The sequence below is a fragment of the Furipterus horrens genome, unplaced genomic scaffold, assembly GCF_987537825.1.
Source record: "Furipterus horrens unplaced genomic scaffold, mFurHor1.1.pri manual_scaffold_5, whole genome shotgun sequence".
Taxonomy (NCBI): domain Eukaryota; kingdom Metazoa; phylum Chordata; class Mammalia; order Chiroptera; family Furipteridae; genus Furipterus; species Furipterus horrens.
Window position 1 is genome coordinate 94234212 of NW_028327175.1, and position 67162 is coordinate 94301373.

At 48.4% G+C, this 67162-nt stretch overlaps 6 protein-coding genes across 10 annotated transcripts; 1 reads left to right on the forward strand and 5 right to left on the reverse strand.

Annotated features, from left to right (window-relative positions):
- Nucleotides 1-3813: 3813 nt before the first annotated feature.
- MOGAT3 (monoacylglycerol O-acyltransferase 3) lies at nt 3814-7002 on the reverse strand. The gene is made up of 7 exons (XM_090276805.1): nt 6664-7002; nt 6312-6419; nt 6161-6231; nt 5681-5885; nt 5203-5377; nt 4177-4379; nt 3814-4087 (listed from the first exon to the last, which is right to left on the reverse strand). Exons 1-7 carry the CDS (start codon nt 6734-6736, stop codon nt 3933-3935), a joined length of 990 nt encoding a protein of 329 aa, XP_090132931.1. The 5' UTR covers nt 6737-7002; the 3' UTR covers nt 3814-3932.
- Nucleotides 7003-7291: 289 nt separating this feature from the next.
- Nucleotides 7292-11109, reverse strand: LOC150009041 (2-acylglycerol O-acyltransferase 1-like). Of its 2 annotated transcripts, none has more exons than XM_090276803.1 (7): nt 11091-11108; nt 9127-9222; nt 8739-8917; nt 8411-8615; nt 8042-8216; nt 7787-7971; nt 7292-7528 (listed from the first exon to the last, which is right to left on the reverse strand). In XM_090276803.1, exons 2-7 carry the CDS (start codon nt 9206-9208, stop codon nt 7374-7376), a joined length of 981 nt encoding a protein of 326 aa, XP_090132929.1. In that variant the 5' UTR covers nt 9209-9222; nt 11091-11108; the 3' UTR covers nt 7292-7373. The 2 variants fall into 2 exon arrangements, with proteins under 2 accessions (XP_090132929.1, XP_090132930.1); XM_090276804.1 differs by having other exon boundaries at nt 7465-7528; nt 7791-7971; nt 11091-11109.
- Nucleotides 11110-14427: 3318 nt separating this feature from the next.
- On the reverse strand, nt 14428-21740 carry PLOD3 (procollagen-lysine,2-oxoglutarate 5-dioxygenase 3). Of its 2 annotated transcripts, XM_090276807.1 has the most exons (19): nt 21462-21740; nt 20998-21089; nt 20714-20850; nt 20443-20606; nt 20205-20317; nt 19970-20033; nt 19397-19494; nt 18962-19063; nt 18655-18780; nt 18353-18474; nt 17968-18072; nt 17731-17856; nt 17301-17442; nt 17106-17219; nt 16863-16931; nt 16259-16363; nt 15625-15771; nt 15238-15363; nt 14428-14886 (listed from the first exon to the last, which is right to left on the reverse strand). In XM_090276807.1, the coding sequence occupies exons 1-19, from the start codon at nt 21574-21576 to the stop codon at nt 14731-14733; spliced, it is 2223 nt and encodes a 740-aa protein (XP_090132933.1). In that variant the 5' UTR covers nt 21577-21740; the 3' UTR covers nt 14428-14730. The 2 variants fall into 2 exon arrangements, with proteins under 2 accessions (XP_090132933.1, XP_090132932.1); XM_090276806.1 differs by having other exon boundaries at nt 17106-17442.
- A 790-nt stretch (nt 21741-22530) lies between these two features.
- Nucleotides 22531-28726, forward strand: ZNHIT1 (zinc finger HIT-type containing 1). Its single transcript, XM_090276808.1, has 5 exons — nt 22531-22615; nt 27101-27271; nt 28166-28245; nt 28374-28543; nt 28640-28726. Exons 1-5 carry the CDS (start codon nt 22594-22596, stop codon nt 28659-28661), a joined length of 465 nt encoding a protein of 154 aa, XP_090132934.1. The 5' UTR covers nt 22531-22593; the 3' UTR covers nt 28662-28726.
- A 4453-nt stretch (nt 28727-33179) lies between these two features.
- On the reverse strand, nt 33180-38513 carry CLDN15 (claudin 15). 3 transcript variants are annotated; one of them, XM_090276812.1, is made up of 6 exons: nt 38009-38180; nt 37122-37260; nt 35102-35266; nt 33969-34050; nt 33762-33878; nt 33180-33669 (listed from the first exon to the last, which is right to left on the reverse strand). In XM_090276812.1, the coding sequence occupies exons 1-6, from the start codon at nt 38114-38116 to the stop codon at nt 33546-33548; spliced, it is 735 nt and encodes a 244-aa protein (XP_090132938.1). In that variant the 5' UTR covers nt 38117-38180; the 3' UTR covers nt 33180-33545. The 3 variants fall into 3 exon arrangements, with proteins under 3 accessions (XP_090132938.1, XP_090132937.1, XP_090132935.1); XM_090276811.1 differs by lacking the exon at nt 37122-37260 and having other exon boundaries at nt 33180-33685; nt 38009-38513; XM_090276809.1 differs by lacking the exon at nt 37122-37260 and having other exon boundaries at nt 38009-38512.
- A 1678-nt stretch (nt 38514-40191) lies between these two features.
- On the reverse strand, nt 40192-44045 carry FIS1 (fission, mitochondrial 1). Its single transcript, XM_090276813.1, has 5 exons — nt 43886-44045; nt 42782-42914; nt 41365-41441; nt 40827-40932; nt 40192-40502 (listed from the first exon to the last, which is right to left on the reverse strand). Exons 1-5 carry the CDS (start codon nt 43928-43930, stop codon nt 40405-40407), a joined length of 459 nt encoding a protein of 152 aa, XP_090132939.1. The 5' UTR covers nt 43931-44045; the 3' UTR covers nt 40192-40404.
- Nucleotides 44046-67162: the final 23117 nt, after the last annotated feature.

Here is a 67162-nt window from a genome sequence, read left to right on the forward strand (position 1 = left end):
ACTTGGGACTATTTCTTTGTTTTTTAAGTTTTTGTTTTTTGTTTCAAATATTTTATTTATTTATTTTTAGAGAGAGGGGAAGGGAAAGTGAAAGAGATGGAGAGAAACATCAGTGTGTGATTGCCTCTCACGCGCCCCCAACCAGGGACCTGGCTTGCAATCCTGACTGGGAATCAAACCTGTGACCCTTTGGTTCACAGTCCGGCACTCAATCCACTGAGTCACACCAGCCAGGTAACTCTGTCCTATTTCTGTTCCCAATAAATAGCCATTGTCACAGCACCAGGAAAGCCCCATGGCACATTTCTTAGTCAGGTCCTGGAGGCAGGAACTAGCAGGGGCAGGTACGCTGATCTTGGAGCCTGGGCTCAAGTTCATTCTTGTTTGAGCCTTGATTCCTACTACAGGCTCCATTGTTTGTCAGTGTCTGGGCCTGATCCCCAGCAGCCAAGCTCAGCACAAAGGCCAAGCTGACAGTTGAGTTTGGGGGAGTTAGTTCCAGTACAAGATTTAGTTGCACACATATGATAGCAGCTGCTGAGAAATAGCTGACTGACATGCAAAAGGCCATTCTGAGTGTCTCACCTGGTATCTCAGTCTGGCAGGCTGTACCCATGGCCTGGACATTGTAGTCTGAGGTCTGCAAAGATTGGTGGGAGTGGTATGACATGGACCTGGCACCTGGACTCTCCACTCTTTTCCATATGAGGCTCCAGCCTCTTAGGCCAAGTCCCACCCAAGACGCATGCTTGATGAGGGAAGTCTAGAAAGCCAAACGACAGGAGAAAAATGGGAACCAGAGGACCTTTGCCTCAGTGAGGGTAGGATCAGAGCATGACAGCAGAGGTCGCTGGGGAGGCTCAGGAAATGGTGGGAGTCATGGCAGGGACTTCTGAAGCCTAGGGCTTCTTCCCAGTCTGGGCTGGCTTCCTGGAGAGGACAGCACACTCAGAAGGTGGATGATGGTGGGGAAGGATGCCTGTGGCTGTTGCAGTGGACAGGAAGGACATACCACACTGGCATGATGAACAGGAAAGTGGGACTTATCTTGCCCAAAGGACCCTGAAGGAATATTAATGGAGGGACACACCAGTCATTGTCTAGGGCTGTCATTTCCATCTCCTTTTGCCCTGCAAGTCTTTCCACAACCCTCAGAAGTAACAACACATTCTACTTGCTGCATTCCATCCCCAACACTCACGTATGGATATCAAGTCTCTCCCAGAGATAGAAATCTGGTCTCTCCCCAATCCTAAATGTTCACACATGTAGGATAATGTCCCCTCCCAATTCTTCCTCTAAGGGCAGGCCTGGCATATTTCCTGAGAACTTTGACCTATTGTCTTTACAGATACTGGGAGCCCTTTGTCCTTTTGATCATATCTCTGACTCTTGAGCCAACCCCATTTCTTACCTGAACTTCTTGGCTGCTCCTATTTCTCCCCAGCCTCAGGCCAGTTCACTCTCCCCACCATGGTTTTATTGGTCTTGGATTTCAGACAGAGGCCTTTCCCCTATTCCCTGCCTCTAAGTCCCACACCAAGGTCCTATTCCTCACCTACCACCCAGCCCAAGCCTACCACCCTAGAGAGAGGCATCCACTGCTCATAGGGAAGCAGAAGAGCAGGGATCTTCTCGGTGAAAGGCTCAGAGTGATCTAATCTCCACACACCTAGCTTTCGGTGGCCGGTTTGTGGCTTTGCCCCTCAGGGGAAGAACCCTGAGAAAAATACACATGATGCTAACACTGACGTTTGAGCTGAGGCAGGAAGCCACAATTAATAGGTCCTCCATTCCGTAAGGGGCCAGACCAGACCCCATTTTTCAAGAACATGATTAGGAAGTGACTCTTGAGCCCCTCACCCACAACAACAATCAGTTTGGAGATGGAGAGGGTGGTTGGGGAGGACTTTGAGATTGCTGCAAGCCCTGCCATCAGAGGGCAAGACTTACTTCACCAAGGTCTGTGACAAAAAGACTTCAGGACACAAAGAGCTGGGCATGTCCCAGTGTTTGGGGGATGTGTGCACTGGAGAAATCTAGTGGCCAGATTGTGGCTGACTGGAACTTCCATCCAGTATAGAAGGAAGAACAAGTGGCTCTGTCAAGGCTGGCCTGTGACCTAAAGATATGGGGGCCAAGGATGCTTGAAATTGAAGTTGGTTTTTTCCATCCCTCTTCTCACCCCCAAAACTAGGAGAGTAAGGGAACTCTTACAGCTAAACCTATGTCCAGTGCATGGCCAGAAAACCAGGGACAGATAATATGACAGAGAAAGTACAGAAGCTGCCAGAGGCACCTTAAAGGAAAAACTTCAAAGAATCCTGCCCCGACTGGTGGGGCTTAGTGGATTGGGTGTCATCCTGTACACCAAAAGTTTACTGGTTCGATTCCCCATCAGGGAACATGTCTGGGCTGTGGGGTCAGGTCCCTAGCTGGGGTGTGCAAGAAGCAATGCTCCCTCTCTTTCTTTCTTCCCTCCTCTCTCTCTAAAAATAAATGAATAAAATCTTAAATAAAAAACTTCAAAGAATCCATAAGGGTACCATGGGAAAAAATACTTTGAAGAGCTGGAGGCCCAGAGAACACATTATTATATTATGACAGTACAGTCAAGAACTTTTAGGCTCCCTTTCCTCTCTTCTGCCTCACACTTCAACCCCATGAAGATCAGTAAAAGCAGTTAGCAAGGGAGAGGGAAGAAAGAGGTCAACCCCACCCCTTTCTATCCACCTTCTCCAACTGCCACTTCTGGGCAAGCAGGCAGCCCACTTGCAATGAGCTCTTGCTGGAGAGGGGAAAATTACCACCCCTAGATGAAGATCCAAGTGTTGATTATAAATTAAATATTTCTAGGTACTAAGTTAAAGTGAATACAGAACTTATCATGAGAATGACCCAGATAAGTCATGGAACTGCCCAGATTTGTATCCAGGGAAAAGAGAAAATTCTTCCACTGAATAAATTTTAGGAAAGTGGGAGATTAAATATAGTTACATTCTAATTATATTCCAACAAGTTAATCTTGTTTAAATCCTGGATACAGACACAAAGCCAGTCAACAAATAGGACTGACAAAAGTCAGTGGATTTTATGACTACATAAGGATACTTAGGCTGTTTAATCTGACCGTCTCATTTGACTGATGCCATATCTATAATGGCGATGATGACAGCAAACTCTCATTGACTCATATTTTGCCCATCTCTGTTCTAAGCCCCCAAGTCTTATTTCTTTAATCTTCACAGTAGTCCTATGCTTATTAAGCAAATGAGTAAGTAGTGACCTAATGCAGGGCTTGCAGCAGGGCTTAATGCTGGTAAAACAAATCCTTACTTCATCTGATCTCCCAGCCCCAAGGAAACTTAGAAGATGAGGAAGGGTACAGAAGCAAGCTAGGTACTTAACTATCTTTTCTACCACTGGGGATCATTCCACTCTGCATACTGTCAGGTACCCTTGACCAAACTCAGCTTTTCTCATAGTATTCCACTATGCATGCTCTCTTCCACTTACCTAAGTCCTGCTTATCCTTCAAGGCCTATTCCTTCTGCAACACCCTCCCTCCTCAACTCACTCTGAATGCCTCTTAGCTAAGCAGATGTCTTCACTTACAGAGGGAGAAGGGGCTCAGCAAAGAGAATAGACTTATGCAAGGTCATGCAGCAGAATAGATTCTCACTGGAAGAAGAGTTGCTGTCTAAGGCAGCAACTCTGTAGCATGTTCGGATGGGGGTTGATTATGCCTGGACATGCTAACTCCCAGAGCAAGAGCATCAGCCCCTGAAGGCATCCAATTCCACGAAACAGTGGTGGGAGAGAACTAGCTTTTATTGAAGGATTAGATGCGACAATAGGTGGGTGGAGGGGCTCAGTGCACTGGGATCAGGAGGTCAGGGTCTGGGGGGGTGGGGGGAGTGGCAAGACCAGGGCTACATGAGGGTGAGGCGAGTAGAAGCAGGGACACCACAGCTTTCCTTGTGCTCCTCAAACAGTTGCTCCAGGGCTTTCATGTAGAGCATATGGTAGTGGTCAACCTCTTTGTCAGTGGGGTGGAGGCACTGGGGCACCGGGATGGGGCGACCCACTGCAGGGAAAGGGGAGACAGGTGAGGTGAGAGGTCTCTGTTGCCCACACAGCTGATGGCAGCTTTCTTCTCTGGAAATGAAGACTCACCCACAGTGGTGATGGGCACAGGGAAAGGCATCAGGCCCCAGGATTTAGCTGAAAAGAGACTGCGGCCCCAGAAGATGCAAGGAGAAAAGCCAAAGAACTTCTTGAAGGTGGTCTGGCACAGATGCTGCCAGGAGTCTTTAGCAAATACCTTAAGTTTGAAGGCATCATTCTCCCCAAAGGAGTATACAGGCACCAAGGAGGCCCTGGGAAGGGGAGGCAATAGAGAAGAGGGGTCGTCAGGCCAGTGGCTCTTGGAGCCCCAAAGAACAGCATATACCCTTCCACGCCTCATGATTCCACTTCCCAAGGCCTTTAAAGCAAATGACAACAGCTACAAAGGAAGATACAGGAGATGGGACTCACATTTCCTGAGAAATGATTGCATACTGAACCTTTATGTATACATTTCCTCATCTAGTTATTACAACTACATAATTGCAAGGCAACTATTAACTCTATTTCACGGGTAAAGAAATAGGCCTAAGGTCTTGCCTTTGAAATGGTGTCAGTAAAAAATTTGAACCCCATGCTTCTGATCTGAAGGGTACTGCTATTTGCACCATGACCTTGACTCTCTTGGTGTAGGAGGAAGCCTGGAAAGTGGACATAGTGCTTGGAGGAGAGTAAACACTCAAGCACTGACATGAATACCTTCTGGTTTAGGGCACAGTGTGAACTCTGGCAACACACAGTCTGACCTACAGGGACCTGGATGTGTAGGGATGGAGAGTGTGCACCCCCAGATACACTGTGAAGTTCTGACCATTAAGAGCAGCCTTGGCCATGGCTGATGTGGTTTAGTGGATTGAGTGCCAGCCTGCTAACCAAAAGGTTATCAGTTTGATTCCCAATTAGGGCACATGCCAGGTTCCCAGCTGGGTGTGTGGCAGAGGCAACTGATCAATGTATCTCTCACACATCAATGTTTCCCTCCCTCTCTTTCTCCCTCCCTTCCCCTCTCTCTAAAAATAATAAAATCTCTTAAAAAAAAAGTAGCCTTGGACGGGGCACCAGCACCCTACTCACCCATGCTTCAGTGCCAGGCGTACAAAGCCTTTGCGATTCTGGATAACAAGGTGATGCTCCCCTGGGATTGCATACAGGGATTCATGGGCACCCCCAACTATAATGACCACAGCCTGTCCAAGCTGGGGCTGTGACAGAATAAAGTCCAGGCTCTGGCGGTTCACAGAACATACTCCTGCAAGTATGAGGAGGTGGGGAGCAGTCACCACCCTCTACTTGGCTCCACAGCCCCTCACCCCCCTTTGTATCCAAAGGGTGAGCCCCACATCCCATTCCTTCCAAACCCCTCTATCCACCATGCCCATGTCTCTATGTCCTATGATATCTGTTCCAGCAAGGATACCATAGGACACTTGCTTCAAAGCTATTCACTGATGCCCACTGTGAGCCTGGCCAGTGTTCAGGCCAGGTCCCTGAGCTGAGTGGTGGGGGTTACCCTGGCCAGAGGGCACCTCCTTCCACTCAGTTGGAGGCTCACCACCGGCCATGAGGTAGTCGCGATAGATTGGGAGACGGAAGAGTGTGTTCAGCACGACTAGTGAGGGCCGAAGCCCAGGGAACTGCTGGGAGAAACCGGTGCTCTGGGTGGAGAAGTTACAGAAGCTTCCGAAGGCCATGATCCCATGTGGGTGAGAGCCAAACACATAGTTTCGGTCAGCAGGCAGCTCTGCTGTTTTCACCAGCTTCGGGGTATTGGGCAGAATGAGGGGAAGAAGGCATAGAGGTCAAGACACCTACTGAAAAGTGTTGCCCCCACCCCAACAAACTTCAGAGTTCAAGGTTCCAGGATGGAGTCAAGGGCACAGGGGACCGCTCTTGAACACCATTCCACCTGCTGCCCCACTGCCTTAGCTTTGGCAGCTGGGGCTCAGGCTCCAGCACAGGGAGTGGTGAATAGGTAGGGGATGGGGAGAGAGAGGGAGGAGGCAGAGAGTCTTTCTGGGGTGTAACCTGTCACCTTGATAGGGTAGTAATCCCTTAGGTGTTTCCAAACGGTCCAGTTCCTCATCCACTCACACCGCCTTCCACCTTGGGAGCAGAGAGACATGTGGGGATGGAACCCTGGAGCCACTGAGCTGCCATTTCTCACTACACGGGCCAGCACTCACCTTGGTTGGGTGTGTCCCAGTCTAGGAAGAGCCATGCAAGGTAGAGAACAGAGAATGGCCAGAGAGATGTGAAGAGCAGGGAAAAGATAAGAAGGGATGACAAAGGACCTGGGTGAAAGATGGGAAAGAAAAAGAAATTAGCTTTGAAACTCAGTCATTTTATCCAGCGGTTCCCTTCCTCTACCCTCACAGATCATATCATCCCTCTATCTCCCATCCCCACATTGAGCTTCTCCTCTTCTCGTTGCCCTTGGGCATCCAGGTAAGTGGAGCTCCAGCACCCCCCCCCCCCGCCCCAGGCCCTTCTCCCCCTGCAGACCCCAGGCACCCATTCCTCTCCCACTTCTCGCACCCAAGAAGAGGAAACTGAACACGAAGTGGCAGATGCTCACTACTTCCAGCCACTGCTTCTGCCGGGTTTTCATGGTGCAGAAGGGCTGTAGGAAGAAGTAGACTCCTATTCCAGAAACTGCCCTCTGTCAGCAGAGCTTCAGGACCCAGAGGGCAAATGGGGAAGGTTTCCACAGGTGTCCAGGAAGGCTTTCTCTTCGAGGGGGCTGAGCCTTTGGGACCTCCCAGGATGCGTTGGGGTGGGAGGCATTCGCGGGGAGTTGTGGATGAAGAGGTCCTTGGATCCGGATGTCTCCAAGCTGTTCTTAGGACTGATCTTTGAGCTTCCAGAGTCTGTGAGTCTGGGCTGGCTGCAGGGCGGGACTGGGAGGAGGGAGGGGCTGTTCGAGGGAGGTGAGGCAACTCCTGTGCGGGGAGGACTTAGAAGATGCTGGAGAGCTCGAGGACGGGACCCCATGCGCTGTCTAATCTCGAGGGCAGCCGAGCAGGCCCTTGACAAGTGTCGGGATCTGTTTGAAGGTCCCTCGGAGTGTCGAGGCTACCCGTAGCTTCAGCCAGGGGGTAGGGGATGGGGCTGGGCTGCGGCGCGCGCATACCTCCCCCGCTTTGCACAAACACACAAACACCGCTTGTCTGTTCCCGCCTTTAATTCCAATACCCCCTTCCCCAGTCACCGAGGGGGCCAGAAAGAACTGGGAGGCGGCGGCGCGCCTAGGTGAGGATGAGGTGCCTGTCGGCTGGGACCCCGTAGCGCGCCTTGTGCTCTTCGAACAGCTGCGTGAGCCCCTCTGTGTAGAGCGCGTGCAGCGCGTCTACTTGCGCCCGGCTGGGCCGCGGGATCCGCTGCACCGGGATTGGGGCCCCTACTGTGGGCGGAATGGGAAAAGAGCGGTCTCTGGGACTCCCTGTCTCCCCGCCCCCCCCGCAGCGATCATCGATCATCGGGAACAGAGGTCACGCCCCGGTGATTGTCAAAGGCCAGCCACCCGGGCAAGGCCAGAGTGGCTGACACGAGGCCCGGCAGCCAGGATTTCAGGCCCCAACCCGCAGCCTTCACCCCCCCCCCCGGCGTGGGGAGCATGCAGGGGACTGAGCACCCGAGGAGTGGGCTGGCCCGGGCTCACCTACGGTGTGGACCGGCGTTCGGTAGGGCAGGAGGAGGCCCAGGCGGCCGTGGAACAGCGGCATGGCCACGCTTAGCACCTGCTGCAGCGCTTCCTGAGCCCTCCGCACCCAGGAGCCCGGTGGGTTTGGGAACTGCTGGAAGAGCTCGTTCTCCCCAAAAGAGAAGACAGGCACCAGAGAGGCCCTGGGGGAGCAGAGACACGCCTGATTCCTGCACGGGTCAATGCCCCTCGAGCCAACGGCCGCTTCCTCACCCATGTTCTAGCGCCAACTTGACAAATCCCTTCTGATTCCGGATCCGCAAACTCAGCGCTCCGGGCTTTGCCTCCAGCGCCTCCAGGGGCCCTCCTACGGCCAGGACCGCTACCTGGCCGCCCCCAGGCCGGGACAACAGATAAGCAGCGCTGGCCTTGGCAGAAGACACCAACCCTGGGGAAAGGCAAAGGCTGGGGGATGAGGAGGTTGATTCCTGGGTCTTCCAGAGGAGAGGAAGAGGAGAGGAGAGAGGAGGAGAGGAGAGGGAGGAGGAGAAGGTGGGATCAGGAGCCCACAGGTGGGAAGAATGCAAGTAAGAGGTGACAGCTGGGATTAAGGATCCTAAACTCGGGCTCCCCACTCCTCACCACAACACATGATGTAGTCCCGGAAGAGAGGAAGGTGAAACCAACAGGGCAGCATGAGCAGGTATGGGCGGAGGCCTGGAAAGATGTGTGAGAAGCCCGTGGCCTCCGTGCAGAAGTTGCTGAAGGCTCCGACGACCAGGATGCCGTGAGGGTGGAAGCCAAAGAGATAGTTGTGCGAGGGATCCAACTCTGTGGTTTTAACCAGCTGTGGAGCAGAGGGTGCACACCCAACCCTGACGACAAGATTGGACTTTTGGGGATGACGATTGGAACTGTCTATTTTGTATTCCTGACCCCAACCCAGCACCTGGTTCCTGGGGACCCTCACCGAGATGGGGAAGTAGTCCCGGAAATGTCTCCAGATGGCCCAGTTGCGGACCCAGGCAAATCGGCGACCTCCTGCCTGTGGGGTGTCCCTATCTCCATAGAGCCAGACCAGGTAGAGGACTGCCAGTATCCAGGCCCGGCTTAGTAGTGCCAGGAGCAGCACAGCCAGACACACCTGGGCTGGAGAATGGGGAAGGGGGTCTCAGGACCCAGGCATTTTAAGTCCTAGATTTCTTTCCCCTTTGTCTCCCTTTCCTGTCCCACTTAATTCCTTTTTACTCCTTCAAGGAGCCCGGAGATCCCTGCCCCACATCCCTCCCTTGTAGTAATGGGGAAGCAGAGCCCCAGGTGTGTGTGAGGAGGTTAGGTCCAGTGCTTCAGGAACTCACCCAGCCCCAAGAAGGAGAAGACCCATTGCAGGACAGCAAACACTTGGAGACTCCTGCGGAAGCGGCTGGAAGAGGCTGGCATTCTGTAGAGGGGAGCTGCACAGGGGCCACCACGTGCTCTTTAAGCACACTCCTTTTGGACCTAACCCATTGGCCTTGACCCCTAGCCCTGGTTCCACCCCTTGTCAGTCCCCTTTGCTGACTTGCATACCAGGCTCTGATAAGCCCCAGCAAGGAAGGGGTTAACCACTACAGATTAACTCTTGGAATGAGCAGGGTTGGGGGTGGGGTTGAGGAAGGTGTTTGGACTTTGTGGCTGTTGGGACCTCCCCCTTGGTGAAGAGCCTGCTAGCAGAGGTCTGGGAAAGCGGGCGTTGCCAGAGTGCTGTGTCCTGTGAATGGCAGGGCTCCCAACATGAGTGAGAACAGCTTGAAAACTCCTTAGTTAGCCTGGGACTAGGTGGGGAGCCCCTCCAGAGGCACGGGCTTTGTGGGAAAAGGTTAGGATCAGTCAGCTCAATGCACAGTTGGCACGCCCTCCAAGTGGGCTGGAGCCAGTCCACACTATCACCCTGGCCCTACCCAACAGTGACCAGAGGCCTGTGGGAGCTGGCACCTGCTTCAGGTCAGGGAATGCCACTTAAAAAAAAAAAAAATTCCGTGTGTGCTAATGCCACCATCAGTACTATATCTGAGTCTGGTAATGATGCTTGCTGTCTCTTCAAACTGCTTTTTGCCTTTTAGTATGTCCTGTATGTTTTTAAAAAAATTTTTGTTTAAAGATTTTATTTACTTTTAGAGAGAGGGGAAGGGAGGGAGAAAGAGAGGGAGAGAAACACCAATGTGCAAAGATGTGCAAGAGATATAACATTATGTTTTTAAAAAGATTTTTGTTTAAAGATTTTATTTACTTTTAGAGAGAGGGGAAGGGAGGGAGAAAGAGAGGGAGAGAAACACCAATGTGCAAAGATGTGCAAGAGATAAAACATAGATAAGTTACCTCTAGCACACCCCGCACTGGGGACTTAGCCCGAAACCCAGGCCTGTGCCCTGACTGGGAATTGAACCTGCAGCTTTTTGGTTCACAGGCCTGCACTCAATCCACTGAGGTACACCAGCCAGGGCCTGGATGGTACTTTTGTTGTTGTTGTTGATGAAAGCCAGACATAATGTACTAGGTAAAATAGGCCTTTAGTGATGTGGTGGGAAGGTGTGAGGAAGGGGAAGCATTCTATAGTCCTGTAACTAAGGTCTCAATCATTTAGTGAGCCTGTATCCCTGGACTGAACTCTACACATGGTTCTCAGGATAGTTAGAGGGGGTCGAGTTGAACACTTCCCTTTCTCGAGGTTTGTCAAGCTCTGATAAAACTCCAATATGTTTGACTCTGGCAAAATAACTTCTCTTGAGGTCAGGCCTTGTTAAGGACACAATGTACTGGCATAGGGAATGTCCCTTCTTTAGGAAAGTTTGATGCACATCCCATCAAGTGCTTCTGTCACATGCTTTCCTAGCATAAAATATTTTCTCTCCATTACGGTGATTTTCTGATTAAGGTCTCCCCTAAACTGTAAGGAACAAGAGGCAAGTAATGTGCTCATCATTGCAGCCTTTGTGATGGAATGCCTGGTGGATGGGAGATGCTTTGTAAGTAAATGGACCCACTGAAGGAGACAGGATAAGCCAGCTTTCAATGCCCAGGACTGACTGCTCAGGCTGGCACACCCTTCTGTTCCACTCTTGCGCACACTCCCTCACCCAGGGGCCTTCCCAGGAGCTATTTTCTTCTGTCTCTGCTCAGCCCACTTCCATCTACAGGGTATGTGATGGAGGTGGTGGGGACCAGGGTGAGATGCATTTAAAAGTCTGGCCAGAGAGGTACTCAGTCCACATGGTAAGGTGACCCACCCACTCAGGTGACTTGCCCCAACCCCCAGGAAGGAAGGCTTCTTAGGGAAGTTTACCTGGGAGTCTAGGCAGGAGGCAGGAATAAGGTATGAATAGCAAGTGAGATGTAGGAGGCAGGAAATGTCCTGGGACAGGTGAACAGGCCTGTTTGGTTTTAAAAAGGCTTCTTCTGGCTTCCAGCCAAGACGGAGACTTAGACGGAGACGCTCGGTCTCCCTCTACAACTAGAAAGGAATACAACTACCTCAAAACAAAAGATAACTAGAAATTCCAGAAAATAAAACTACACGGAAGCCCAATGTACTAAGTTATAAACCAGCAGCTCTCACCTGACAGATAGGAAAAGCGGAAGTGGGTGGTGCTGTTTGCGGTAGCACCAGGGACAGCGGCAGGGAGAGCAATCCGGGCTGCAGTCGAGCCCTGGCAGCTCGCGACCCCAACGCTGGGAAAGGCAGCCCCTGCATTGCCTCAGACGGTGAGGCCCAGAGTGCGGGAGGACGGATCCCTGTCTCCCAGCGGAGAATAACGGCAGGAATCCATCTTGGACCCCCACCCCCACATAAAGCGCCACAGCACCACGAAATAGGTTGCGGATGGCCGCCGGTCGCTGGGTTGTGACGAGTACACGGGCTCCGCCCCCTATAACCGCCCCAGAAGCAAAGCAAAACGCAAATCTGTCAAAATGAGGCAGACAACTATAGAAATCTTGGTGACACAGCTCACCAAGCAACAGATGAAGAATCTGACAGATGAACAAATAAGAAACCTGTCAGAGGCTCAGTTCAGAGCTATTGTTATAAGGTGGCTTACAGAATTAACAAAAGATTTGGAAAAAGATGAGAAAGGATTCAAAACCACTCATACTGAAAAGGACAAAAACACATACGAGACAAGTGGTGAGGAAATAAAATCCAGAGTTCAAATCAACAAACCAGAACATAGAGAAGGTACAGTCAACCAGTGCAGAAAGAGAAAACAGAAAGCAAGGAAAATAAGAAGAGGACAAGAAACCTCTGGGACAGCTATAAGAGATCGAACATACGAATTACAGGATTGCCAGAGGGGGAAGAAGAACTAGAAGTTGAAAAATTAAGTGAAAATATAATAAAGCAGAACTTCCCACACTTGGGGAAGGAAATTGACTTACAGGTCCAGGAAGCACAGAGTTCCAGAAAAACTGGACCCAGGAGAACCACTCCAAGACACATTATAATCAAATTGTCAAAAGTTAAAGATAAAGAGAGAATCTTAAAAGCAGCAAGAGAGAAGAAAAGAATCATGTACAAAGGGGTCCCAATTAGACTAATCAGCTGACTTCTCAAGGGAGACCCTGAAGGCAAGAAGGGACTGGCAAGAAATACTCAAAGTAATGAAAATCCAAAACCTACAACCACGAATACTCTATGCAGCGAAATTGTCATTCAGAATAGAAGGGCAGAGAAAGTGCTTCCAGGAAAAAATAAAACTGAAAGAGTTCATTAGATCCAAACCACTATTATATGAGATGTTAAAGGGACTGGTTCAGGAGAAAGAGGATCAAAACTATGAACATTAAAATGAAAACTGCAACACAAGAACCAACAACAGAAGCTAGGGAATTGAAACAAAGGCAAACTAAGCAGGCAACAAGAGTGGAAAAAGAACTATAGGTATGGGGAACATATTGGGGGGAGGTCAGCAGGGAGGGGTAAGGGGGTAAGGGAGGAAAATGGTACAGGAATTAAGAAGCATAGTAGGAGGGAATGGAGTAGACAGGAAGAGGTTGAGAAGAACTATATGCACAACCAATGGACATGGACTAAAAGGGGGTGGGACAACTTGAGGGAGGGGTGTCACCGGGTGGAGGGGAGCAGAGGGAAGGGAAATTGGGACAACTGTAACAGTATAATCAATAAAACATATTAAAAAAAGAAAAAGAAAGAGGGAAGCAGCCAGAGGGAAATGGCTATAGAAGAAGGTAAGAAGGATTCAACCAGAGTTGCTGGCTTTAAGATGGAGCAAAGGGGCCATGAGCCAAGGGAAGTAGGTAGGTGGCTTCCAGATGCTGAAAAAGGCAAGGAAACTGCCTCTCTCCTAGAACCTTCAGCAACAAACACAACTGGGCCAACATTTTTACTTTAGCCCAATGATTTCTCTTTCACATTAGAGAAGTACCAAGTTTTCAACATTGTACTTCCTATCTTTAGGTCTTTAGATCACAAACTTCTGACCTACAGAACTGCATGATAATAAAATTGTATTGTTTTAAGCTAAAAAAATAAAAAATAAAAAGGCCTCTTCTGCAAGGGAACAGTTGGGAGATACATTCAGGAAGGTAGGTTGGTACAAAGCTGGGAAAGACCAAGGTGAAGGGGCAGACTCCTGCAGCTGTCCCCAGGGTTCCTGAGTGGAGGGGTCTTGGCGAGCGCTTGACAGCCCCCTTGAGGCTGGGAGCAAGACTTGCTCTCAGGAGGTCTCTTTTCTGAGTGGTGGGGTGTAGTTCCAACATTTTATTTGGGACACTGAAATTTAAATGTCATATCATTTCCACCTGTGACAAAATATGATTCCTTTGTTTCTTTTCAACCATTTAAAAATGTAAACACTTGTGACGCTGACCAATGTGGCTCAGTTGGTTGGGTGTTGTTCAGCAAAGCAAAAGGTAACTGGTTCAGTTCCAGGTCAGGGCACATGCCTGTGTTGAAGGGTCGGTCCTAGGTCGTCCCAGGTTGGGGTGCCTGGGAGAGGCGGTCGATGGGTGTTTCCCTCTCACATCGATGTTTCTCTCACTTCTCCCTCCCTTCCCTCGCTCTAAAAATAAATAAAATCTTTAAAAAATAATAAATAAAAATGTAAACACTTTTGTTAGCACACAGGTTGTGAGGAGAACTCTCTTTCAAGACTATTTCACATTCCTCTTCTAGGAAGCTTTCCTTGGAATGACCCACCACAGCCTTCCCTCTCCAGACAACCCCCAACTAAAAACTTAGGTCCCTGCAGCAGCCGTAAGGCCCCTGCCTGCCTTTCCTCATAGGACACATTCCTCCAAGGAGCCTTCCTTCTCTGAGCACTGTCCATGGAGCCCAGCTCAGGGATATGCCACCCCATCTTTATGTAAGGGAGAAGATGTCATCAAGGGATGAATCAGGGAAAAGAGTGTGGAGGCTGGGTGGGGGGTGACTTTCAATTGAACCTGACATGAAGTCTTTTTGGTTTAGCCCTTCTAAGGCAATTTCCCAGCTCAGTCAATAAAGGGAGGTGAGAAATGGGATCCAGGGAAGCTTCCATGTTTCCATACATTCTGCTTCTGCCTTTTTCTCTTCTTGTTCTTTTTCTTTGGAGTAACTCCAGTCTGTATTCTGGGTGGCAGGAGGGGTACAAGGTCAATAGGTAGATGAAAGACAATAAATGGACTTGAGAATTACAAATCCTCCTTTATTGGGAGTGAGGCTAAGAAACAATAACTTATCACATGGGGAACACAACCCCCCCAAAAAAACTTTCTCCCCATGAACCCTTGGGGGCTGAGGTGAGGGACAAGGGGACTCCAGGAGCTTCCTGAGAGAGCTGTGTGTTGTGGGAGAAAGTGAGGTGAGACATTCAGTCCCAGACACACTGAACGTATACTCACTAAGTGAGGAGCCAGACAGACCCCCTTCAAGGAGTAGGACACAAGAAGGCACAATGGCAGGAGAGGTTTGGCAGAGTGGTTGAGTGTCAGGGGTCGACAAAGGACACCATGATGTAGCGAGTGCCCCTTGTGGTGGGCAGCCCCTCATGGTAGTGGGTGAGACGGCCAGGGTGCAGGAGCCCCCAGCCCTTCCGTGGGGCTGAGACCACACAGTCATATCGCAGGAAGCGGCAGCCACCTCCCTGGGAAGGGGACAGAAGGAGAGAGTGAGCAGACATGGGGTTGGGGACAGACAGATACAAGGATGTAAGAGGCAGACCAAAAAGATAAGGGGAGGGTATGCAGGGGGCTTGTGGTATCAGCAGACAGGGAAACACCAGAGGAAGGGGGCGGCAGCCAGCCTGGAAGCAACCCAGGAGAGGATACCAGCAAAATAACTGGAAAATGTGCAGAGGGCTGGCTGGAGGCAGGGAGGGTGACTGAGGGCTGCATGCAGGGTTGTAAAAGGACAGACACATGGTCCCAGTGGAAGAGTTTGTGTGTGTGTAGGGGCCCTAGTGGTGCCCTGAAATGGGAAGACACTAGGGACTCACATCATAATCCAGGCCCTTGTGGTTAAGAGCAACGTTGAGAGTGAAGGTTGATGAATCGTGATGTGGCCGTAGAGAGGGCTGTTCATCTGGCCGGTAGCGGACCACAAAGTTCATCACTGCCCGGGTCTGAGGGGACACGAGAAAAGAGGCTGGACGTATGACCCTTAGGTCCAGGGGCCCTTTTAAGGAGGTAACAGCCCCTGCCACAGGAGTGGGAGTGGCTGCAGGGATCAGGCAGGCTCCCCCACCCCCAGCTGCCCTCCTGTAGGACCTCTTTCCATGGTATCCTCAATACTACAGGGGCTGAGAGTGCTGTGTGGAAACTTCCAGTTTGAACAGGGGTGTGGGAAGGTTGAAGGGGCAAGGGTGGTAGGAACAGCAGCCCACCTTGGTGTGGTAGCCTGGGAATAGCTTCTCAGTCATGGGCCCCACGTACGTCCTCAGCAGCTGCAGCCACTGGTCCTCATAACCCACCTGCTTCATGTGGATGTCCACAGTGGGCACGTTCTCGTAGCCTCCAGCCAATCTTGAGTCCTGTGGACAGTAGGCACTGAGCCCGATAGCAGTGCCAGCACCCCCTGCCCCTCTAGCTCCCAGGCCTTAAAGCCTGCATTCGTGCCTCTGCCACAGCCTCAACCACTTCTTAGCTTCACTCACTCTTATTGTCCCCTTGATGTCTCAGCTAAGATGCCACCTCTTCTGTGAAGCCCTTTGGTCCCCCACATCACGTCTGGGCCAAGGCTCCCCAACTTGGCTCCCACAGTACCTGGACTGCTGTTGCTAATGACAGCTGCAGGTGAGAGGGTAGAGTTCGGCCTGCACACCCTAGGTCAGTGGCTGGCATCCAGGACTTGCCCCGTAAGGATTTTTTGAATGAATAAATGAATGCAGTTGTGACCCTTATGGGCCCCCTTCCCCTCTCTGTCCCCACTCTCCTGGTACTATTTTCCCTCCATCAGACCCAGCACCTCACTCCTCCTGGAAGGAGCCCTCCCTCCTCTCCTGCCCCAGCCCCTCTCACCTCATGCCGGCCTCCTGACCACTGACCATAGTGCTCCATTTCTTCCACCAGCTCATCACACATTTGGTCTGACAGCAGAGGAAACCAGTACACATCTGGGCATGGCTGAAAACAGTCAGGGGAAGAACAACAGGGCTGGGTGACACCCAGGGAGGGGACAGGCAGCCAGTGAAGGACAGAAAAAGCAGGGAACAGAACGGGAAGCCAGGAGATGAGAGAAGCTAGGAGAATGGGGATCTGAGTGCGGGGATGGGCCACAGCAAGTGCTCGGCCAGGAGGGGCTGGGCCAGAGACAGGGGGAGCAGCACTGAGAACATTGCACAAATGGCAGGAGAGTCCTGGGGCTCCAGATTCTGGGACAGTGCTTCTTTACAAAAATGTCATTTTGCCTGTAATACCAACATACCCAGCGGACAAGAGAGGCTCACTGACTAATGCTGGGGTGGGGGGCTGGAAGCCTAACTGAGCTGCGTTTGCCTTCACCTTGCCCAAGGAGAAAATCCTAAGGCACCTGGAGGAGGTCAGTTTGGAAACCACTAATCCAGGCAGTGGACCCAAGGGGTGAAAGCCATCAGGACGGTCAGGGATCCTGAGTGGGGCTCACCTGTTCCACGAGTCCATCCCCTTCAAGGGCCCGGCTGTAGTTCTCATGAATATACTTCTCCTTCCAGTCCTGGGGAGGAAGCAGGGGAGCACAGCTTGATGTGTGTCTTTACTTCATCTGGTCCCATCCAGGAAGCCCCAGCACCTGGACGGCACCTCCCTGGGCAGTAGCAGGTCTTGCAAGGGTGTCCATCCTCTTATAGTGAAGGGCATTCACACTTTGAGCAAGGAGCCCACCACTCACCAGGGGGTTGTCAAAGATCTGCCAGAGGTCAGGATGCAGGTGGTCTGTGTCATAACGGGAAGTGGCCAGGAGTCGGCCAAATTCATGTTGATTGCTGAGGTGGAGGAAGATGCCCTGGAGTGGGAACAGGATGTGAGGAGACAGAAGGTGGCTGCCACCTGGCACCCCAGCACTGGGTCCTACTGCCCTGCTCACCTTCTCCCGCAGGCTCTTACAGAAAGCCATGTCTGGGTCAGTGTCGCTGCCCGAAAACACCTCCCTCTGCGGCAGCTGTGTCCTTAGGGTCTCTCCTCGGATCACATATGCCTGGGAAATGTAGGGCACATTCCACACACCCCTGGAGGTAACCACACTAGGGTCAGCTATGTGTGTGGTCCCCACCATTCCCCCCAGTTCAGCCTGGGAACCCCTTCCCTCAGGTCACCCCACTCTCTGAGCCAGGAGTCCCTGCTCACTTCCTCTGCCAAGCACTGCTGGTTACAACCCTCTCATGTGCTGCTCCACAGTCAGTTCCTACCCCACAGCCACACCAGATCCCTGAGACTGAGGCCTTGGGAGAGGATGTGGGCATCTGTTCAGGCCCAGCTGGGAGGGGGAGAGGGGCCGCAGCCCTGGCAGGACTCACAGTCGCTTCCGCTGCACCAACTCCACATAGTCCTCGGAGCGTGCGTAGTACTCATCAGGGCTCAGGGCTCCCCAGAAGTTGGACCACAGCTTCCCGTGGCGGGACAGCATGGGTGCTATGACCTTCCTATGAACAGGCAGAGGTGAGGACTGGGCAGAGGAGAGTCCCATGCCCAGAAGGAGCTGGGGGTTTCCTGGGGACTACTTGGGGGTCCTCTGGCTGAGCCAGGAAAGCAACCTGTTCTCTTCAATGAGGATGCGCAGGACTTGCTGGTTGGTGATGACAGCATCAGCATCCAGGCTAAAGTAGAATTCACACTCGGGGTCCTGCCGACAGCTGTCCCTGGAGGTGACAGACCAACATACAAAGGAACTGAAATTGAAGCAGGTGGGGGGAAGGGGGACTGCAGAGTGAGTGAAACCCCCTCTCTCGAGAACCCCCAGGTGGTCTAGTCTGTGAGAGAGGGGCAAGGGAGGGACAGCATGCTGGGTGGGCAGCACTGTGGAGGCCATGGAGAAGCTGGATGGTGGATGGAGAGGGAAGGGTGGTGCAGTGGGTGGCAGCCTCACCACCTCCCACCCACTTCACTCCCGCCAGTCCTCCCTGCCCAGGTCTCACTCACATGGCCATGTCCCTGGCCTCGCCTGGAGTCAGGGCTTCCTCTGGCCCCACTAGCTTCACAGCTGAAAAGTGGTCCTGGAGTTGGGGCCAGGAGTCTGCAATGTGGGGCTCGTGGTATACCTCCTGGAGATGGAAAGAAATGGGAGAGGGTGCTGAGAAGGCAGAAAAGATGACCTGAGGGATGGGATGGATGGGGAAGGCGGTGAGTGAACAGGGTATAGGAAGCAATCTGGGGTGGGTGGAGTTCCATCAGGGCAGATCCCTTGGGAGGGTCCACATGGAGAGGCTGCCAGAGTGTCTCACATTGTTATGCAGGAAGAGGGTGATCCTGTCAGGGGGGTAGTCCAGGAGCATCAGCCGTTGCAGGAAGCGGGGCAGGAATGGGGTAGGCTGTTCTACAAACACGGCCAGAAGCACCCGGGGGGGAGGCTGGAAGATGCATGACAGGGCTCAGAGGAAAGCCCAGAACCCCCATCTGGTCTGTCTTCTACAACCCAGCCAGGTTTGAGGGTTCTCAGGAGCTCCTCCCCCCGCCCCCCCCAACTGCTGTCCAGCATGCTCTCCCTGCGTCCCCTGCTTTAGTGTGCTCTCCTGCCCTACCTCTCCTCACCTGCCCCCCCGGGAGTGTCCTCTGGTCACGGTCACAGAACCCACAGCCTCCCTCAGGAGTCCAGCCATTGGGGACATAGTTTCCCAGGTAATTCAGCTGGAGCTGTTGGGAGAGACAGAAAAAGGCTGAGGCAGAGAAGTCTAGGACGGGACATGAGGTAGGTCAGGTAGACAGACAGGAACAAGGAAGTAGGGGTAGCAGAGGACACTCAGAACCTCTCCTAGCAACTCTGCTGCTGGGGCTGGGGAGGACCAACTGCTCAGAAGGGTTGGAGGTACTAGGAGCTGAGACTAGGTCTGGGGCAGGGGCAGAGAGTGTGGGGCCAAGCCTGGGACAGGGGTAAGGGGCTGGGACCTGATATGGGGCAGGGGCAGGGGCTGGGGCCAGGCCGACTGGAGCAGAGGCCGGGGCTGAGGGTGTGGGTCATTGGGGCACCTTAGTGGGACCGTTCCCATGCACCACAACAGGAAGCGTGTCATAGGCCACATTCCGTATACGCACACGATTCCGATCAAACTTTAAAACCACCTCATCTGGGGAAGAAAGGCCAGGATTTAGACTCCCGTTTTCTTGAAGCTGCCAAGCGGCAGGTGCTTCTAAATATGGGGGAATCCGCCTTCTTTGATACCACCCTGGGGAGCTCCTCCACTTACTACTGGTGTGACCTGGGCAAGTCACCAGCCCCTCAGAGAGGCAGTTTCCTCATCTGTAAGAGGTAGATAACCAGAGACCCCAGCCCTCCTTTGTAGGAGTGTTGTGTTAATGAAATTACAGAAGTAAAGCCCCTGGCCCAGGGCCTTGGTACATAGTATGTTCCATAGATGTTAGGTATGACGGCCACTGCTTTTACTACTATTAGCACTGTGCAACTTTATCAGCCATTCAGACGTTTGATAAAGTTAACATAAAGGTGAGTTGAAGAGCACCCCAGTTCCAGCAGGAGCCCTTCCCTAATTCCAGACCCCAGCAGCTTCTTTTATCTCTCCTTCTGATTGCCTTTCTCCTCACCTAAAGCCCCATTGAGGTTCTGAAAGATCCGTGATTTATGATCCAGATTAAGGCTGAGTTTCTCCTGGATGGGATAAGATGGGGCAGTTAATTGAAAAAGGGGTGGGGCATCATTTCTCACTCTTTTCTCTTCACATCTTCCCCCAAATCCCTTTACCCCTTCTCTCCCATTCAGCCTGAGGTCTGTCACCCCCATAGAGCTGCAAGCAGTCACCCCTCCTCTGTCCCTCCCTACCCTCAGTCCTGGGTCCAGGTAGAGTCGAGTGTAGAACAGCTGATCATCATCATCATCCTTGTACTTCCACTGGCGGACAATGCGGTGGATGGTGGGGGCGAAGCCAATGAATCCTGTGGGTGGAGGGCAGGTGCTGACTCTAAGACTCCCTTGGTCCCACCAACCTGTCCTCACTCCTCTGGCTCCTAGGTACCTGGAACACTCCAGACCCGACACTTGCGGGTACTCTGCCACTCACCACCAGAGTTGAGGAAGCGCTTCCCTGTGCCCACCTCAGGGTACTGCTCTGCCAGCCCCCACTCAGGCCAGCAGAAGCTCTCGGCAGAGAACAGCAGGCGGCTGCCACTCTGAACGAACTTCTTCAGCAGCTCTGAGGGGCTGCCAGCCAAAATCACGTCATAGCTGGCAAGGAAGGGGAGGATGAACAGACAGCCGCTAGAGACCTTAGCATTCTCACCTCCTTCCTCTTGTTTGCCCCACCCATGTCTCCCCGCCCCCAGCCCCTTTACCTGTCCACAAACATGATGACCATATCCTCCTGGTCTGCATATTTCTCCATTTCCTTCTTAAGCCACCTGACCTTCTGTCCTCCACCAACTGTTCGGGCCACATCCCCCCCTCGCCACTCCTCTCCCAGGCCCAGGGTCTGTGGGGCAGATCCGCCAGGCCAGGGAAGGATTCAGCCGGCCAGGCTCACCGTGGGGCCCCAGGCCTCCAGCCCTCAGCCCACTCCTCCCGCTGGAAGCCGCCCAGCCCCGCCTCCTAGCGCCCGCGAGGGCGTTCCTCTCCTCACCCGCACGGTGTAGTTGAAGAACTCCGCTGACTGCAGGAAACGCCGGTATCCCTCTGTCTCGGCTGTGGCCACGGTGATCACCAGCAACTTCTCTGTCACCAGTCAGGAATTGGCAGTCGGGACCCACTCGGCCAGCTCAGTGCCCCACGTGCTCCACTCACCTGAGGCCCCCTCCTCTCCCTCAAACTCCGTTAATGTCCCTTCTTTTTCCCATTTCCCTCTTAAACTCTACCGCCCCCCGCCCCCCGCCCCGAGAAACTTCGAGCCCAGTGAGAGTTAAGGGAGTGACACCAGGAATTCGGGGTCAGTTAGCACGGGGAGGATGGGATCCTTAGCTCAGGGTCGGGGGTGAGTGGTTCCGTCCCCCGCTGGGCGGGGGAGAGACCGCCCCCCTTTCTTCCTCCTAGCCCCGGCCGGCAGACAGGTCAGCCGGGAGCTCACTAGGGTCTCCCTGGGGGTTCCACCTGGGTTGACAGGGTGGCCGCCCCGGGGACGGTCGGAGGCCGAGGCCGCAGGAGGAGGCGGCGGCAGCAAGAGCAGTAGCAGCAGGAACCGGAGTCCCGGGCCGCAGGAGGCCATGGCGGGGAGCTGGCCGAGACGGCACACAGGCCGGCACTGGGCTCCGGCTGCGTGCCGGGATCCCAGCTACCGAGTGGGGCGGCTCCAGGAAGGCGACTGAGGCTGTAGTGCGGCCCACTGCGAGGAGGATTAGGGCTAGGGCTCCGCCCTGGAAAAAGGAAAAAAAAAAAGGCGTAGCCAGAGGCTACAGAAAACTAGCTGCCGGCGCCGGGACAAGGCGAGGATTGTCCCTGGACCCGGGCTCGCGGGCTGCGCGGAGCCGGCTGAGGGCCGCTGGGCCGCGAGGCGGAAGAGGGGCGGGGGCTCGGGAGGGCGAGCACGAGCTAAGGAGTTTGGTCAGAGACAGCCCAGCCCACCGCTGGCCAGACACTTGAGGAAACTGAAACCCCGAGAGGGGAAGTGACCCCTTGCGGGTCCAACGAGACGCGGAGGCGGGTCTTTGCCATAGCCCTGCCCCGGCGGTGGGGCAGAAGACTGGAGAGCGAGGCTGTGAAGGCGCGCGGAGCAGAGACGAGTGGAGGAGCGAGCGGAAGGGAGGGAGAAGGCCGAAGAGTCTGAAGTTCCAGGGAGCTGGGGGTTGAAGTATCTGTAGAGGGTCATCAGTGACCTCTCCAATTGCTCACTCAAGCATGCCCACAGACTTTGGGAGTACGTACTGCCTTTCATCTCTACTGCCCCGGGAGAAGCTCCAGGGGCTGCCTTTGTGATAAGGGCATCAGGGAGGACCAAAGGAAAATGGCGTTTCTCAAAAGACCACTGGCACCATATCTTTAATATGACCCATTCCGGGGGTTCCATAAAATGAAAAACTACACTGAGACCGGAACTACTTTTGCCCCTATAAAATATGGCAGAAAGCTTGTTCGTCTCCAAGGGAACGTCACGGTAATTAGGCTAAGCATGGGATTATTTGCACACGCGCAGAAGCACACGCCTCCGGAAGTGACGGAGCCCTTACCAATGCGGATGGTTTAGTACGCATGCGCAACAGGTCTTTTCTCCAGCTGTGTCGTGGAAATGGTGGAGAAGAAAACTTCGGGTATGTCAGCTCCCTTGAGGTTGGTTCCCTGATCCTTCCCAGTCCGAACCTGGCCTGAAATTTTCTCACTCAGTTATTAGTCTCAAATTCCTACCCCGGCCCTCGGGTACTGGCATCCGGGCAGCTCCACACCATCAATTTACGTTTTATTGGTGCCTGCTCAAAGCCGGCGCTGGGGATGTAGAAAGGAAAAAGATAGTTATCTTCCTGGAAGTGGCTGTTTGGGTGCGGGACAAACATGCAGACCTACCATTGCATTTCATACGTGCTATGGCAGAGGGATGCACAGCGCCTGGGCGCCGGGAAAGGAGAGGGCCGTGAAGGTTTGGAGAGGAAGACAACGCTTGAGTCTTGAAAGTCGAATTAGGTTTCGCTCGGTTCAAGTGCAGAAGAACTCCTTCCCGACACCGGGAACTGCACTTGCAAAGGCAAAAAACCAAGAAAAAGCAAGTTGCTTAGGAAGCCAAGTTCATAATTTGAGGCTTGCGGAGGAATAGTAAAAGAGATTGGAGGGCTAGGAAAGACACACTTGAAAGGCATTATATGCACTGTCGAAAAATTTGAATTCTGAGAGCAGTGGAGACCCATCAGGGCTTTTAAGCCAGGGGAATGACTGAAACACATTTACTTTTTAGAAAGACAGTTCTAGCTTTAGTAAAGAGGGTGGTTTGGAGTGACTAGAGCAATGCTGTCCAGTAGAACTTCTGGGATGATGGGACCGTTCTTAATCAGCACTGCTCATCATGGCAGCCATTAGTCATTGTGGCTATTGAGCACCTGAAATGTAGTTCAAGGCCAGCACTCAATCCATTGAGCCACACCAGCCAGGGCGAAATTATTGCTGTTTTAATGTTCTTTTATTTAAATGCCATTTTATTGCCATTTTGATCTTCTTTTTCTTATGTGATTCCCATTAGCATTTTATATAATAATGGTTTGGTGATGATGAACTCCCTTCATTTTTTCTTGTCTGGGAAGCATTTTATCTGCCCTTCAATTGTGATAGCTTTGCTGGATAGAGTAGTCTTGGTTGTAGGTCCTTGCTTTTCATCACACTGAATACTTATTGCTCGTCCCTTTTTGCCTGGACTTTTGAGAAATCAGCTGACAGTCTTATAGGTACCCCTTTGTAGGTAACTCTCCTCTCTTGCTGAAGATTCTCTCTTTATCTTTAATCTTTGGTATTTTAATTATGATGTGTCTTGGAGTGGGCCTGTTCACATCCATCTTGTTTGAGACTCTGTACTTCTTTCACCAAATTAGGGAAGTTTTCTTTCATTATTTTATCAAATAGATTACCAATTTCTTGCCTTTTCTCTTTTCCTAATGGCACTCCTATGATGTAAATGTTGGACCACTGGAGTTGTCCCAGAGGCTCCTTACCCTATCCTCTTTTTTGTTTTTATTATTATTCTTTGTTGTTCTTATTGGTTGTTTTTTGTTTCCTTATGTTCCATATCATTGCTTTGATTCTCAGCTTCATCCACTCTACTGTTGTTTCTCTGTAAATTGTTCTTTATTTCCATTAATATATCCTTCATTTCTGCCTGGGTCTTTTTTATGCTGCTGAGGTCCTCACTAAGTTCCTTGAGCATCCTTATAACCAGTGTTTTGAATTGTGCATCTGATAAATTGCTTATCTCCATTTTGTTTAGTTCTTTTTCTGGAGTTTTGATCTGTTCTTTCATTTGGGCCATGTTTCTTTGTCTCTTCATTTTGGTAGCCTCCCGTGTTTGTTTCTATGTATTAGGTAGAACTGCTGTGACTCTCTGCCTTGGTAGTGTGGCCTCATGTAGTAGGTGTTCTTTACTCTCTGGTGGCACAGCCTCCCCTTTCACCTAAGCTGAGTACTTGAGGTGTAGCCTCTGTGTGAGCTGAGTATACCCTCCTCTTGTAGTTGAGACTTGATTGCTGTTGTCAGGTCAATGGGAGGGATTGACCCAGGCCAGTCAGCTGCAAGGACTGCCTGTGACCACTGACCACCAACCTCTGCCCTCCATGGAGGATCAGCTGTGCAGGGGCAGGGTGGTGGTGTTCTGAAGTGGTCTGTAGCTGCTCACTAGGTGTGCATGCTCTGGGGTTTCCCGGGCGGTGCAGGCCAGGGTCAGCCACCATTTGTGTTGTACCCAGGGCCACCTAGCACGAACAACAAAGCAATCTGAGATGGCTGCCACTTGTGCTGGGCTTGGAGGTTCCCAGATGAAGCAAAACTGATCCAAAGCTGGCTGCTGCTAGTGCCAGGCCTGGGGGCTTGCTGTTGACCTTTTGAAAGGATTTAGGAAGTTGGGAAGCCTGAGCCAAGACCAGCCATTCATATGGAAAAGTCACTGTTTTGTTAACAGCTTGTGTGGAGTGGAGCCTCAGGGATTATTATGGTTACAGGCACTCAATAAATATTTGTTTAATGAATAAAGAGATATTTTGTGTAGAATTATCAGAATCTAGTGAACAGCTGATATGGTAAGGAAGACAGAGGTTTAAAATAAGTCTTAGGTTTCTGGTTTGGATGTTTATACAGATGGTTCCATTTATTTAACCCTTTGAGTGCCAACATCGCTGTGAGCAACATTGACAAATTTTCCCAAAAGTCACATTGCTCCCAGCGACTCTTTTTTCGATGGCTATAAATGTAAATAACAATGGAATAATTCATATTTTATGTTTGTTCTCTTTTTGGTACCTCAGGTTATATATTGATATAATTTTTTCTCATGTTGATCCAAATTTTGAAATACGCATGCCATTCAAAGGGTTTAAGAATGTCTACAGGAGAAGATTCAGACTTGGGTGGGACAATTTTTTATTTTGAGTTGCAGTGTCAGTGGGGTCATCAGGTAATTTCCTGCAGCCAGTTGAATAGTCAGTTTTGGAGCTCAAGAGGAGGTTCTGGATTGAGAGGATCACTTTTGGAGTCATTTGCTTGTGGGTGAGAGAGCCCTGTGTTTGTATTAGAAATCTCAGGAAGAGTTTATAGACTGAGAAAGAGAACAGTGATAGCCATTTCCTTAGAGGCAGGGAGAGAAGGCAAGGTTAGAAACAGAACCATAGCCAGAGATGGGGAAGGAACACCTGGAGTCATGTCAAAGAAGTAGATGGACTCTTTCAACCTGAGTGAGTGGTCAATACAGTCTCAAAGTGTAGAGAATTCAAGTAAAATGTATCTTGGGCTTGGCTAAAGGAGGTCACCAGCATTCTGAGTGTGAGTGGTTACCATACAAAAACAGTCGTGAGATGGACAGGAGATGAGGAAATGAAGAGGAAATGAAACATCACGGACCAGTCTGTCAAAGAAGAATAGGTATGAAGTTGGATAGATAGATAGAGTTTAGTAGGTTTTTCCATGGAAGGGAAAGTGTCAGTTGAGGAGGAGAGATTGAAGATGCAAGAGGGAGGAGAGGACTCAGCTGGTGGTGAAAGGTCGGGTTTAGCAGTGGGATTTGGTGTGGGGGGGTGTTGGGTGTCCATGCAATTATGATTGAGGGTGGGCTAAAACATAAGCATCTCTATGTGTCAGTGGCCAGTTTCCGTTGAGTAGGAAACGAGATTGCTGAGCATGAAGGTCAAATGCATTAAGGTCGCAATGGAGCCTGGAAGCCTTGCGTGTACAGTGGTCTCATTTGCATGGTTCTGTGATTTCCACCAGCAGTGAGAGGTCTCCAGGAGGCATTTCATTACATAGGTCTGGGATTGGGGGAAAGGCTGGGGCCCATGGGATAGAAAACAGGCATGAGTGACTAAAATAGCAGTCTTAGTAATCTGGGGAGGAAGCAAACCAGAGGGGTTGATATACAGTCCTCTCTTATCCACAGGGAAAAGTTCCAAGACCCTCAGTGGAGCTTGAAATTGCAGATAGTACTGAACCCTATACATGTTATGTTTTTTCCTATACATGTATATATATTTTACAGCATATCTTTGGCTCCACTACTCTTGTGGTTTGAGTTCATTATTAAGTAAAATAAGGATTACTTGAACACAAGCACTGTGATACCATGACAGTTGATTTCATTAACCAAGATGGCTACTTAGTAGTTAACAGCCAGGTAGTATATACCGCCTGGATACTCGGACAAAGGGTTGATTCACATCCCAGGCAGGATGGAGTGAGATTTCTTCCCAGGCTCCTGTTCTGAGTGGCCCCAGATCCTGCAGCTCTTGTGTGGTACTAAAGCTTCTTACACCACACCTACTCAGAACAGTGCACAATTTAAAACTTATGAATTTTTTATTTAAATATCCATGTAATGTTTTCAGATCATGGTTGATTGCAGGTAACTGAAACTTCAGTTAGGTTAAAACTACAGATAAAGGGAAACTACTGTATATACAGAAGATATAGGGGTTAAGGGCTTGGTGACTAGGATGAGGTGAGAGAACTATGACTTCACACCCCATGGACATCATCCACACACTGCCGAGAGTCAGGGTCACCCCAGCTTCTCTCTTCTCTATGCTCCCCGTAACTTCTGGCTCTGCCCCATCTAGTTCGCTCCCAGGACCCTGGACAGCGGCGGGTGCTGGACAGGGCTGCGAGGCAGCGCCGCATCAACAGGCAGCTTGAGGCTTTGGAGAATGACAACTTCCAGGATGATCCCCATGCAGGACTGCCCCAGCTTGGCAAGAGACTGCCTCAATTTGATGATGACACAGATACCGGTGAGGCGGGTGGGGCTGGCAAGAGAAGGCTGAAGGAAGGGGAAAGAGTCTGCCTAGGCTAGGGTTATGAAAGGCCATCAGGCTAGGGGGAAGATGACCCAGGAGCTCCTCTGGCTCTGCCAGGGACTGACTCCTGTGACTTGGAGCTAGTTGCTCACCCCCTTCTGTGCCTCAGTAGGTAGAATAAAGAAGATGGGGCAGATGACCTCTAAAATCCCTTCCAGTTCTGATATCGTCGGCAGCCGTCCGTCTCGAGAGACGATGGTGTAGCTTCTTAAGAGTCTATCTGCACCGCCGAGAATGGCTGTGCAGTCCAACTCGGGAGTGACACGGTATCTGTCTCCTCCCGTGTTGAATCGACATCTTGTGATGACACTGGAGTGTCCTCTCCAGTGAAGCTGAAGCTACAGAGCCTGGGCAGGGTGATATGGAGGGTCTGCTGTTGCCCATGCAGCAGACCCCCCCTCTCTTCGCAGCTGAAGGATCCAAGGGAAAGACGGAGTCAATACAGCTTGGCTTCAGGTGCGCCGCAGGAGTTGCCAGTGTTGACTACAACGTCAAACCGCCTTAGGGACTCCGGCTCCGGATTTTCTGTCGGGGTTTACTCCCTTAGCCTTTCCCCTGAAGAGGTATGCCGCAAGGCAGCGGAGGTTTTTTGGAGTCAGAGTTTTCCTTCTCTGATATAAAGTCTTAGATTTCAGGAGTGTAGAGATGAAGAAAGGCTGGGATTGGAGACATTGGGGGAAGGGAAAAGAATGGTAGACAGAGACCTTTCTAGAGCCCAGGTGAGTATGTGGGCAGGGAATGGATACAAGGTCATTGAAAATGATGAGGCAGAGAAAGCTGGTATCCCTCTTGAAAGGTGCCAAGTAACTCATTGCTCTTGACCTCTAGGAAAGAAAAAGAAGAAAACTCGAGGTGATCATTTTAAACTTCGCTTCCGAAAAAATTTTCAAGCTTTGCTGGAAGAGCAGGTGAGAAAGGAGCTGGCAGGGAGCAACCCACAGTGAAGGGCTGCACCCACAGAAATACTTGTCCCCAGTGGGTGTTTGCTATGTGGATGGGCAGAGAAGTTGTGGAGCCCGCTCACTTTTGTCTGCAGAACCTGAGTGTGGCTGAGGGCCCCAACTACCTGACAGCTTGTGCAGGACCCTCATCCCGGCCCCAGCGCCCCTTCTGTGCTGTATGCGGCTTCCCCTCCCCGTACACCTGCGTCAGCTGTGGCGCCCGGTACTGCACCGTGCGCTGTCTGGGCACTCACCAGGAGACCAGGTTAGCTGGGAATGTCCCCCAGTTCCACACCCTCTTCCTCCTATACCCCACAGCCTCCCATACCCTCTCTTCTTCCTGGGTTTCCTCTACCTTCAGGTGCTTGAAGTGGACCGTGTGACCCTGGGTGTCCCTGGAGAGGAAGGCCCTCCATGCATCATCACCTTGGTCTCACAGAGGACATTAAAAGGAAAGGGGCTGCCCTGGACCAAGAGAAACTGTTCACTCACCCAACAAACCTCATGTCTTATCCTCCAGGGAGGACCAGTCTTACTCCCAGGGATGTGCCAGGGAAGTGGGCCAGCCCTCAGGGTACTATCTAATAAAAGGTCTCATGTGAGGATGCGCCTTTTGGTCACATGGTGTTTGGGGGGTGAGAGTGATGGGTCATCTGTTTCTCCTATTCACTACTCTGTGTCTTTTTCTTCTACCTGTCAATCATCCTTCCCACTATCTGCCCCTTTAGGTCCTGGAGCATGCAAGATTTTGTCCCATTCTTCTACCACTCCCATGTCTCTGCATTCCTTGACTGCTTCTTTATCTCACTTTTTTGGTTTTTAATTTAGATCACTTGTTTTTGCTTTTTGCTTCTCTAGTTCCTCTGAGTGTCTTTTGAGTACAGTAAGGTTCCAGGAATGGCCAGTCTCATGGAACAGTTGTCCTGAGGAAGCTCTTGTTACCTGGGACTGTGGTATATGCAATTATTAGCAGAGAAAATACAGAAGTTCCTGGGAGGTATGGAGGAATTCATGGTGCAGAGGCTCCTGCTCTGGGTGGCCCTGGATGCTATAACTCTTGTGTGGTACTAGAGGTTCTTAGACACCTTCTAAATGGGTTGTGAGCTATAAGCGCCTAAGGTCCTTGGAGTTGCTGCCCTAGTTGCCCAGTACCCTGTTGGACCATAGCCAGGCAGGTCTTAGAAAGTATTTGTTGAACATATGATTTCAATAAAATATTAATGATATCCAGCAAAGTCAGTGTTAGGCACCTTCTTAGGATCTTCCTATTTGGGGGGACTTTCTTGGGGCTTGCCCACATGTTCCTGGTGTCTTCCTGAGGAACTGCTTGACCTTTCTCTGGAGACTTGCAGTTGGAAAAGTGGTGTTGGTGACAGCTTTGTATTGAATGGTGGTGAGAACAGAGTTTCCGGACAGTCTTAAGTGTGGTGGTTTTAAAAGATGGCTGTAGACTTGGCTGGTGTGGCTCAGTGGACTGAGCGCTCACCTGTGAACCTAATGGTCACCAGTTCAATTCCCAGTCAGGGCATGTGCCTGGGCTGTGGTCTGGGTCCTCAGTTGGGAGCATGCAAGAGGCAACCACACATTGATGTTTCTCTCCTCCTCTTTCTCCCTCCCTCTCTCTAAAAATAAATAAATAAAATCGTTAAAAAGAAATAAAAGATGGCTGTAAATTTTTTGACTATTCTTCCATTGAAGGTGAGGTCTTTATCCCCTTCTTCTAGGATCTGGGTAGGCTTATGACTGCTTCAACCAGGAGAGAGTGCCAGAAGTGAAACCATGCAACATTAAAGGCTGGGTGGTAAAAGGCAGTGCAGCTTCTGCTTTGTCCCCAGGACACTTGCTTTTGGAGCCCTCAACTACCATGTAAGAAATCCATCCTCTCAAGAAGCCAGGCTACATGGAGAGGCCATGTGCAGGTGCTCCTGGTGATAGGTCCAGTTGGCCAAGCTTTTAAGCCATGCCAGCCCAGACTTCTATCATGGGAGTGAAGAGGCGATGATTTCAGCTCTATGGCACCAAGTCAGCCTCAGCCATTTGAGTTCCTAGCTGTGTCCTCAATAGCATGGAGCAGACAGGTTTTGTTGTTATAAAAAGAATCACATGGGTTCTGCTTGGTGTAAGATTTATCTGCTTAGTGACACTCAGCCTTCCCCAAGTAACCTTGATAGGACAGAGCCAGACCCCAGAGGCCTTCCCTTGCTTTGATGCTGATTGTCTCCATAAGTCATCCATTGACCTTCTCTAGGAAGGATCTGAAGACCCCCATTTGGACCTCCAAACCATAGCTCCTCAAGAAAAGCCTTAAACTACTTTTGCCAGCTTCCTGTATACTAGTGGAGACTTGGTCCCCATCATGGGAGACACCCAGACCTTTGGGAAATATACACTATACTAAAAGCTTCTAGAGGCTAGAGCCAGTGTTGTGTGGTGGGGCACCAGAAGAGGTTAATGCTAGGGTCTGGAAGGCTAGAGAGTTGGGGGGCTCAGCTAAAGACCTCAGTGAGCATTGAGTTGTAATTGATGTGAATTAGTTTGGAGAGCCAGGAATTCTGGGAAGCAGGGCAGTTGTGTCTTCAGTCTTGGACAAATATTGGTCCTACTACTCACTAATTGTGCAGCTTGGATAGGTCACTTTACCTCTCATTCTGTGTAGCCACCCCCCAGATAGTGTGAGGATTAAATGAAGCAGTGCACCTGTCCCAGTGTCTGGCATCTGGAAAGTACTCGGTAAATGATAGCTGATGACCTCACTGCCGAAGACCTAAACCAGTTTGTCGTGGAGCTTTTTCACACCCAGTTCCCTCAAAAACGAGGGTTCCTTGGAGTAGCCCTAGCATCTTGCCCATTCATTATATGGTAACTAGCTGTTTACATTTCCTTTCGCTCCTGGCTTGTTTTTTGAAAGCTGTGGTCATGTCTTAGTGCTCTTAATTTCTAGAAAAGAAGAATATGTTAAAAGGGGTATGTCAGCAGCCCTTTAGAGCCACATGACCATGACTGATGGACAAAGAAATAAATCATTAATCTGGTGATCATATTAAGTCACATATTTACATGCTCAAATGTGAGACCTGGCTAAGGCTAGTTTTCCTGAAAAGGCAGGATGGAGTTTGGGGAAGGAGGTAGAAGCTGTAGATGGGGCAGAGGGAGAATTTGGGTTGGAGGTGCCTGGGTGGCAATATCAGGAGTTGTCATTGACTTCAGTCCTTCACTGTGGGGTACACAGGCATCCTTGTGCTTTCAGAGCCTTTCAGAATTGTAAGACCCTTTTTAAGGTTTGTGTCTCAGCCATAGAGAGAAACCTACTACTGGTTTGCTAACAAAGCAAGACACGTGGCCCAGTACTTGCCATAGTAGATTGTTACACTAAGGGCCCCCACGAAACATACTTCTCAGTGTCTGCGCTCTGTACAGTCCCTTCCATATGGGCTTTGGACTTAGGCAGGGGGACTGGCTTGGCCTTGCAACATCCACAAATTGTCCAAAAGCAGAATATGAAGGGCATAGGATATACAGATTTTTGCAGACTTCTTGGCCATGGAAGCTTTCATATAGTGGAACAGCTCAAAAAGCACCAGTGTTTCTGGGTGGAGCCCAGTGGGAAGCCCTGATGCAAATGTGTATCGAAGGCCAGTGGAGCAGTCCGTCCTGCTGGGAGAGCATGGTTGTACAGAGGCATAGTGAAAAGTGGGGATAGAAAGATAGGGTAGGGCCTGGCAGTGTGTCAAGGTCTTGTCTTTTTGTTTTTATTTTTCCCTGGGCCACTAGGGAGCTGCCAGGACAGGATAATAAATGATGCTCCAGTAGAGAAATAGGGGCAAGGAGCTCAATTAGGGAAATTGTGTGATGAGTTTGAGCAAGGGAGGATGATGGCCTGACCCAGCATCAGGCAGTGAAAGGAGAGAAGTAGGTGGATGTGAAAACTGGAGGGACAACTGAGGATTTGACAGCTGAGGGGAAGTGAAGAGAGAAGTCAGAGGTGATTGAGGTTGTCACTCTGTTGACTGAGAGGTTGGAATGACAGGAACTGTGAGTTGTGGAGGAAAGGAATGAATTTGCCCAGCCTGGGAAAAGACATAGTGTGTGCTTGTGTATCTGAAGCTCCAGAGAGAAGGCCCAGTTAGAATGCAGATGTGAGTCACTCCATCCCAGGAGAGAGTCCAGGTGAGCAGATGATATGAAAGGGAAAGGGGAAGGGGCAGAGGTCAGAACCCAGGCCACCCCCAAGTGACTGGTCACCCTCATCAGTGCTGCAGGGGAAGGTACCAGCACCAGGCCCTGTCACCTCCGTCTATTAGATACCAGGCTTCTTTCTTGTGGCCTCATTTTCCAGTTTTAAGTGGGTACCAGGTCTGCTTAGTACCTTGTGCCAATCCTGCCCTCGATGCAGTGCTGTGCCTAAGCTGGGCACCATGAAGTCATACACATGCCATTAATAGGCAAGCCTCTGTGAAGTCACCTTCAGAACCTTTTCTGGAAGTTATTCAACCTTCCCCCAGGGAAATGTACCTGTACCAGACCCTTGATTTGACACAATTTCAAGGGCTGGTCAATTTCTGATACTCTCAGGCCCAGGTAAAGAAACTGCTCTAGACCACCTGTATCCTTGCACAGCTGTGAAGAAAGGTCAAGAGTAAAACAAGTGACTTTTACCTCAAGCTGGCCACTTTCCTTTAGCTGGGTCTTTCCAGTCTGCTCCTTGATGACTATTATTAATAATTATAAGAGTGCCACACTCTTGAAATCACAGCCCTGCCTCTTTTTCGCTGGATACGACAGTCCAAAGGTGATGGAGAGGGGGACAGGTGACAGTCTGGTGTCCAAGAACTGAGATGACTGGGTGCCTCCCAGCCACCCCTGTCTTGCTTGGCCCACTGCTTCATTACACTCAGCCCCTGAACAGTTTACAATACAAATTTATTCAAGCATGTATTTATACAGAATGCAAACACTTGGGGACGCCCCCGCCCACCTAACAGCCCAGACCCCAGACTCAGAAGATAAAGGGGGTCGGATCCAGTCTCAGGAGTCCGAAGTGAGTCCTCAGGAGGCAGGTTCTTGGCCAGAGTAGGGAAGCGTGGCCATGGAGGAGCTCTGACTGAAGAGGCGGGCCCTGAGCTGGGTGTGGCTTCCGGGCCCAAGGTGGAGCCCGGGTGTGGCTTTCCCCAATACCAAGCAGGGGCTTGCATCTGCTGCCCGGGGTTCGAGGGACCCCTTTCTGCTGGGGACAGTGGGCGGGGAATAGGGCCCACAGGCCAGGCCTTCTACACGTAAGCGTTTTTCCCGTATTTGCTAAAGCCGCCATCGCCTTCATCCGAGACTGTAGGGGGCAGGTGGGCAGTAAGGGCAGCAGACCGCACTGCGGAGGCCTTGTAGGAGAGCCGGGTGCTGGCGAGGGAGGCGCCTGGGTCAGAAGGAGGTGCAGCCCTCGCTGCCCTCCGGCCCCCACCCCCAGCCCTGCACCACTTGTCCTCCCTTACCTGGCAGCGGGGCTCTGGTCCTGAGCCCTGCAGCAGGTGGAGCAGAGACAGACTCCGCCCAGGATGGCTAACAGGGAGGCGCTCCAGCCCAGGTAGAGCGCAGGGCCCAGCTCATACCTGGGGACAAAAGCAACGCAGCGCGGCGCTAGCCCCGGGATGTCGCCAAGTTCCACCCGCTGCCCCCGAGGGTGAGGTTCCCACACTTACTTGGTTCCGGGATATAAGGGGTCGAAGAACTCTCGGGTGATGTTGGAGGCGTACCAGGTGATGGCCACCATGCTGCAGCAACCTGGGGCAGGGAGAGAACAGCACTGGAGCCCTGGGCCCTAGAGAATTAAGTGGGGTGTGGGGAGCGGGTAGGCAGGAGCAGCCCAGAGAGTAAGATGTGGGGTATCAAGTCCAGAGCAAATTTCATTCCCTCACTTTCTTCCTCCTTACCCGTTCATTACTCTTTGGTTTCCTAGCGTCAACTGTAAACTTCTGTACCCTGCCAGCACCAAGGACCCAACCCCAGCCCACTGTTCTCATCCAGTCTCCCTTACTCTGCCCCTCAGCCAGCCCTGTGCCCCACTTTATCCCTAACCTGCCTGTTCATCCCTGGCCTCCAATGCCTTGGTCATTTAGTTTCCTCACTTGGACTGTGCCCCATCCATTCACGAGAGCCCAGCTGCCCGAAGCAGTCTTCTCCTACCAGCTCTGTCTGTTCTGACACCCCTGTCCTTTGGCCTTTCATGCCTTCAGAGCCTGTGACACACCTTTGCCACTCAGTGAAGTGAAAGCCTGAAGCCTGTGAGGTCCCTGGACTATAGGACCAACCTTACCCTCCAGCAAGTCACCTCACCTTTCTGAGCCTTTTTCCACATCTGGAGAACAACAGGATGAGACCCTCCCTACCTCACAGGCTTAGGGAGCGATGTGTGTAGGTATGTTTTACAAAGAGAAGGGATGGCCGGTCACACAGTATTGCTTCTGTGTGCACTGCATGTATATGTCTCTGATCTTCCCGGCCAGGCTGTAAGCTCGGGAGGGAAGACCCTCACTTTCACCTTTGGAATCCCTCCCACACCTTGCCTATCCCTGGCTCCTGTGGGTGCTGAGGAAACATTGCCAATGGACTGACTTGTAGCTAGGGGATTTGGTGAGTGTGGGTGAAGCTGAGGTGAGCAGGGAAAGAGGGAAGAGCTTAGCCTAGGAGGGCAGGTGTCAATGCAAAGGGGCGGGTGAGGCAAACACTAGGAGTGGGAGCTGGAGAAGACAGAGAACCCTGGGGTCTGTTGCTGAAGACCACTCCCAACCCCCCACCACAGCGCAGGGCTCACCCATCTCCTTCCCTCAATTACCAGCCAGTATGTGTAGGGCCCCTGCAGTGGCCGCCAGCTTGGCTTTCCTGGAGAGCACGATGTCCCCAATGTTTGTGCAGCGTAGCCCCAGCATGCCCAAGAAAAGGCCCAGGCAGCCCAGGAGGATGGCGGTGATCATGAGTGCCCGGCAGGCCTGGATGTACCCTGCGGAGGTGGGTTGCAGCCATGGGTCCCTGAGCCAGACCCTTACCCCTCCATCTTCTCTCCCCTCGATGACAGCCCAGCCTGTATAGCTCCTGCTCAGGCCTCAGTCCCTTTTCTTCCCCTTTGGGCCCATCCAGCCTATAGGCTGAGGGGTCACACACCCCTCCTTTTCAGGAGCTCACTTCAGTCCTGAGGAGTCTCAGCCCCTCCTGCCGTGTCACCAGTGCACTTCACTTATACCTCGGTTATAGGGCTTTTACTCTGCTCTCCTGACTCTTTGGCCAGATAATGCTTTGTTCTGGGGGGGGCAATCCTGTGTACTGTGGGATGTCTAGCAGCATCCTTAACCTCTACCACTAGGTGTCAGTAGTCTCCCCAAGGAGGACAATGAAAATGTGTTGACTGTCAAATGAGCCCTTGGGGAGCAAAATTGCCTAGCTGAGACCCACTGCTCTGTTAGATGATCACTTAGCTCTGCTGTGTATTGCACCTGGCACCCTCAGCCCCTTCCCCACACCTGCCTCTATCCAGGTCCCACCTAGTGCCTAGTTCTGTGCCTGGCATCTGGACCTGAGCTTCTTCCTGGAGTGAACGGTAGGGGGCAGCAGTGGCCTATGGGTCACTGGGTTCAGGGCAGTTTCTGATATGGGAGGTGGGATACCTGGGCCCATGACCAATCCAAGTCAGTCTTGTACATGTGCTTTCAGTGCCTCAGTTTCCCCTTTCTCAAAGCTGAAGAAAATGGCTGGTTCCGTTCCTGGCCCCCCTTCCCCCCTCTCTGACTTTGATAGTTGCCAAGCGCCCAAGGACCTTGCACCCCTTTCCCAGGTGGGGCAGTGCCGTCAGTGCTGAAGGGGAAAGGCTGGGTCCCTGCCAAGAGGATGTTTAGTGGCTTGGAGCTGGGGGGTAGGGAGGAGGGACAAAGTTCTCTAGAAGCACTTTCTCACTCCCAGCCATTCCTTCTGTAGTTCCCGCCCTCTTTCTCTACCCCATATCCTATCTCCACCCATCCATCTAACAGTCTCCACCTGGGGCAAACCTGCTCTGATAGACAAAAAGTAGATTATCGAAGGGCCTGTGAGAGCTATTGGCCAAATGACTGCAGGCTGGGCGTGCACAGCTGGGAGGTGGCTAAATGACAGTCAAGACCCCTCTTAGGACTGGAACTGGCCTTGAAACAAGTTAGCCAGCTCTTGACTCAGAAACTCGAGGCAGGATTCCAACTCCCTCACCACCTGTGTAACTCAGGGCACGTTAGTGTTTTTCCCTGCAGTTTTCCAGGTTCTGTAGAATGAAGTTACTAATGTACCCAACAGCAGAACTACTGTAAACAGCCCTAAAATGGTGTATGTGATGTATCCAGTACCATACCTGGAACCAAGATGCCCCTCAACACTGGGCAGCTGCACTCTGCCCTTCCCCCAAGCCTGCTCTTGCCCCTTCATCTTTTGTGCTCACTCATGGCCCTCTCTCAGGCCAAGTGCAGCATTCCAAGTGGGGTGGGCTCACAGTAAAGGCCCCTCCTCATGGTGTGGTTGAGTGGTAAGTGAAGTGGGAATGGCCAGGGTTGCTGAGCTGGCTGCCTCCCATGTCCCTTCTGGCCACCCAGCATTCTGGGCTTCTGGCCCAGTTCGTACTCAGCTTTTATAGGGTTTTGGTGGGGCACTTGCCTTGTAAGTCCTAGAGAGACGGATGAAAGCATGAAGCCTCTGCAGCTGCCTCAGGAGATTCTGTGAATAGTGGGGGCACAAGAGACCCACCTAGACCCTCTAACAGCTCAGAGCATCTTTGACATTTCTGGGGGGTTTCTTGGAGCCTTGCTTTAAACCCAGTTTGGCCCTTTTCCTTCCCCTACCTCCAGCACCTGCACGAGGGGATCTAGAAGAGTGAGAGGGCTCCGTGAGGACCCAGAGAGGGTGAGGGAGCAGCACCGCAGAGGGTTGCTGGCCATCCCCTCTTGGTCTCTGGCATGGGCCAACTGAAGGGAAACTCCCCTGTGGAATAACGGGGGGTTACTCATAAGGTGAGCAGGAAGCAGGAAGACGCTATAGTCACCAGGGAGAATCTTTCTGGGCCAAAAGAGCTATAGGCTCCAGCTCACCAAGAACCAAAAAATACACCACGCTGAGAACCCCAAGCACACATGCACACCCCCTCCCTGCCTACATTAGACACTCAGACTCTTTAGAACAGCCATTTAGAATTTGCCACGGCAGTGGTGTCCTGGTAGAAGCCTGGAGAGTATACTGAGATAGCTTCAACTCCCAAGAATCCAAGATCGGGCCTCCTCTTGACCCCACAAACTTCCACACTCCCAACCCAACACTAAAATGCTAACATTGTTTGCATGCATATAGATGTTAACATTTTGCACCTTTTATTTCATAAAGTCCCCACAACTACCCTGTGAATGAGTGCTATTATGATCCTAATTTTACTGATGGGTCAAATAAAGCTCATTTTTCCACCTGCTCTATGCAGAGAGCTAGGACACAGCAGGCATTTGTAACCACTGAACCGTGTCGCATGAGGGCAGGGGGCCACGTGTGACCAGGTCACCACTGTGGCTCCAGACAAGGGGCTACCCTCAGCACTCCATGTTGCAGGAGCGCGTCTCTGGGCTTAATCAGGCCTCCCTTATCTGTATGGCACCCAAGGGCAGACCATAGGCAGCACCCGCACTTGCCAGAGCTCTCTCTAACCTCCCATCTCCCTCTGCCCCCTTCACCCGCCACCCTGTACCGGAGAGGGCCAGCATGGACGGGAACTCCCAGCAGTTGTAGACTCCCATGGAGTCGGTTGCGCAGCTGTGCCAGAGGTTCTCGAAGATGGTGCTGGTGGTGATGACATTCCCGTGCACAGTGGACACTCGCCAGTTGCTGTGTAGCAGGGTCACCCCCAGCATCAGCAGCCCCACAGCTGCCACGAAGAAGCCAAAGGTCTCCACAGCCACTGACATGGTGGGACTCAGGCCCTGAGGGGCACCCGGGGCCCCAGAGGGAGAAGGGCTGAGCCCCAGGGGACCTTGAGGGGTTTTGGCTAAGGAGAGGTATTAAGGCAAGGTGGGAAGAGAGCGGGGAAGGGCGGAAGAGCAGCTGCAGCCTCAGCCCCTTCCTCAGCCTCAGGTCTGTCTCCAGGTTTCTGCCTTCCTTCCCTCTTTATAGATTTCTGCTTCCCGGCAGGTCAGTCAGAGGAATGAGGCAAGAGCCTGCGGCAGATGTTGTTGAGATGTAGGGAATAAACGAAACGGGCCAAAAGTCCACTGCCTCAGGGCTGCCCTGGGCTCCCCGCCCCACAAGGAGGGGAGGACTTACCAGGGAGTGACTAACGGATGCAGCCAAGGAGGGGCCCCCATGGGAGGCATTGGGAGCCAAGGGGAAGCGTGTCTCTGACTCAGCTTTCATCAGGGGCCAGAGAATGGAATAAGAGGGACAAAAAGAGACAGAGACAGAGAATAACCACAGACACGCCACTGCAGCCTTCAATGGGGAAGGAACGAGGGAGCAGAGCCACTCCCTCTTGGTGTTCGTGAGAACAATTCAGGAAATTCAGAGACCTAGGGTTGGGGCACTGAGTCTTCCAGGAAGATTAAGGTTGGAGAAGAGAAGAGTCTGTGGGGGAAACCAATGGCCCTGTAGTCCAACCAACCTAGATTCAAACCAAACCCCATCATTTACCTAAGTGACACAGGCGTGAAGTTTGAGCCCTGTGAGTTCATTTCTGCTTCTGTGAACTAAACTACTACTACTCACCTCATAGGATGTAATAAGGAATTGTGACCCCAGATCAAAACTCCCCATTACTCAACACTTGGTGACTATCCTGAGGCTTGGGGCAGCAGACCCAGGGTGAAACTATTAGGAGCTGCTTTCCTCTAAACTTCATGAACTTGAACTTTCCCCTTTGTTGGGTCCATCTTTGACTCCCAGCTTGATTTTGTGGCCAAGAGTTCCCCAGGGGGATAAATCTCAGGCCCACGCCACGTGATCCTGTGACTAATGTTAGCGGCTGTTATCAGAACTGTCACCAGCTCTATTAATTATGATGAATTAGAAACCTTTGGGTTCCCACTCCTAGCCAAAGCTGAGCACCTGTCCTGGCATAGACGGTCTCATTTCCTGCTCCGAGGCCACGGCAGGACAGCCCAGGCTCTCTTCTGGCAAGTGTGGCTAGGGCTTAGTTTCCAAGGGGCGCATCCTGCACCTAGGCAATCACACAGTATGTCCCTGAGCTGAAGTGTAAACCTCCATTAACCTTCTTCATGTGTCCGGCTCCTCTGTGCTCCCCTCAGGGGCCTCCTCCCCAATCCCCCAGCTGGGCTGGCTTGGCTGTGGAATGAGAGGTATGCAGTGAAGCAAGACAGGCCCAAGCTGAGCCTGGCACAAGGCGGGTGTGGGTCCCCACCTTCCATCTTGGAGGCTACAACTGGCATGTTCTGGGTTCCTAACCTCTTCTGAGACTCCTGCCAACTCCATGCCAAATGCCTGTTTCCTTCCACCCACCAGCAGCACCCCCTCTCCTAAGGAGGCTAGTGGAGGAGGAAGGGGAGGAAGTAGGAGGACAAAGGGTGGGGAAGGGCGGAGGTTTTGGAGGAAACTGAGTGGGGGGGCCCCATGGTGTGGAAAACTCCACATACTTAGAGGCAGCTGAGTGGGTCAGAGGAGACAGGAGACATAAATCCAAGCCTGTCCCTTCAGCTCTGCCCTTCCCACCTCCAGTTGCTGCTTTCTCCCAGGATCCAAGGGCTGTGCAAAGCCTATGTGGTTCAGTGGAGGGGGATGGAGGGTGGAGGATCTGGGCAGCTCTACAGATGAAGAACCCTATACCAGTGTGGAGATAACAGAAGACAGAGCAAGACAGGACCATGCATTCCCCCACTTCTGGGACCAAGGGAACCTGCCCCTTCTTCAACACAGACACAGAGGTTCCCAAGTCAAAGCCCAATTTTATTTACACTCATCCTAAAGCACATGATTTGGGGTTAGAGGACAGGTCTCAGGGGAGAGGAGGTTGAGGCCATAGAGGACAGTGATGTGGTGCAGGAGAAGAAAGGGACAGCAAGAATGGACAGGCCCCTCCTTGAGTGTCCTCCATGGGCTCCCAAGTATCCCTGGGCAGAGGCAGAGGTGCAGTCTCGTTCAGGATTTGGACTTGGATACAGCAAGTCCGATGAGTCCAGCCAGTCCTGCCACACCCAGGGCCATGCCTCCAACAATGGCCATGCCCACCAGTCCATCTGGGGAGAAGAAAAAGGAGACTGTCAGGAGTCGAGCGTTAGCCCACCAGGACCCTGGCTAGTATCTTCTTCCTGCCTACTGCTAAACAGATGTGGCTCTCCACTTGGAGCCACAGGGTGAGGGACTCCAAGGGCTGGACAAAGAAGGCTCCTGGGGATTTGAAGAGGAACTGCTGGCAGGGCGGAATCATTTAAAGAGACCAGAGGGCCCAGGAATGGGGCGGGGGGAAGACTAAATTAATAGTCAAGAGGAACCTGGGGGTGATGGGGGCAGAGGGGAGAGGAGAGTGGGGAGTGGAGGAAAGCAGAGGGGAAGGCGTTCACCTTTCTTCATGGCCTTGTCAATGAGCCGTTCCAGTTCCTTGGCCTGGCTGTTCTGGGGCTCTGTCTGCAGCAGCCCTCGCACATACTTCAGGGCCCTTTCATATTCCTACACTCGGAAAACACACACACACACCCTTCAGTATTTCAGCACTCCTGCCCATCACAGGGGCCTTCCCCTCACTTGCCCTGGGAGCTCCTCCCTCTACCTCCACCTGCTCCATCACCCTAGCCCCACCCAATGGAGTAGAGTCCACAAACAACCCCAACTGTGCGGGGATGATAAGCTAGGGAAGATAACACACCAAGGCTCCGGGGCTGCACCTCAATCCTGACGTCACCTTTCCCCACACCCCAGACACCCTGATCCTCTGTCTGTCATCTTCCCTCAGCATCCTGATCTGCTATCACCCTGAACCTCTGTACCCAATACCACCCTCTGGCTACTGCCCTCTTCAGGCTCTATTCTGGAGGGCAGAAAGGAGAGGATGCTGTGGCCCATCCAAGTAGGACAGAGTGGGAAGGGAGATCTCTGCCTTACCTTGAGCCTGTAGTTCCCCACAGCCAGGTAGAAGACATAATCCCGCTGCTCCTCTTTGCTACCTTTGGGCAGTAGCTCTGGGGAGGAGAAGGAGAGAGTAAAGGGTAAAAACCACTTTTCTCTCTTCCTAATGCTTGTGTCCCAGAGACCCCTTCCACTCTCTGAATCCCTATATAATTCTGGGAAAAAGTAACTGTTCTGAGCCTTCAGTTCAGCTCAGGTCGCACTGGGCTTCCTAGTCAGAGCTCTGGGAAGCATGAATCCAGGCTGTCCAAAATACCCTGGTACCAACACTACAATCAACCCTGGTTCTTTCAAGTGAACTGAAAGGAAATCAAGGCACTGGAAAAGCCAAGAGGCATCTCTATTCAGTTTTGACACCTGTTGTTTCACTAGAGCTGTGAATTGCCCAAATAAGTGTTAAAAATAAGTTTGTATTCCCCACCCCCTTAAAAAAATCAGCCTTTGCTGAATAACCCTACCTGACTCTAAAGTCAGTGATATCCCAGAGGGTTATGTGTTCAATTGTATTCTATGCACTAGAATTTGTTGTTTAGTAGATGTGTGGATGTTTATAAATCTTCCCAAGTGTCTGTACTGTCTCCTCAACTAGACTGGCAACCCTTAGAGACCACGTCTTCTACAGCTGTGCCCTGCTGTAAAGGAAACCTGAAAAATCTGAACTGGCAAATTAGACAAATGTAGGGTGGATTATTTGCATTAAAATTCTTATTTTTATCGATTTACAATAGGGATCCTTTGCTAGTACACTGACTTGTTTGCTTACATATAATTACTTGACCAAGAGAAAGAGGGTTCAGAGAAATTTAAAGGTCTAATATTGAGGCCTCTGACAAATGGTGACTCATCACAAAACAATGGGAATCAGGATTCCTATCAAAAAGGCATAGTCTGCTCATAGGTTTTTGGTACTATCTTCTGCACATCTTCCACGCCACCCTCACAAAAGGTTTGTTTCAACAACAACTGCTGAATAAGCAACATGGTGGGGGGATGGGGGAAAGCAAAGAACAAAGGACTGGGACACACAAAACAGGAGCCTCTAGCACTAATTCAGCCATTAATAGCTGTGAGACTTCAGACAAGTCACTTTATGGTTAGACTACCAGATCACCAAAGTCCTGTGGAAACTGACATGGTCTGACTGTTGGGCAAAACAATGATGAGATGGTAATTAGCCCAAAGTACACTAGAGAAGCTAGGCTAATGTATATAACCCTTTGTTACAGTGAGTTCACTGTAAAATAACTGTGAGGTGACTGTACTACAGGGTCCCATGTTGACCCTATGGTACAACATGAGACCCTATGGAGAAAGGGAACGAACAATGGCAACAGAGAAGGGCAGACCCTGATTGCAGTTGGGAAGGGGAGAGTTAGGTAGCCTAGCACCTCACCCTCCAGCAGTGCAATGCCTTTACGGATGTCATCGTTGTACTTGCTTCGCACCAAGCACCAGGCATACTCAAACTGCGTGCTTTTGGACACCGAGCCTGCTGTCTTCTCAGACTGAAATTTCTTTTCGAACTTCTGCCATAGGAGAGGAAAGGAGTCTTTTAGAAATGAAGGGGGTAAACCATTCTCCATCAGGACCTAGGTGTCCATTTCCCAGTTACAATGCATCTTCCCCAGTCTCTGCCACATTTCCCTTGAGGGTTTTTTGTTTGTTTGGTTTTGTTTTTGTTTTTCTATTACAGTTGTCCCACTTTTCCCCCAACCCTCCGCCCCCCCCGGCTCCGATTCCACCTCCTTCGAAGGTCTTGATAACTCTTTCCACAGGTTCCATCTCCACCTCTGGGACCCGGCTTTGTGTTTCTTTTGGCATGATGTCTGCTTGGACAGTCCCCCACCTCGCTCTGCTCCCTCCCCCTAACGGTACCGAGTGGAGATGCCACCTGGTGGCGGCTCCAGGCACCACTCCCAGAGCAGCTGACCCCGAGTGGTTAAACAGTAAACATACTGTTCAACATTTAGAACTGCTCAACAGCCCACGCAGTCCCTCGTCGGAGACTGCTTCCCCAATCCTGTCCTACCCTGCTGGGTCTGGACTTTTTCTTATCTGCAAAACGGGAATTCAAGAATAGTGCCTACCTCTTATAACTCAAAGATTGTGATATTGCCTGCAATGGCCTTAGCACCGTGCTGGATACAGTAATATATGAAACTTTATAGTGGTCGCTATAGTCCCCCACCAATGAGGGAACACTAAAAACAAGTCAGGACCCTGACCTGTTACATGCACCCAGAACCCATCAGTCTTTCCACTCCAGACTCCAGGCCTTGAGTCTGAGGCGTGGTGGCGCAGGAAACTACAACTCCCATTAGCCTCTGGGGCAAAGTGGAACCTCTAGGCAGGAGCTGGACACTGCAAAGGCTGCCGGAAGCAGTAGTTTGGCCTCCCTAGGCAAAGCTGATGATGGGAAGAGTTTGGCCCCTATCCGATTCTCCTCAGGACCCGCTCGCCCGAATCTTTCCTTTCCCCCCTCGGGGCCAAGCCTCACCAGCAGGTCATCCACAGACACCAGCTCGTTTAGCACGGCCTCCATAGCCGCCGGCCCCGCAATCCTTACACCTCAGACGTTACTGTGCCACAGACTCCATAGCCCACTGGCAGGGGCGGAGAGCCACTTCCGTCCAGCAGCGGAAGCGGTCGCCTTTCCTGTCTCCCCCTACGTAGAGCCAACCCACTCACGTAGCCTGCGCTGAACCCGCCCTTTCGTGTAGAGCCCCGCCCCCTTGCTGCACAGCGGGCGCACCGAAGGGACTAGTAAAGCACAAGCTCTGGACAGGGCTCATTGTCTATCCCACCGCCCGCAGGCCACGTGTAGTGCCACTCCTGTTCCCATGTTTGTCTTCCCAGTTGCTCTACGTGTGCCTTCTGATTCCACAGAGGCTGCCTCAAGAAAGTCTGAGGCTCTCTCTCCTTTTGGTGGTTAGCCCCTGGGACTGAAAATAGGAAGAGGAAAGTGGAGAATCGGCATTGGATCAGAATTTTAGCGACCAGCCTTACCCTACCCGTCCTACCCTCCGCCATGAGATGAGCTATAGGGCCCTCTTAGAAATCTGGGACCCTCGAGTCTATGTGGCTTTTCAGTGCCTGCAAGAAAACCAGAACAACTACCACAGGGTTTCTGCTACTCTTACAATGCAAGAGGACAGAAACTGGATGTTAACCATACATCCAGAGACTGTAGTATATAGATAATAATACGGGATACTACTGGTAATTCAAAGGAAAGTTGTTGACATTACTTGCAGAGAGGGTCTGCTATTTTTTTTTTTAATGTGTTTTATTGATTATATTACATTTGTGCCAATTTCCCTTCCCTCTGCTCCCCTCCACCCGGTGGCCCCCCTCCCTCCAGTTGTCCCCCCCTTTTAGATCATGTCCATTAGTTGTGCATACAGTTCTTCTCAACCTCTCTCTGTCTATTCCATTCCCTCCTACCATGATCCTTAATGCCTATATCATCTCCCTCCCAACCCTGGCTGGTTTGGCTCAGTGGATTGAGCGTCGGCCTGCGAGCTAAGTGTCGCTGGTTCAATCTTCCAGTCAGGGCACATCAGAGAAGGAAAACTCTGATTCCAAAAAACCTCCGCTGCCTTGCGGCATACCTCTTCAGGGGAAAGGCTAAGGGAGTAAACCCCGACAGAAAATCCGGAGCCGGAGTCCCTAAGGCGGTTTGACGTTGTAGTCAACACCGGCAACTCCTGCGGCGCACCTGAAGCCAAGCTGTATTGACTCCGTCTTTCCCTTGGACCCTTCAGCTGCGAAGAGAGGAGGGGTCTGCTGCATGGGCAACAGCAGATCCTCCATATCACCCTGCCCAGGCTCTGTAGCTTCAGCTTCACTGGAGAGGACACTCCAGCGTCATCGCAAGATGTCGATTCAACACGGGAGGAGACATATACCGTGTCACTCCCGAGTTGGACTGCACCGCCATTCTCGGCGGTGCAGATAGACTCTTAAGAAGCTACACCATCGTCTCTTGAGACGGACGGCTGCCGACGATATCATCTCCCTCCCTCTCCCCATTCCCCCTCCCTGTTGACCTCCCCCCAATATGTTCTCCGTACCTATAGTTCTTTTTCCACTCTCGTTGCCTGTTTAGTTTGCCTTTGTTTCAATTCCCTAGCTTCTGTTGTTTCTTGTGATGCAGTTTTCATTTTAGATTTCATTGTCTTGATCCTCCTTTTTCTAAACCAGTCCCTTTAACATCTCATATAACAGTGGTTTGGATCTAATGAACTCTTTCAGTTTTATTTTGTCCTGGAAACACTTTCTCTGTCCTTCTATTCTGAATGACAATTTCGCTGGATAGAGTATTCGTGGTTGTAGGTTTTGGATTTTCATTACTTTGAATATTTCTTGCCAGTCCCTTCTTGCCTGCAGGGTCTCCCTTGAGAAGTCAGCTGATAGTCTAATTGGGACCCCTTTGTACATAATTCTTTTCTTCTCTCTTGCTGCTTTTAAGATTCTCTCTTTATCTTTAATTTTTGACATTTTGATTATAATGTGTCTTGGAGTGGTTCTCCCTGGGTCCAGCTTTTTTGGAACTCTCTGTGCTTCCTGGACCTGTAAGTCTATTTCCTTCCCCAAGTCTGGGAAGTTCTCCTTTATTATATTTTCACTCAATTTTTCAAGTTCTAGTTCATCTTCCTCACTCTCTGGCAAACCAATGATTCTTATGTTGGGCCTTTTATAGCTGTCCCAGAGGTTTCTGATCCTCTCATCGTTGCTTCCCATTTCCTCTTTCTGCATTGGTTGACTGCTTGTTCCTTCTCCATATTCCAGTTTGTTGAAATGAACTCTGGATTTTTTTTCTTCACCATCTGTCTCGCATGTGGTTTTGTTCCTTTCGTTATGAGTGTTTTTCGCTTCTTTCTCATCTTTTTCCAGATCTTTTGTGAATTCTGTAAGCCACCTGCTAACAATGGCCCAGAACTGAGCATCTGACAGGTTTCTTATCTGTTCATCTGTCAGGTTCTCCATCTGTTGCCTGGTGAGCTGTGCCACCGGGATTTCTATAGTTGTCTGCCTCATTTTGACAGATGCGTTTTGTTTTCTTGGGCCGGCTGTAGGGGGCAGTGCCTGTTTACTCGTAATGACCCAGCGACCGGCGCCTTTTGGCAGCCTTTCTTGCTGTGCCGTGGTGCTTTGTCACCACAAGCCAGCGACCGGTGCCTGTCCGCGACCTATTTCGCAGCCCTGTGGCGCTTTCTTTGGGGGCGGGGGTCCAAGATGGATCCACACAGTTATTCCGCTACGAGACCGGGATCTGTCCTCCCGCCCCCCTGGGCCTCACTGTTCAAGGCGATGTGGTGGCTGCTTTCCCCAGCGTTGGGGTCGCGAGCTGCTGGGGGTTCAACTGCAGCCGGGATTGTTTTCCCCGCCGCTATCCCAGGTGGGACCGCAAACAGCGCCGCCCTCTTTTGCTCTTACCTGCCCAAAGGGCGCCGCTGGTTTATAACTTCATATGTTGGGCTTCCGTGTAGTTTTATTTTCTGGAATTTCTAGTTATCCTTTGTTTTGAAGTAGTTGTATTCCTCTCTAGTTGTAGAGGGAGACCTAGCGCGTCCGTCTAAGCCTCCATCTTGGCCGGAAGTGAGGGTTCGCTCTTTTAAATATTTAGATAATATCCTCCCCGCCAGGGGAGGCGGGGAGTGGGGGTGGGGAGACCTGCCTGGTGTGTGGGGTCAAGGGCAATGAGGAACTTGGCAGTGAGGAGCAAAATAGGACAAGGGGAGATGCTGCTGGCATCCACTCTCTGCAGTGATGGGACTGGGTAGGTAGTGACTTTCAAATTCTTTTTACCTTGTTAAAGAGAAAACTATGGGCATTCAGTGTAAAAGCCATGATATCAAACCTAGATTTAATACCTAATTTAATTGCAGTTTCAATCTCTCCTAGCAATGTAATCATAATAAGTCTGGAATTTTCTGGTCAAGTACTAATAAGGTAAATCTGTCATGTGTGTCCTCTCCATTTCCCCCAACTCCCTTAAAGAAAGAAGAAGCAATCTGCATGATAAAAACCCTTGCCATCCTTTCCCCTAAAAGATGTCCTGGTCTAAAAATAGTACTTTCTTTCCTTTTGTTAATAGCTCCATTTCATACAACCCCCTAGAAGCACTCTTCTAGTTGCTATGGGATGCTGCCCAATGGATTGTTTAACAAAGCCAATTAGATTTTCATATTTACTTGGTTGAATTTTTTTAACAACCTTGACCCATACAGTGCTCCAGTACACTTTAGAATGTTAATTTCCATGAAGGAGACTGAATCTTGTTTATCCTCCCATCTCCAGCTCCTAGTGTAGTAGGTAGTTAGGCATGAGCAAAGTAGGAATGTAGACCAGGTACAGAAGGTCACCAGGGCGGAAAGCCTCTGGTGCCTAGCAACGGGCAAAGTGGGGTGGGTCCTTGCCCCCCAGGGTGACCTTTCCTCCCCCAGCGTGTTGCTGGTCGTGTGTGTTGCTAGTCATGTGGTAGACTCCCCCCTTAGAGGAGGAACAAGGGGGCTAGAGAATAGCCTCATATGACTTCGTTGCACGACCACTCCCTTAAGCATTAAGCCCTAGAAATAACATCTAGGCTGCAGTTGTGTTTCAGCTCTAGGCCCAGAGAAGCAGCAAGGTGAGGAGAGGTGACACCATAGCTTACACCAGGACCAGCTGTGATGACTAATAACCCCCTGCCTTGGTGCCAATAAGTAGAGACCACAACCCTGAGAGGACACACCTGGAAAACTGCTAAATATTCTATTGAGTTACTCCCTCAGAGACCTTCCCTCAAATCCTTGCCTTTGGGAAACAGATAAAACCCCTTAAGGTAAAGGACTCAGCCCAGTCTCCCTCTCCTTCCTCCTCCCACTCTCAGAAGCAGCCAGGCTTTGCCCTACCCACTCTTTCCCCAGGGATAGCTCTCTCTGAAGCACTCTCAAGCTTTTCCCCTTCTCCTTCCTCTAGGGCATATATCCTTGCTTTCTTTCTCCTAAGTTCCAACTGCCCTCTGTAACCTGTTTCCTGAGGCTGTTTCCTGAGGCCATACAGCCCTGCTGGTTCACTTTTTCTATCTCTGTTACTTTCTAAAGAAACTTTTGCTTGTATTTGAGTTTTGGCTCTGAATTCTTCCTTGGCCAGAACTCCAGTACGGAGGTTGCTGAACTGAGGTCCAATTACCAGTAACATTCTGGTGCCATTTCATTGCTAACACTAGCACAAGGTCGATGTCCAATAAATATCTGTTGAATTAGCATGAAATAAAGCCAACACTAGTACAACCATGCCCTGCTTAACATTCTGAGAAATGCATTATTAGGCGATTTCCTTGTGCGAACATCACCAAGTGCATTTACTTACACAAAGCTAGATGGTATAGTCTGTTACACACCTAGGCTATATGGTATAGCCTATTGCTCTGTAGGGGAAAGAAAATAATTTTCCCTTTACCTTTCTAGGTTCTTGAATGAGACACATCTGTAATAAAAGATTAGTAGTATAAAAACAAACAAAAGTTTAATAACACATATACCTCTGGTGTACTTGGGAGAGGTCCACAAAAGCTGAGTAACTCACCCAAATAGCTGAAGTCACCACCTTAAATACCATCTTCGCTGAAGAGAAAAGATGCTGGGGAGTGGAGGGGGAAGTTACCAAGGGAAGCACAGTAAAAAAGGGTAAGATTGCTATGCAGATTTAAGTCTTGGCCTTCAACATGATAAGTTTCTATAAATAAGGCAATCCCCTCTTCCAGTGAAAGCAAGGGAGACACCCTTACAAGTGTAGATTTCCCTTACAACATAAATATCTTTTACAAAGATTAACTTCTACTTGGTTTTCTGAGTTTCTCCCATGTCTGCTGTTTCTTAAAATTAACTGGCCTAAAATAATCCGTATGCCAAATAGACATATTTAGGGGTGACAAATTCTGTCCCCTACAGTACAGGCTACAGACCTGTACAGCATGGCAAGTTACTGTACTGTATACTGTAGGCAACAGTTACACAATGGTATTTGTGTAATGAATGCATTGTGCTATGACATTATGACACCACCAGGTGATACAATTTTCAGCTCCATTATAATCTTATGGGACCACCTTCATATATGCACTGTGGTGCATGACTGTAAAAAGGGCAGTTCAGCCCTGGCTGGTGTGGCTCAGTGGATTGGGCGCCAGCCTGTGAACTGAAGGGTCACTGGTTCAGTTCCAGTCGGGGCACATGCCTGGGTTGCGGGCCAGGTCCCTGGTTGGGGGCATGCAAGAGGCAACCAATTGATGTTTCTCTCTCTCTGCTCCCTCTCTCTGAAAATATATAAATAAAATCTTTAAAAAATATAAAGGGCAGTTCAAATTGAGGGATTATATCCTCTGTAAGGGGCAAGGAAACTGGTGACTCCCAAAGCAGTAAAAAATAATTAGCAGCAAAGGACAAATATAATTAAATATTGAATCAGGGGGTCTCCGATCCAGAGTTAACAGTATCAGCACACCTACAAGTTAGGAAGGGGACATTCCGCAGCTCAGCACAAATGCTTCTGAGGACAAAGGATATCTGAGACCAAAGTGGGGGAGATATTCATCACCAAACTCCAGGAAATGGGAAAATGTAGCTAGACAGCCCAGCAAACAAGATAGGGAAATTTCAAAGGAGAGCTGGAGACAGACCTATAACCAGATCACCCTGAGTTAATTGTCTCCCTCAGTTAATTTAATCGCGTTACATTGTAACTCTGGAGTATCCAGCATGGAAAAACGGAGAAGGAGAAGGAGGGGGAGAGGAGAATGCGGGGGTGGTTACTCGCGTTAGTATAAAATCAGCCAGTTCCATTTGTTGTGCGCATGCCCGGCTGGCTCTGTGCCCGACTCTGCAGACTCATGAATAAATGCCTTGCTTTGCTGCTCAAGTCGTATGTCCCGGTGTTTTACTCTGAGTGTTTCTCACACATCCAAACACCTTTCACATTTCCAAATCCACTTAAACTTCTTTTTTACTCTTATAATAGCCTTGAGAGTTAGGTAGGTATTTATTCTCTATTTGACAGAAACTCCAGTTTAGAGGACTGGCTCCTTTATGACCATTGGCATTATAGCAAGGAGAAAAATTCCTGTTCAAAGTTGTATCGAGCACCTAATTATGGTTTGGTTGTGGGGTAAGAAGAGGGGATAAAAATATGTACATAATATGAAGCAGACCAGGACCAAAAACAGAGAGCAAGTACTGATAAGGCAGGGAATGTAGGAAGGCCAAAGGGTACTATTTATATTAGGGTAGTACTTCTGTGGGATGGCCTGCTGTACCTTAATCATCTCTGTATCTGTTGCAGCTCTTGACACCGGCCCAAAGCATGGCAAAAGCTCCATCAGAGTTTGCTGAATATATATATGGAAAAAACGAATGCCTCAGTTGGCTCAATTCTGTGCCAATGAAGAGATCCTAAGTTTGAGTTTTTGTCTTTTGGGGTCTAGTTAGCATAGCTATCCACCTTGGATCATAGGGATTGGAAAGATGCCGGCTAATTTAATTTAATGTATTTTTTAAAGTTTTTATTTATTTTTAGAGAGATGGGAAGGGAGGGATAAAGAGAAGAGAAACATCAACCAGTTGCTTCTCACACGCCCCCAACCAGAGACCTGGCTTGCAACCCAGGCATGTGGCCCTGACCAGGAATTGAACTGGCAAACTTTCGGTTTGCAGGACAATGCCCTACCCACTGAGCCAAACCAGTCACTGCATACATGTTGATTTTTTATACAAATTATGTTTGTCCACTTTCTTCAACCAGAATCCAAATGCAAACCACTTTCATCGCCACCTAGATGACTTCAACAGCCACCTCACTGGTCCCACGCATCCATTATTGCCCAATACCATTGATTTACCATCCAGTAGTTAGAGGATCTTTTAAAAACACAGTTCTTAATTTACCTGAAACCTTTTAGTGGCTGATCTTATTGCTCTTAGAACAAAGACCAAAATACTATAACAGCCTACAAGGTCCTCTACAGTCTGGTCCATGCTTAACTCGGCCTCATTTCTTCATTATGACTGATAAAAAACAAAATTCAATTGAGTGAATTTGACAATCTAATTGACTTTATTATGAGATTCATGAAATGGGCAGCATCCCACTTAGCAACTCCAAGGGGCTGTATAAAATGGAAGGCTTTTATAGGAATAAGGGTAGGCAAGGGAGCTATTAATAAAATATTATTTTAAGACTAAGACATCTCCTTTTGGGGATGGGGGAAGAAAATGGCAAGGGTTTTTATCATGCAGGGTGCCTCTTATTTCTATGGAGGGTGGAGAGGGTCCAAGTGGCATATTACCTTAATGGTGCTTGACCAGAAAATTCTAGACTGGTTGATTAAGTTTTATGAAAGAGGTTGTAACAGCAATTATGTCGGGTATTAAATCTAGGTTTGGTATCATTGGTCTTAGCACAAGTGACATCATTTTGGGTCTGTAGTTTTCTCTTGAACACTACCTCTCCCTGTCTGTACCCCAGCACCATAGCCCTTCTTTCAGTTCTGAAAAACCTCAGTGGCCACAGGCCCTCTGCACAAGTAGTCCCCTCTATCTGGAACATCTATCCCCTCCCTCTTTTCTTATTTGGTTCATTCATTCATTTATGATTTAATTTATTTAACAAATATTTACTGAGCACCTACTATGTGCCAGGCACTGGCACTAAATAAAATTAAGTTCCTGTTCTCATAGAGCTTGCATTTTAGTGGGAAAACAGAAAAAAATAATTGAACAAGTAAATAACTAAAAACTATGTCAGGAGTTGGAAGTGTTATGAAAACAAATAAAGTGGGGTAAAGGAATTGTGAGAGAAGAGGTGTGCCCAAAGAAGGCCTCTCTGGAAAGCTGACACCTACTCAGAGCACTTAAGTCAATGAATGAGCCATGCAGGTAAATGAGGAAGAACATCCAGGCAGACAAAGCAGCAAGTGAAACATGCTGAGGAGGTAACATGTAAGGGTTGTCTGAGGCCCAACAAGGAAGTCAATGTGACTGAAAACTCCGGAGTGGGCAAAGAAAAGGAGTGACAGAAGATGAGGACTGCGAGGTAGCCAGGGGAAGATCATGTAAGGCCTTGTAGACTTTGGTAAGGAATCTGGATTTAATTTTATGTGTGATAGATAAGTATGGAAGGGTTTTTAGCAACGAAGTGAAATGATTCATCATGAAAGGATCCCTCTGGCTGCTGTTGGAAAAAAAGACTAGGGGCGAGAGAGAAAATGGGAAGTGAGTTAGGAGGCTGCCCTGGTGGCCCAGGCAAGAGACAGTGGTGACCTGGTCTATAGCAATAATAGCAGAGGTGAAGAGATTTAGGATATGTGGTCAGGACGTATAGTTGGCCGGATCTGCTGATGTACTGGACATGTGAAAGTACAACAAGGTGACGGATCCACCTGAGTTCTCCGCTCTGTAGGACTCTTCCTTAGGGAAGACTTCCTGTGTCATCCAGCCTAGGTGGGGTCTCCTATGGAGAGGGAGAATGTTACTTGTCCTACGTTTTCAGAATATAGAACTGTAACTGCACATTCCTATCTTTGTTAGCAGTGGTTTTTGTGAGCCACACCAAGTACTGGTTTGGGTATGGTAATAAAATCTTCCAGGAGCCAGAGACTCTATTCTGCTCTCATCTATTTTTTCCTGTATAAAGGAATGCTTACAGTGGACATGTTGCCAAAAATCACACCACGAAAGGTGCTATTATTAGTTCCATTTGAAACTGAGGCTCAAAAAGATGAAGTAATCTGTCCAAAGTCACAGAGCTGGAAGTGGAGGAGCTTGGATTCAAATCCTGGTCTTGCTTCAGCTGAGAGATAGAGCTGTGTGCTCAGAGTAGAGGATGAGTCAGTTAAAGGATAAATAGGAGGAGAGAAGAGGAAAAGTCTGTAAGTACACTCTAGTTACTCATCTTTTAAAAATTTAGGTATAGCCCTAGCCAGTGTGGCACAGTTGGTTGTGGCAAAAGGTCGCTGGTTCAAGTCTTGGTCAGGGCACCAGTTGGGGCACATGCAAGAGGCAACCTATTGGTTGTGTTTCTCTCTCACATCAATGTTTCCCTCCCTCTTTTTCCCTCTCTTCCCCTCTCTCTAAAAATAAATAATAATAAATGAATAAAAATAAAAAATAAAAAATAAATAAATGAAATCTTTAAAAAATTTTAGACATAAGCTTGTGTTTTTTTCTGTTAGTTTATAACAGAGGACTTTGCTTAAGCAGCAGGTGAACTAGGAAGAAACAATTCAGCTTAATTCAAAACCAAAACAGGAAAAGGAATCCTGAGAAACCTTTTTTTTTTTTAGTTGATACAGTAGTAAAATTTTAAATGAAAGCCCCCTACCCACCCAACCACCATCAGTGCTGCTGAAATTCTACAACTGGTTTTTACCTCTTGACTAGCAGCCAGTATTTTAAATTTACACTATTTATCAGTATGTAATTATGTAAACACTTGTGTGATGATATGATTAATGCCAACCTCCTGTACTAGACTGGAAGCAATATAAGGGCTGGATCTGTGTCTGTTATGCCCCTATAGCCCAGCTCAGTGCTTAACACCAGTAGATACTCAATTTGTAACTTTTGCATAAATGGATGTTGCTTTTGCCCAGATTAACTTTTTGGAAAGCAACGAGACAATATAAAGTAAAACCTATAAGATGTAATATTATTTGACTACACTCTCCTGTGGGAAAATATTCAACAAAAAAGAAAAAAAAGACATGCAGATATTAATTTCTGCATTATCTGTGAAGGTAAATAACTAGTTATATGGGTTCTGTGCATATGGATGGTAATATTCAAAACAAAACAAAGGCATGTACTTCTCAAAGTTGGTCACACAGGGGGCAGAAAGGAAACTGACATGTTTTTGTAGGGGGAAATAAAGCCTAGAACTGGTATTTGTTGGCAGATTCTGGGCTCTTGGCCCCTCCCTGACTATAGCAGTAGTTGGAGCCTGTTCCAGACTTCTACCCGACAACATCTTGTCCGTGTTCAGCCCAGGAAAAGTGTTCAACAAATACCCACTGACCAGGATTTCACTAATTGTGTTCTTCCAATCTTCATTGAGGGGTCTCCTCCACTTCCCACTTTCATCCACTATCTGATCAGTTAGAAAGTCTCATCAAGGGCAGATGTATTTATTCATCCAAAATTTATTTGTTCAGGGCCTACTGGGTTCTAGGTACTCTTCTAAGTGCTGGCTAAAAGAAATGAACTAAACAGGCATAGTCCTTCTCATGAAAGTTACATCTTAGTAGAAGAGACAAAACTGCTAACGAATAAATATATTATTTCGGGCCACCCCTCCTTTCTGTCGCCATACTTCAACAGCCTTCAGATTTTTTTTTTCCCGTCCAACCCAGCCTGAATGCCAGTAGTATTTTAAAATGCAAATCAGAGCTCTTATTTCCTAATTAAAATACCATCTAGCCTACTCCGGACATTGTTTAAATTTCTTATGTACCCGAAGCCCTTCAGGATTGACCCTGCTTACCTCTCCAGCTTCATCTCCAGACACCCACGCGCCCTATTCACGGACACATTTTCATGCCACCTTTCTTCCACCCGGAACGCTCTCCAATCCGGGATCTCTATCCTCCAAACACCTGAGTGCCTGAGTGACTACATGACCGGCAACTGCCAGGCTCAGGGCCGTTACCCCTCCGGCACAGTTTTCTTCTATCCGGCCCCGCGCGCGCCTCCAGCTCCTAGGAGGCACAGCATTTATCACCCAAGCCTACAATCCTTTCTGTGGACAGGGACTATGCCTTCCTTGTTCATCTTTCTGCCAAAGGGCAGGCATCCAAGAATCGTTTGTGGGGTAAATGAAAGAATAACTTCAGGCGTTCTAAAACGGAGGCTAGGAACCTCTGAGACGCCTGCACTTCCGCAGGGCGGCTCGGTTAGCCCCCAAAGAAGGGAAAAGTGGGTGCCTCCTCCGGGACTGCTCTAGGAGGAGGGCTCGGTGGTCCGGAGGACTAGGGGAGACGCCAGGGGAGAGCACGGCGGAAGAGTCTGCGCAGTTGTCGTCCTCCGCGGGGCGGGGCGCGGGGGACTCCACTGGCCAATGAACCAGCACAGCTCTGCGGTTGGGGCGGGGAGCGACTCTACTAGGAGGTGGAGGGGGCGGTGCCGAGGCTTGGAAGTCCCTAACCTCATCCCCAGCCGTGATGTTCCTTCCCCGCCCATTTGATCCAGTGGTGACCGAAGTGCTCCCTGCTAAACCCTTGCCCCACAGACGCTCTCTGTAAATTAAAAGTTACCTGTTGCCTCATTTAGAGCCTGTCTCTTACAAAAGTGTGTGGTGAGTGCACACAAACAACATGCACAAGAGTTACCCGGGATCTTGTTAAAAATGCAGCGTTTGAGTCAGTATGTCTACAGTGAGCACGCATCTCTAACAAGCTCCCAGGGTATGGCAATGCTAAGGATTCTCTGACACACTTTGAGGACCAAGATCAAGGGCATCGCCTGGGAATAGTTAGAAATGCAAATTATTGGGCCCTACGTCACACCTGCCAATGAGAAAGTCTGGGAGTGCCTTTTAGGAGTTCTGTAGGCGATTCTGATACACGCTAGAGTGTGAGAACCTCTGGACAAGAGGAAAGTCAAACTGAACCCCATCCCTCCAACAGGCTTGTGGTTTATCTGGCTAAGCTTCAGTTTCTTCAGATGAAAAGTCATGATAAAAATACTAATGCCTAGTGACTCTATTAGGAGGAAATGTGAGATATACATTGTCACACATAATAAGCATCTATAAAAATTAGCTATAATCATTAAATTTTTGCCTATTTCCTACAGTATTATTTACAATAGCCAAAACATGAAAACAATGTAAATGTCTACTGATGGATGAATGAATAAAGAAGACGTGGCGTGCACCACACCACACACACACACACAATGGAATATTATTTAGACATATAAAGAAGGAAACCCTGCCATTGACAACAAGACAACATGGATGGACTTCCAGGGCATTATGCCCTCATCATTTTTGTCTATGGATGAGAAGCAGAGACATATACATATATATAGAGAAGAATGCAGTAGATAATCAGAGAAGAGTGGAGACAAGAGAATCCTCATTGCCAATAAGAAAGATTCTGAAGGCTTAGCTGTCTTGGTTGGCTGGTGTCTTCAAATCCTGGTTTTAGTTCCTCCTGAAGGTGGCTATAATCCTCTGGTTAGATTCTGAGAAAGAGTCTGTACTCTTTCTTTTTCCCTTAAGCTAACTCAAGTTGGTTTCTATTGTTTGCTATAAGTGTATAATGTAGGGAGTTAGTAGAGTTTCTTTCTGATTCCAATGGTTGAAAATTATAAAATAAAGCATTAGCGTGCAGTCTGTCAGGGAACTTGGTGTGTTCTCAGGTAGATCCTGGATACAGATCTTCCTGGGACTTGTCATAGGTCTTACATTTTCAGGCTGTTATATGAATTCCTAAGGCAATAAAATAACTTATATAAGGAGTTATAATCATATCATTTAGTTAAGCAGTTTTTAAAACATTTGTATTTTAAAGTATAACATTCATACGAAGAAGTACACAAAGCACAAATGTGTAGCTCAGTGATTTTTTACAGAACGAACAACCACTTAACCTCCACCTAGACAAGAAATAGAACATTGCCAGTCTTCCAGAAGCATCTCCTTCCACAACTTGCACTCACTACCTATATTACACTCTCCTATCTCTCTAATAGTGATCAATATTGTGAATTTTATGGACACAATTTCTTTCTTTTTTCTTTTTTGCTTTTCTTTGTTTTACCACCTGAGCATGTATCCCTAAATACTCTAGTTTACTTTTGTTTTTTTAAAAACTTACTTGCACTTTTTAGTGTCTGGCTTCTCTCACTGAATGTGAGATTATTTTGTCATGTTTGTGAGATCCATCCATGTTGTTGTATGTAACTCCAGTTTGTTCATTTTTCATTGCTGAATCATATTCCATTGCATGGATATATCAGAACAACTGTACTTTGCATTATTATAGTTAAATAAAGTGTGAAACCAGACTAAAGCCGTCTATTATTTAGAAATTGTGTTAGTGGTTATTCTTTGAGAGGGCTTCTAGGGATACTGTTCTATTTTTTGGTCTGGGTCTTATGTTCACACTGTAAAAATTAACTGAGCTCTAAATTTGTGATTTGTATCTCTTTCAGTATGTATAATTTACTTTGTTATGATGCAAAAAAAATAAAAATAAAAAAGGAGAAGAAGAAGAAAAGAAAAAGGAAAGGAAAGAAAAGAAAAGGAAAGCTGATTATCTTTCTAGCCTTCAAGGCCAGGATCACATCACAGAGCCTCTGTCCTTTCCTGGATTCTGGGTTGGCAATTCTTTTTTAAGATTTTATTTATTTATTTTTAGAGAGAGGGGAAAGAAAGGAGACAGAGAGGGAGAGAAACTTCAATGTGAGAGAGAAAGATCTATCAATCTGTGGCCTCTTATATGTGACCTAACCAGACACCAAACTTGCAACCCAGGAATCAAACCATAGCCATTTGCTTTGCAGAACAATACCAAATCAACTGAGCCACACCCATTAGGGCTGGGCTGGTAATTCCTCACTCTTTTTTAAAAAAATACTTTATTTATTTTATTTTTAGAGAGAGGGGCAGGGACGGAGGAAGAGAGGGAGAGAAACAGTGATGTGGGAAAGAAACATAAATCATTCTTTTGGGTTATCTGGCGCTGTCAAGTGGACGTTTTTTATATTCTGACTGTGTTTTTCAGTCTCCTCATTAGGGCAGGTGGGCTGAATTACCTAGTCTATCATCATCATAAGCAGTAGTTATTACATACTTTTTTCAGGATTCTAAATTAAATTGAAATTATGACTAAAGATAAAGTCACATCTGTTTAAAAAATTAACTTTATTTTATTAGTAACTGTTATCCATGTTATTTCTAAGAAGAATATGTATCTTACTGATCACTAGAATATTTAAATCATCAAAGGGAAATTTTATTTATAAATTGATCAGTTAATCATGTTAAACAATCAGAGGAGCTCACTCTGGCTGCATAGCTCAGTTGGTTGGAGTGTTGTTCCATAAACCAAAAGGTCATCAGTTCGATTCCCAGTCAAGGCACATAGATAGGTTGTGGGTTCAATCCTGAGTATAGGCATGTATGGGAGGCAACCAATAGATATTTCTCACACATCAATGTCTCTCTCTCTCCCTTCTTCTCTCTGTAAAGTCAATAAACATATCCTCTGGTGAAAAATAAAAATAGTAAAAATTGTCAGAAGAACTCTATTTTTCTACTGAAATACCATATATCCAACATTTTGTTTGACAATTTTTCTTTGCCTGTCAACTGCCTTACTTAAAATAGTGAGACTTACTCTATATATGTAACTGACCATCAACATAAACCAATAATAAAATACATCTCTCTGGGCTATAGCAACAATAGGAAGCTTCTTTAAGTTGTATATTGTATTTTAACCTTTAAAAATCTCTATGGAGGTGAGACTTCTGGTCAAGATGGAGGCCTAGACAGACATGCTGCGTCTCTCTCCACAACTAAGAGACAACCAGAAGTTCCAGGAAATTGAGCTGCATGAATGTTCAACAAACAAAAGATATAGAGAAGAAATACTCATCCAGATAGGTAGGAGGGGCAGAGCTGAGGCAGAGAGGATGCAGTGTGGTGGTGGTGGCAGCAGCGGCGACAGCAGCAAACTGCTGGAAAGCGCAGTCACATGTTTTAAAAAGTAGGGTGGGAAACCTGGGGAATGTTCCCAGCACCAGAACAGACTGCACAGCTAAAGGTTACAGCACCAGGGAAAATAAAGCCTCATTGCTTCTGACTGTGAAGACCAGTGGGGATTGGAGGAAGAAACTGGCGGTCTCTCAGCAGAGTCCGCTTGTTTAAAGGGCTCCCACAGTCCTAGAACATCCGCAGACCCACCCAGTCTGGGAACCATGGCCAGAGCAACAGGTAGAGGGGCGCCATTCCCATGTGGAAAGTGGGAGAAGTGCCTGGAAAGGGGGTGAGTGCTGAGCAAGCAGCATCGTTTTCTCTCAAATCCCTCCCCCACAACGTGGTGGAACGGGTTGCCCTGTACTGACAAATACCTAAGGCTCCACCCCTCACAATGTAACAGGTGAGACAGCTCTGCCTAAGACACAGAGGCAAACACACACAGGAGCCTGTCAGAATGAGGATACAGAGAAGTATGGCCCAAAAGGGAGAAGGGATCAAGGTTCCAGTGGGAGAACTAAGCAATGAGGAGATAGCCAACCTAACGGATGAAGAGTTCAAAACACTGGTGATAAAGATACTCACAGTCTTAACAGATATGCTTAAGTACACCAAATGCATAAGAGAAGAAGTGAAGGCGATGCTAAATGAAATGAAGGAAAATCCACACAAAACCAATGGTGAAGGGAAGGAAACTGGGGTTCAAATCAATGATTTGGAACATAAGGAAGAAATAAAAAATCAACCAGTGAAGAATGAGGAAACAAGAATTGAAAAAAATGAGAGGCTTAGGAACCTCTGGGACAACTTTAAACATGCCAACAATTGAATCATAGGGGTGCCAGAAGGAGAAGAGGAAGAGCAAGAAATTGAAAGCTTATGTGAAAAAATAATTAAGGAAAACGTCCCTAATTTGGCAAAGGAAATAAACATACAAGTCCAGGAACCACAGAGTCCCAAACAAGCTAGACCCAAAGAGGACCACACCAAGACACATTATAATTAAAATGCCAAAGGTTAAAGATAAAGAGAGAATCTTAAAAGCAGCAAGAGAAAAGCAGAGTTACCTACAAAAGGGTGCTTATAAGACTATCAGCTGATTTTTCAAAAGACACTTTGCAGGCAAGAAGAGACTGGCAAGAAGTATTCAAGGTGATGAAAAGCAAGGACCTACAACCAAGATTACTCTATCCAGCAAAGCTATCATTTAGAATGGAAGGACAGTTAAAGTGTTTCCCAGACAAGGTAAAGCTAAAGGAGTTCATCAGCACCAAGGCATTATTATATGAAATGTTAAAGGGACTTATTTAAGAAAAACATCAAAACTATGAACATTAAAATGACAACAAACTCACAACTATCAATAACTGAATCTAAAAAGTAAAAACAAAATCCAACTAAGCAAACCAGAATAGGAACAGAATCATAGGTATGGGGATCATTTAGAGGGTTATCAGCTGGGAGGGGGAAGGGGGAGAAATTGGGAAATGGTGCAGAGATTAAGAAGCGTAATTGGCTGGTACAAAATAGTCAGGGGGAAGTTAAGAATAATATAGGAAAGGGTGAAGCCAAAGAACTTATATGTACAACCCATGGACATGAACTAAGGGGGTGGAATTGCTAGAGGGAATGGGAGTACTGGGTGGAGGGGAGCAAAGGGAAAAAAAATTGGGACAACTGTAACAACATAATCAATAAAATATATTTAAAAAAAGAAAAACAAGAAAAACAGAAAGAAAATAAAATAAATCTCTTTGGAAAATGCTTTATCTTTTTTCCCAGTGTTTTAATTTGAAAAAGAGAGAGAGAGAGAGAAAGAGAGAATGTCAATGAGTTAATTGTTATTTTTTTGTTCAGATTATTTTATGTACCTTCTTAAAGAAACTTCCTGAGGAGCTTTATGAGTCCTCTTCAGCCAGCTCATCATACACATCCTTCTCTGGTCATTTCTATTTTCTGCTCCAAAGATTTCAAGTGCTAAGAGTGACTTGAGGCAGCTTCAGCTTCATTTTTCCATCACAATACATGTCTTCCCATTTCTTTTGCCATCATTAGGACTTCCAGTTAACAAACCTATTCTGATTTCCCAGCTAGAGCAAGAGCAAAAGGACAGAGCAGACATGAGAGGGCCCCTGACATGTAAGTGAGGGAAACAGAATAAAAGGCAGATGAGAGAGAATAAATATTCAAACATCCTAAAAACATGGTTGTCATGCATGGAAGGGATAGAAAGCTCCTTTCAGTGATGTTCCCCTTCTTACCATGTCTAATAAAAGCACCTCCTGGCTGGTGTGGCTCAGTGGATTGAGCGCTGTCCTGTGAATCAAAGGGTCACTGGTTCAATTCCCAGTCAGGGCACAAGCCTGGGTTGCAGGGCAGGTTCCCAGTTGCGGGTGTGCAAGAGGCAACCACACATTGATGCTTCTCTCCCTCTCTTCCTCCCTTCTCCCTTTAAAATCTTTTAAAAACTTCTTTAAAAAAAAGCATCATATTGGTGGCCATATAATTTATTATCCAAATAAGGACATTTTTGAGAGTGAAACAGTGGTGATAGTAATAGGTATATGAGGACAACAGGAGTAAACTGGAATTGTTCTGGCAAACCACATAGCTGGTCACTCTAGTCATATAGTTGCAAAGGGCTTCTTTCATCATCACCCCTGTCCGAAACTCTGCATCACAACTTCACCCAGATGTTGCTCTTTGCTTCTCTATTTAGCTTTGGTTTTAGTTGACACCAAGACTCAGGTCTTTACTTGGGTTCTCGAGCAGTTGTTTTCAGACTTTAGATGCACCAGAATCACATGAAGAGCTTATTAGAAAACGGAGAGATGGATCACACCCACAGAGTTTCTGATTCAGTAGCTTTGGAATAGGGACCAAGAATCTGTACTTCTAAAAAAGTTCCAAATGATTCTGATACATCTGGGACCACTCTTTGGTTTTCAAGATTCTAGGGCATCTCCATGGAACTCAAGATTGTTCTGTGTTCTTACTGAACCCTACCAATGTATGCTAGTCTAATTTGAAGAAGACTGTTACTCCAGAATGCTAATTCATAGCAGATAATTATAATAATTGCTGAACTTTTATGTCCTCTGCAAATAAGCCCTTCCTATTTTTGCAGAATGTTGGCACAGAAGTAATTTACACCATGTGAATTCCCTTGTTAAGACACACTGTCTAGACTTCCGGCCAAGATGGAGGCTTAGACGGACATGCTAGGTCTCCCTCTACAACTAGAGAGGAATACAACTACTTCAAAACAAAGGATAACTAGAAATTCCAGAAAATAAAACTACACGGAAGCCCAACATATGAAGTTATAAACCAGCGGTGCCATTTGGGCAGGTAAGAGTTAAAGAGGGCAGCGCTGTTTGCGGTCAGCGGCGGGGCGGCGAAAAAGCCCGGAGGCAGTCAAGCCCCTGGCAGTGCGCGACCCCAGCGCTGGGGAGAGCAGCCACCGCATTGCCTTGAACAGTGAGGCCCAGGGGGGCGGGAGGACGGATCCCGGTCTCCTAGCTGAATAACTGTGTGAATCCACCTTGGACCCCCGCCCCCAAAGAAAGCACCACAGGGCTGCGAAATAGGTCGCGGACAGGCGCCGGTCGCTGAACTGTGACGCGTACACAGGCACTGCCCCGGACAGCCGGCCCAAGAAAACAAAAAGCATCTGTCAAAATGAGGCAGACAACTATAGAAATCCCGGTGACACAGCTCACCAGGAAACAGATAGAGAACCTGACAGATGAACAGATAAGAAACCTGTCAGAGGCTCAGTTCTGGGCCATTGTTATCAGGTGGCTTACAGAATTCACAAAAGAGCAGGAAAAAGATATGAAAGAAGCGAAAAACATTCATAACGAAAGGACCAAAACCACATACGAGACAGATGGTGAGGAAAAAAAATCCAGAGTTCATTTCAACAAACTGGAATATGGAGAAGGAACAAGCAGTCAACCAATGCAGAGAGAGGAAATGGGAAGCAACAATGAGAGGATCAGAAACCTCTGGGACAGCTATAAAAGGCCCAACATAAGAATCATTGGTTTGCCAGAGAGTGAGGAAGATGAACTAGAACTTGAAAAATTGAGTGAAAATATAATAAAGGAGAACTTCCCAGACTTGGGGAAGGGAATAGACTTGCAGGTCCAGGAAGCAAGGAGAGTTCCCAAGAGACTGGACCCAGGGAGAACCACTCCAAGACACATTATAATCAAAATGTTAAAAATTAAAGATAAAGAGAGAATCTTAAAAGCAGCAAGAGAGAAGAAAAGAATTATGTACAAAGGGGTCCCAATTAGACTATCAGCTGACTTCTCAAGGGAGACCCTACAGACAAGAAGGGACTGGCAAGAAATATTCAAAGTAATGAAAATCCAAAACCTACAACCACGAATACTCTATCCAGCGAAATTGTCATTCAGAATAGAAGGACAGAGAAAGTGGTTCCAGGACAAAATAAAACTGAAAGAGTTCATTAGATCCAAACCACTGTTATATGAGATGTTAAAGGGACTGGTTTAAAAAACAGAAGCTAGGGAGATGAAACAAAGGCAAACTAAACAGGCAACGAGAGTGGAAAAGGAACTGTGGGTACGGGAAGCATATTGGGGGGAGGTCAACAGGGAGGAGGAGTGGGGAGAGGGAGGGAGATGATATAGGAATTGGGGATCATGGTAGGAGGGAATGAAATAGACGGAGAGAGGTTGGGAGGAACTGTATGCACAACTAATGGACATGGTCTAAAAGGGGGGGACAACTGGAGGGAGGGGGACCACCGGGTGGAGGGGAGCAGAGGGAAGGGAAATTGGCACAAATGTAATATTTTAATCAATAAAACACATTAAATCTGAAAAAAAAAAAGAGCAGAGAAACAAGTCAAGGCATACAAAAAACAGAAAAAAAAAAAAAAAAAAAAAAGACACACTGTCTACATGTTCTCAACAGTACCCTGTATGTTCATCCTAAGGCTTTCCTTGGTCTGCTGCTGAAACACCCTTTTCTATATAGCAGTTTGCTAGGATTATCTAACATCAGGGAGTGCCACAAGGTGAGGCACATTATGGGATGGAAAACATTTTAAACATTTAAATAATTAAACGTTTTAATCATTAAACCTCTATCTCTGGTCTCCCGAACTTGACCAGCAACATGCCACTAGGCTTACAGGACTATAATAAAAGTAAAAGGAGCCACACCTCTTCCAAGACTGGGAACCCCAATCTGGACATAGGGCACTTATTTTCCAAGAAATCAAGTCAATTTTCAGAAGACCTATTTGGTTAGCATGAAATTTATCTTAAAATAATAATACTTCCATGAAAGTGGTTGAAAAAAATATTTTCAGTGAACTTTTGAATCACCCTCCACCTACCAAGAGACAGAGCATGACATCCTAACACATTATGCCCTCTACTTCTTCCATAAGCCCTGTTCCAGCCTCCCCCCGCCCCTGTGCAAAACTCACATTTCCTCCTGTATTTCTCTTCACCCTCTCACTAAAACCACACTCACAATACTTATGATGCCCATACTAAGCAAGCCTCTGTGACAGCAGCTGGTGTCCTATAATACAACTCAATTCTGACAATAACTAAAGCCAGCGCATACCCCACAGGTTAAGGACTTATTCCCATAGGGCTGCCCCCCTACTCAGGTGCCAATTGCAAGTAATAGGCCCCCAGGTTATCCACAACTCCGTTCCACTTGGCTACAAATTAAAGGTTCCCATACTCCCCAACCCCCACCTTCCAATTCAATTATTTGCTAAATGAGCTCACAGAGCTCAGGGAAGCACTTACTTATGTTTACCAGTTTATTATAATAATAAAGGATATGATAAAAGATACAGATGAACAGACAGATGAAGAGATTCACAGGGGGAGGTCCAGAAGGGTCCAGAGCTCAGGAAATTCTGTACCAGTGGTGTTGAGGTACATCACCCTCCTCGTGTGACTGTGTTCATTGACCCAAAACCTCTCTGAACCCCATACTCTTGGGATTTTATGGAGGCTTCCGTATGCAGGCATGACCAATCTTTAACTCCTTTACCAGCCACTCTCCCCTCTCTGGAGAATGGGGGATGGGCTGAAAATTCTAAACTTCTAGTCATGGCTTGGTCTTTCTGGTGACCCGTCCCCATCCAGGAGCCCACGCAGAGTTGCAGTAGAACAAGAGATGCTCCCAGTGCTCTTACCACTTGGGAAATTACAAGGTTTTCAGGAGCTCTGTGCCAGGAACTGGGGGCAGAGATAAATATATGTATTTTCTATTATTTCACATTTTTCTAAGCAGTACTAGCATGATGTTAAAAATAATTCAGATTATTTAATATTCTAGATTAATATTTCAACTTCTCATTTACATTGCTTTATTTTCCTGGTTGCTACACTTTAGTTTTACACACTAATCCAGAACTAATTAGTGTGTGAGGAGATTAATTTTGAACCAGAGCAAAATTAGTATTAGGCCTTAATGGTAGATCTTGCATCAAAAGTGGTGGATTTCTCTTTCTTTCTTTCTTTCTTTCTTTCTTTCCTTCTTTCTTTCTTTCCTTCTTTCTTTCTTTCCTTCTGTTTTTTTTTTAAGAAAGAGTTGAAGAAAGAATGAAGATACGGAATATATAAAATGGGGTAACTTTAATCAAGCTGTAACAATTTTTAACATTATGAAGGTTGAGGCATGGGACAAGGCCTCATTCTTATTCTAACTAGCCTGGGAACTTAAATTTTTTTTTTTGAGATTTCCAGTCCTACTGAATGCCTGGTTATACACATCTGGACATACACCAAACCTCCAGATAACCCTCAGATTACCCTCTGAAAGATTGCTGTGTCCAGACCACCTGACATCAATCTGACATCACTACTGGATGTGACCAGGCCTCCTGGCACCCATCTTTTGGATCACTGGTATCCATAATCCTGACTGCTTGTCATCTGACTGATAACCACCCTGGATCAATTGTAGGGCTAAGAACACAAGACGGGTAATTCTCAAGAATGTACTTTTTACTATAAGAACTTTGAATTTTCCTCTCATCTTTGTCTTGCTGTATTTACAGTTTGCAAATTCTAAGACCCTTAAATAAATCTCTGTCATTTATTTCTAGCAAAGTCTCCAGACTCTTTTCTGAGTTTGTTCAACAGGGTGCATGAAGTTTTATCACTTTCAAGTATAGTATATTGGCCTAAATTAGCATTAATTAGTAAAAGCCCTTGAGGTTCATTCTGTAATAGGAATGTTCTCTATTAAAGCATTGACTATTTGTAGATAAATCAATATAAAAAAGAAGCTTGGAAATTGTCAGTTCAGTTAAGTAATTTGTTTCTTTGAAATCTGTAGTATAGTGAGAATGCCCCATCTATTTCTGATTAACCAACATGATAGGAAGGAGGTCAAATAGGTCACATATACTTTAAAATATGTTTGAAACAAAACATAATGCAAAGTATATTTTTAATGTAAATCTAAGTTAATATTACATATATTTACACATTCATTGTTCTACAGACATTAAAATATTAAAAACCGTTAAAAACGCAAGTACAATAGTTTAAAAACCAAAATATATTTTAAAATCTATAAATTACTTGACAAAAATAGCCTTGTTTCTAACGGTTCAAATAATTTGTTCTCTGTTTTTAAATGAGCTTTGTTTAAAAGAAAAAAAAAATTTTAAGTGAGGTTGGTCACTGAACACACCATCCTCTTTTTTCCTTAATAGTCCAGCACATCTGGGGTCCTTGACTTATAGGGATGATAGTTGTGCAGTCAGCGGACATGGCCCTTCCCCCTCCCATGACTGAGAGCCGGTCAGACAGGCTACTGGCCAGAAGGAATGTGTATTGTTTTGGGAATGGATTGTAACTCCCTCCTTATCTCCTTTTGGGAGTCGCTTCTTGTCCTGTGACTGCTTCTTGACCATTTTACACATTGAGGTGATGTAGTTTAGTCACATGTAGGACATGTGCCACCTTTGTCTGGGGCCCTTTATAATGAGCCTCAGACTGGAGGAGGTGCGGTCTCT

Excerpts from the sequence above, each read along its gene's own strand:
- MOGAT3 (XM_090276805.1), bottom strand. The coding sequence starts at position 6,736 with ATGAAAACCCGGCAGAAGCAGTGGCTGGAAGTAGTGAGCATCTGCCAC. Across the intron at positions 5,378-5,680 it reads CGACTACCTCATGGCCGGTG|GAGTATGTTCTGTGAACCGC; the intron begins GTGAGCCTCCAA and ends TCATACTTGCAG. Across the intron at positions 4,088-4,176 it reads TGTGCCCATCACCACTGTGG|TGGGTCGCCCCATCCCGGTG; the intron begins GTGAGTCTTCAT and ends CTTTCCCTGCAG.
- LOC150009041 (XM_090276803.1), bottom strand. The coding sequence starts at position 9,208 with ATGCCAGCCTCTTCCAGCCGCTTCCGCAGGAGTCTCCAAGTGTTTGCT. Across the intron at positions 8,918-9,126 it reads CTTCTCCTTCTTGGGGCTGG|CCCAGGTGTGTCTGGCTGTG; the intron begins GTGAGTTCCTGA and ends CCCATTCTCCAG. Across the intron at positions 8,616-8,738 it reads GGGACTACTTCCCCATCTCG|CTGGTTAAAACCACAGAGTT; the intron begins GTGAGGGTCCCC and ends TCTGCTCCACAG.
- PLOD3 (XM_090276806.1), bottom strand. The coding sequence starts at position 21,576 with ATGGCCTCCTGCGGCCCGGGACTCCGGTTCCTGCTGCTACTGCTCTTG. Across the intron at positions 20,318-20,442 it reads GCGCTTCCTCAACTCTGGTG|GATTCATTGGCTTCGCCCCC; the intron begins GTGAGTGGCAGA and ends CTCCACCCACAG. Across the intron at positions 15,364-15,624 it reads TCCCAGGCTACCACACCAAG|ACCCGGGCAGTGATGAACTT; the intron begins GTGGGCTGCTGT and ends GTGTCCCCTCAG.
- ZNHIT1 (XM_090276808.1), top strand. The coding sequence starts at position 22,594 with ATGGTGGAGAAGAAAACTTCGG. Across the intron at positions 22,616-27,100 it reads GGTGGAGAAGAAAACTTCGG|TTCGCTCCCAGGACCCTGGA; the intron begins GTATGTCAGCTC and ends TGCCCCATCTAG. Across the intron at positions 28,544-28,639 it reads GGCACTCACCAGGAGACCAG|GTGCTTGAAGTGGACCGTGT; the intron begins GTTAGCTGGGAA and ends CTCTACCTTCAG.
- CLDN15 (XM_090276812.1), bottom strand. The coding sequence starts at position 38,116 with ATGTCATCACCACCAGCACCATCTTCGAGAACCTCTGGCACAGCTGCG. Across the intron at positions 35,267-37,121 it reads CCCTCGTGCAGGTGCTGGAG|GGTACATCCAGGCCTGCCGG; the intron begins GTAGGGGAAGGA and ends CCACCTCCGCAG. Across the intron at positions 33,670-33,761 it reads GACCAGAGCCCCGCTGCCAG|CACCCGGCTCTCCTACAAGG; the intron begins GTAAGGGAGGAC and ends CTCCCTCGCCAG.
- FIS1 (XM_090276813.1), bottom strand. The coding sequence starts at position 43,930 with ATGGAGGCCGTGCTAAACGAGCTGGTGTCTGTGGATGACCTGCTG. Across the intron at positions 41,442-42,781 it reads AGGCATTGCACTGCTGGAGG|AGCTACTGCCCAAAGGTAGC; the intron begins GTGAGGTGCTAG and ends TCTCCTCCCCAG. Across the intron at positions 40,503-40,826 it reads TGACAAGGCCATGAAGAAAG|ATGGACTGGTGGGCATGGCC; the intron begins GTGAACGCCTTC and ends TCTTCTCCCCAG.